Source organism: Acomys russatus, chromosome 32 (assembly GCF_903995435.1).
Source record: "Acomys russatus chromosome 32, mAcoRus1.1, whole genome shotgun sequence".
NCBI lineage: Eukaryota > Metazoa > Chordata > Mammalia > Rodentia > Muridae > Acomys > Acomys russatus.
The window spans coordinates 48,308,530-48,362,975 of NC_067168.1; the positions used below are offsets into that span (position 1 = coordinate 48,308,530).

The window sequence follows — 54,446 nt, forward strand, 5'->3', positions numbered from 1 at the left end:
ACAAACGCAAGCTGAGATGGGCTGGGACTCCGGGCCCTGTTCAGCCTCTTGAGGAGGATGGTGGACAAGTGCCACCACAACCAAGGAACGTGCTTTTTTAAAAAAGTCCAGACTAGCTTGGGCTGATCATGGTGGAACATCCGAGACCCTGGCACTGAGTATGCCAAGAGCTGGACAAACAAACATTTCTCCCTTCTCGTTTATCCTTCCACCAAACCCCTATACTCCCACTCCTCCTGCTCTCGTCAAAATCATGGCCTTTTTTTTATTTTTTTTTTTTTTTTTTTTGGATTTTTTTTAAAAGACCTTAGTAAATAATATAAGTTAAGTGCAATGACTTGATGTCTTATAGCGGAGAAACTTTGAAGTAATAATTGAATGCTATAAGGATTTTAACTTGTAAACTTGCTTAAAAAAATTAAGTTACACAAAGTAGAATTCAGTGAAAGAGTTCTGCCTTGGAAATAAGGCTGGGCAGGGTCGTTGTGCTGGGCAGGAGCGGTTGTGGGTTTGTGATCTGTTGCTGGGCAGGAGCGTGTGCTTGTGGATGAGCGGTGTGCTGGGCATGAGCGGTGGTGCGGGCATGGCGGTGTGCTGGGTGTGGAGCGGTGGTGCCTGGGTGTGGAGCGGTGTGCTGGGCAGTGATCGTTGTGCTGGGCAGGAGCGTGTGGCTGGGTGTGGAAGCGGTGTGCTTGGGTGGAGCGGTTGCTGGGCAGGGAACGGTGTGGCTGGTGTGGAGGCGGATGATGCGGGTTTGGAGCGGTTTGGCCCCCTTGGGCAGGAGCGGTGTGCTGGGTGTGGAGCGGTGTGCTTGGTGGGGAGCGGTGTCTGGGTGTGGAGCGTTGATGCTTTGTGTGGAGCGTGTGCTGGGTGTGGAGCGGTGTGCTGGAGTGTGGAGCGGTTGTGCTGGGTGGTGGAGCGGTTGTCTGGGTTTGGAGCGGTTTGGCTGGGTGTTGATCGGGTGTGCTGGGCAGGGAGCGGTGTGCTGGGTGGTGGAGCGGTGTGGCTGGGTGTGGACGGTTGGGGGGGTGCTTGGTGGGAAGCGGTGTGCTGGGTGTGGAGCGGTGGTGGCTGGTGTGGAGCGGGTGTGCGGGGTGTGGAGCGGTGTGCTGGGGCAGGAGCGGTGGATACTGGGTGTGGAGCGGTGTGCTGGGTGTGGGAGCGGTGTGCCTGGTGTGGACGGTGTGCTGGGTGTGGAGCAGGTGGTGCTGGTGTGGAGCGTGTGCTGGCAGGAGCGGTGGTGCTGGGCAAGAGCGGGGTCGGGGCAGGAGCGTGTGCTGGCGAGGGGAAGCGGTGTGCTGGGCAGGAGCGGTGGTGCTGGGTGTGGAGGCGGTGTGCTGGTGTGGAGCGTTGTGCTGGGTGTGGGAGCGAGGGTGTGATCGGGGCAGGAGCGGTGTGCTGGGCAGGGAGCGGTGTGCTGGGCAGGAGCGGTGTGCTGGAAGAGCGGTGTCTGGTCGGGAGCGGTGGTGCTGGGTTGGAGCGGTTGCTGGGTGTGGAGCGTGGTGCTGGGGTGTGGAGCGGTGTGATGGGGGCGGAGTCGGTGTGGCTGGGTGGTGGAGTCGGTGTGCTGGGTGTGGAGGCGGTGTGCTGGGCAGGGAGCGGTGTGGCTGGGCAGGGAGTCGGCGTGCTGGGCAGGAGCGGTGTGCTGGGTGGGAGCGGTGTGCTGGGGTGACGTGTGCTGGGTTTGGAGCGTTGGGTGCGTGTTGTGGAGCGGTGATGGGCTTGGGCAGGACGAGTGTGTGCGTGGGTGTGGAAGCGGTGTGCTGGGTGTGGGAGCGGTGTCTGGGTGTGAGCGGTGTTTCTGTGTCAGGGAAGCGGTGGTGCTTGGCCCCAGGGAGCGGTGTGCCTGGGCAGGAGCGGTGTGCGGGTGTTGGGGAGTGCGTGGTGCTGGGTGTGGAGCGTGGTGCTGGGTGGTGGAGCGGTGTGCTGGCAGAGCGGTGTGGCCTGGGTGTGGAGCGTGTGGTCGGTGGGTTGAAAGTATGGAGAGAGGAGAGCGGTGTGCTGAGGCAGGAGCGGTGTGGCTGGGTGTGTGACGGTGTGCTGGGTGTGGGAGCGGTGGGTGCCTGGGCCGGAGCCTTTGTGCTTGGCAGGAGCAGGTGGCTGGGCAGGGAGCCGGTGGTGCTGGGTGTGGAGCGGTGTGCTGGGTTGTGGAGCGGTGTGCTGGATGTGGAGCGGTTGCTGGGCAGGGAGCTGTGTCTGGGTGTGGATACGGTGGGTGCTGGCAGGGAGCGTGTGCTGGGTGTGGACGGTGTGCTGGACAGGGATCGGTGTGCTGGGTGTGGAGCGGGTTGCTGGGTGGGACGGTGGGGCTGGGCAGGAGCGGTGTGCTGGGTGTGGAGCGGTGTGGCTGGGTGTGGAGCGGGGTGCTGGGTGTGGAGGCCGGGTGCTGGGCATGGAGCGGTTGTGCTGGGTGTGAGCGGTTGCTGGGCGGAGCGGTTGTTGCTGGGTGGTGGAGCGGGTGGGCTGGGCAGGGAGCGGTGTGCGGGTGTGGAGCGTGTGCTGGGTGTGGGAGGCGGTGTGCTGGGGGAGTGGAGCGGTGGTGCTGGGCAGGGCGGTGGTCTGGGTGTGGGAGCGGTGTGCTGGGCAGGAGCCGGTGTGCTTGGGTGTGGAGCGGTGTTCTGGGCAGGAGGCGTGTGCGGTGCAGGGAGCGGTGTGCTGGGCAGGGAGCGGTGTGCTTGGTGTGAGCGGTGTGCTGGGTGTGGAACCGGTGGTGCTGGGCAGGAAGCGGTGTCGGGCGGGAGCGGTGTGCGGGGTGTGGAGCGGTGGTCTGGCGTGGAGGCGGTGTGCTGGGCAGGGAGCGGTGTGCTGGGCAGGGAGCGTTTGTTGCTGGGGCGTGGGAGCGGTGTGGCTGGGCATGGAGCGATGTGCTGGCATGGGAGCGGTGTGCGTGGTGTGGAGCCGGTGTGCTGGGCGTGGAAGCGGTGTGCTGGGGCAGGGAGACGGTGTGCTGGGGTTGGAGCGGTGTGCTGGGTGTGGAGCGGTGTGCTGGGTGTTGGAGGGTGTTGCTGGGTGGGGAGCGGTGTGGCTGGTTGGAGCGGGTGGTGCTGGGTGTGGAGCGGGTGCTGGGGTGTTATGAGGGTGGCTGGGCAGGAGGGAGCGGTGTTGCTGGGCAGGGAGCGGTGTGCTTGGCAGGGGCGGTGTGGCTGGGTGTGGAGCGGTGTGCTGGCAGGGGAGCTGTGTGCTGGTGTGGAGCGGGGATGTGCTGGGGCAGAGAGCGGTGTGCTGGTGTGGAGCGGTGTGCTGGGCAGGGAGCGGTGTGGCCTGGCAGGGAGCGTTGGTGCTGGCAGGGAGCGTGTGCCTGGGTGTGGAGGCGGTGTGGCTTGGGTGTGGGAGCGTGTGCTGGGAGTGTGAAGCGGGTGCTGGGGCAGGGACGGTGTGCTGGGTGTGAGCGGTGTGCTGGGTGTGAGCGGTGTGCTGGGTGTGGACGGTGTCTGGGGCAGGGAGCGGTGTGCTGGGTGTGGGAGCGGTGGTGCTGGGGTGTTGGAGCGGTGTGCTGGGCAGGACTAGCGTGTGGACTGGGTGTTGAGCGTTGGCTGGGCAGAGGGCTGTTGTGGCTGGGTGTGGAGCGGTGTGCTGGGTGTGGAAGCGTGTGCGTGGCGTGGAGCGGTGTGCTGGGCGTGGAGCGGTGTGCTGGGCAGGGAGCGGTGTTCTGGTCAGGAGTCGTGTGCTGGGTGTGGAACGGTGTGCTGGGGGCAGGGAGCGGTGGTGCTGGCAGGGAGCGGTGTGCTGGGGTGTGGAGGGTGGGGCTGGGAGGGATCGGTGTGGCTGGTGTGGAGCGGTGTCGCGGGGCAGGAGCGGTGTGCTGGGTGTGGACGGTGTGCTGGTGTGGAGCGGTGTGCTGGGGGTGAGTGGTGGCTGGGTGGGGAGCGGTGGTGTGGGGGGTGGAGCGGTGTGCTGGGTGTGGAGCGGTGGTGCTGGCGTGGGCGCGGTGTGCTGGCAGGGAGCGGTGTGCTGGGCCAGGGAGCGGTAGTCTGGGTATGGAGCGGTGTGCTGGGTGTGGAAGCGTGTGCTGGGTGTGGAGCGGTGTGCTGGGCGTGAGGTAGCGTGTGCTGGTGCAGGGAGCGTTGTGCATGGTGGTGGAGCGGTGATGCGGGGCAGGGAAGCGGTTTTCTGGGCCAGTGGGGGATCGGGGGGGGTGGGTGCTTGGGGTGTGGGAGGCGTTTGCTGGGCGTGGAGCTTGTGGTTGCTTGGGCGTGGGCGGTGGTCTGTGAGCGTGGAGCGTTGTGGCTGGGAGTTGAGCGTTGTGCCTGGGCGTGGAGCTGTTTGCTGGCATGGGAGCGGTGGGTGCTGGGCAGAGCGGTGTGCTGGTGTGGACGGGTTGCTGGCGGTGAGCGGTGGTGCTTGGCGTGGACGGTGTGCTGGGCAGGGAGCGAGGTGGCTGGAGGAGCGGTGTGCTGGGCGTGGAGCGTGTGCTGGGTGTTGAGCGGTGTGCTGGGTGTGGAATCGTGTGCCTGGGTGTGGAGCCGGTGTGAATGGGTGTGACGTGTGCTGGGCGTGGAGCGGTGTGCTGGGCAGGAGCGTGTGCTGGCGGGGAGCGGTGGTGGACTGTCGTGGAGCGGTGTGCTGGCAGGAGCGGTGTGCCTGGCAGGGGCGGTGTGGCGGGGCGTGAGCGGTGTGCGGGCGTGGAGCGGTGTGCTGGGCGTGGAGCGGTGGTGCTGGGCAGGGGCGGTGTGCTGGGTGTGGAGCGGTTATGCTGGGCAGGAAGCGGTGTGCTGGGTGTTGAGCGGTGTGCTGGCAGGTACGGTGTGCTGGGTGTGGGAGCGGTGTGCGGGCGTGGAGCGGTGTGCTGGGTGTGTTGGATCGGTGTGGCTGGCAGGGAGCGGTGTGGCGGGGCGTGGAGCGGTGGTGCTGGGTGGAGCGGGTGGTGCTGGGCAGGACGGTTGCTGGGCGGTGAAGCGGTGATTTCTGGTGGTGGAGCGGTGTGCTGGGCAGGGAGCGGTGTGCTGGTGTGGATCGGATTTGCTGGTCGTGGAGCGGTGTGCTGGGTGTGGGGCGGGTGGTGCTGGGTTGGCGCGGGTGTGCTGGGTGTGGAGCGGTGTGTGGGCAGGAGCGGTGTGCTGGGCGTGGAGCGTGTGCTGGGTGGTGGATCGGTTGTGCCTGGCAGGGAGCGGTGTGCTGGGCGTGGAGCGGTGGCTGGGGTGGTGGAGCCGGTGGGCTGGCAGGGAAGCGGGTGTGCTGGGCGTGGAGCGGTGTGCGGGGTGTGGAGCGGTGTGCTGGGCAGGACGGTGTTCTGGGTGGTGGGCGGTGTGCTGGGTGTGGAGCGGTGTGCTGGGTGGATGGAGCGGTGTGCTGGGCAGGGAGCGTGGTGCTGGGTGTGGAGCGGTGTGCTGGGTGTGGAGCGGTGTGCTGGGCGTGGAGGCGGTGGTGCTGGGCAGGGAGCGGTGTGCTGGGCGTGGGAGCGGTGTCCTGGGCAGGAGCGGTGTGCTGGTCAGGGACGGTGTGCGGGGGGTGGAGCGGTGTTTCTGGGGGTGGAGGCGGTGTGCATGGGGCCTTGGAGCGTATGTGGCTGGGCAGGAGCGGTGTGCTGGGTGTGGAGCGGTGTGCTTGGTCAGGAGCGGTGTGCTGGGTGTGGAGCGGTGTGCTGGTGTGGAGCGGTGTGCTGGGCAGGGGCGGTGTGCCTGGGCAGAGCGTGTGCTGGTGTGGAGACGGTGTGCTGGGGTGTGGAGCGGTGTGCTGGGCATGAGCGTGTGCGTGTGGAGCGTTGTGCTTGTGCCCGGGCGTGGAGCGGGTGCTGGGTTGGAGGGGGAGCGGTGTGCTGGGTGTGAGCGGTGTGCGGGGCAGGAGCGGTGGTGCTGGGCGAGCTGGTGTGCGGGGCGGGGAGCGGTGTGCTGGGTGTGGGAGCGTGGTGCTGGGTGTGGAAGCGGTGGGCTGGGCGTGGAGCGGTGGCTGGGTGTGGAGCGTGGTTCTGGGCAGGAGCGGTGTGCTGGGTGTGGAGCGGTGTGCTGGGTGTGGACGGTGTGCTGGGCGGAGCGGTGGGGTGCTTGGGCGAAGAGCGGTGTCTGGGCGTGAGCGTGTGCTGGGTGTGGAGCGGTGTGCCTGGGTGTGGGAGCGGTGTGCTGGGTGTGGAGCGGTGGTGCTTGTGCAGAGCGGTGTGCTGGGGTGTGGGACGGTGGTGCTGGGTTGGAGCGTGTGCTGGGCGTGGAGCGGTGTGCTGGGTGTGAGCGGTGTGCTGGGTGTGGAGGCGGTGTGCTGGTCGTGGAGCGGTGTGCTGGGTGATGTGGAGCGTGTGCTGGGGGGGGCAGAGCGGTGTGACTGGCGGAGCGTTGTGCTGGGTGTGGAAGTCGGGGGTGCTGGGGCAGGGAGCGTGTGCTGGGGTGTGAGCGGTGTGCCTGGGCAGGAGCGGTGTGCTGGGCAAGAGCGTTGTATGCTGGGCGTGGAGCGGTGTGCTGGCGCAGAGAGCGGTGGTGCTGGGTTGGAGAGCGGTGTGCTGGGGGTGTAGCGGTGTGTCTGGGCCGTGGAGCGTTTGTGCGGTCTTGGAGCGGTAGGGTGCTGGGTGTGGAGCGGTTGTGCTGGGTGTGGAGCGGTGTGCTGGTGTGAGCGGTGTGACTGGGTGTGGAAGCGGTGTGCCTGGCGTGGAGCGGTGTGCTGGGTGTGGAGCGGTGTGCCTGGGCATGGAGCGGTGTGCTGGGCAAGGAGCGGTGTGCGGGGTGGAGCGGTGTGATGGGCAGGGAGCGTGTGCGGGGGCAGTGAGCGGTGTGCTGGGCGTGGAGCGGTGTCTTGGCAGGGAGCGGTGTGCGTGGGTGTGGAGCGTGTGCTGGGGTGGGCGGTGTGCTGGGTGTGGACGGTGTGCTGGGCAGGAGCGGTGTGCGGGGTGTGGGCGTGTGCTGGCAGGATCGTGTGCTGGGGCAGGGAGCTGTGTGCTGGGTGTGGAGCGGTGTGCTCTGGGCGTGGAGCGGTTGTGCTGGCGTGGAGCGGTGTGCTGGGTTTGGAGCGGTGGCTGGTCAGGAGCGGTCTGCTGGTGTGGAGCTGTGTGCTGGCGTTGAAGCGGTGTGCATGGGGGCGTGGAAGCGGTGTGCGGGCAGGGAGAGTTGGTGCTGGGCAGGGACGGTGGGTGCTGGGCGTGGAAGCGTGTTGCTGGGTTTGGGACGGTGGGTGCTGGGTGTGGAGCGGTTGCTGGGTGTGGGAGCGGTGTGCTGGGTGTGGAGCGGTGTGCTGGGCGTGGGAGCGGTGTGCTGGACAGGAGCGGTGGCTGGGCGGGGAGCGTGTGCTGGGCGTGGGACGGTGTGCTGGCAGGGAGCGGGTGGGTGCTGGGCAGGGGAGCGGTGTGCTGGGGCGTGGAGCGGTATTGCTGTGCGGGGACGTGTGCTGGGGCGTGGAGCGGTTGTGCATGGGCAGGGAGCGGTGTGAGGGATGTGGACGGTTGTGCTGGGCAGAATCGGTAGTCTGGTGTGGAGCGGTGGTGCTGGGCAGGGAGCGGTGGTGCTGGGTAGGGAGCGGTGTAGCTGGCGTGGAAAGCGGTGTGCTGGGTGGTGGAGCGGTGGTGCTGGGGCAGGAGCGGTGTGCTGGCGTGGAGCGGTGGTGGCTGGGTGTGGAGCGGTGTGCTGGGCGGGAGGGCGTGTGCTGGGCGTGGAGGCGGTGTGCTGGGGTGTGGAGGCGGTGTGCTGGGGGCAAGGGAGCGGTGTGCTGTTGTGGAGCGGTGGTGCTGGGCGGTGAGCGATGTGCTTGGGTTGAGCGGTGTGGCTGGGTGTGAGCGGTGTGCTGGGTGTGGAGCGGTGTGCGGGCAGGACGGTGTGCTGGCGTGGGCGGTGTGGCTGGGTGTGGAGCGGTTGTGCTGGGCAGGGACGGTGTGCTGGGTGCTGGGCGTGGAGCGGTGTGCTTGGGTGTGAGCGGTGTGCTGGGCAGGGAGCGGTGTGCTGGGGCGTGGGCGGGGTGCGGGGTGGTGGAGCGGTGTGCTGCTGGGCAGACGGTGTGCTGGGTGTGGAGCGGTGGCGGGTGTGGAGCGGGGCTGGGTGTGGAGCGGTGTGCTGGTCAGGGAGCGGTGTGCGGGATGTGGAGCGGTGTGCTGGGGTGGAGCGGTGGTGGCTTGGTCGTTGAGCGGTGTGCTGGGGCAGGGAGCGGTGTGGCTGGCGTTGAGCGGTGTGCTGGCGGGGAGGAGCGTGTGCTGGGCAGGAGCCGGTGTGCTGGGTGGTGGAGCGGTGTGCTGGGACCCCCCCACCCGTGAGCGGTGTGCTGGGCGTGGAGGCGGTGTCTGGCAGGAGCGGGGTGTGCTGGGTGGTGTAGCGGTGGTGCTGGGCAGGAGCGGTGGGTGCGGGGTGTGAGCGGTGTGCTGGATGTGGAGCGGTTTAGCTGAGGGCCAGGGAGCGGTGTGCGGGGCAGAGCGTGTGCGGGTGTGGAGCGGTGGTGCTGGGTGTGGAAGGCGGTGTGCTGGGCAAGGAGCGGTGTGCTGGGTGGGGAGCGTGGGTGCCTGGCGTGGAGCGGTGTGCTGGGTTGTGGAGCGGTGTGCGGGTGTGGAGCGGTGTGCTGGCAGGAAGCGGTTGCTGGGAAGGAGCGGTGTGCTGGGCGTGGAGCGTTGCGCGGGGGTGTGGAGCGGTGTGCTGGGTGTGGAGCGGGTGCTGGGCGTGGAGCGGTGTGCTGGGTGTGGACGGTGGGCTGGCAGGGAGCGGTGTGCTGGGTGGTGGAGCGGTGTGCTGGGTGGGGGGGGGGTGGGAGCGTGTCTGGCAGGATCGGTGTGCTTGGGCAGGAGCGGTGTGCTGGGCGTGGAGCGTGTGCTGGGTGTGGAGCGGTGTGGCTGGGTGTGGAGGCGGTGTGCTGGGGGGTTGGAGAGCGGTGTGCTTGGGCAGGGAGCGGTGTGCTTGGTGTGAGCGGATGTGCCTGGGTGTGGAGGCGGTGTGCTGGGCGTGGAGCGGTGTCTGGGTGGTGGGAGCGGTGTGCTGGGTGTGGAGCGGTGTGCTGGGCGTGGAGCGTGGTGCTGGGTGTGGGAGCGGTTGCTGGGCAGGAGCGGGGTGCTGGGCAGAGGAGCGTGTGCTGGGTGAAGCGGTGTGCTGGGCAAGGGAGCGGGGTGCTGGGTGTGGAGCGGTGTGCTGGGCGGAGGCGGTGTGCTGGCAGGAGCGGTGGGGCTTGGGCGTGGAGCGGTGGCTGGCAAGACGGTGTGCTGGGTGTGGAAGGTGTGTTGGGTGTGGAGCCGTGTGTGGCGTGTAGCGGTGTGGGGCTTGGGCGTGGACGGTGGTGCTGGGGTGTGAGCGGTGGTGCTGGGGGTGGGAGCGGTTGTGCTGGGTGGTGGACGGTGTGGCTGGTGTGGAAGCGGTGTGCTGGGGTGGAGCGGTGTGCTGGGGTGGAGCGGGTGCTGGGGCAGGGAAGCGGTGTGCTGGCAGGAGCGGTGTGGGCTGGGGTGTTGGAGCGTGTGCTGGGGCAGGGAAGCGTTGGTGCTGGGCATAGCGGGTGAGTGCTGGGCGTGGAGCGGTGTGCTGGGAAGGGGACGTGTGGCTGGGGTGTGGAGCGGTGTGCTGGCGTGGAGCGGTGTGCCCTGGTGTGGAGGGCGGTGTGCGGGGCGAGACGGTGTGCTGTGTGTGGATCGGTGTGCTGGGGCAGGAGCGTTGTTCTTGGCAGGGACGGTGGTGCTGGGTGTGGAGCTGTTCTGGGCGGGAGCGTGTGCTGGGGCTGTAGCGGTGGTGCTGGGTAGTGAGCGTTGTTCTTCAAGGAGCGGTGTGCTGGGTTGGAGCTGTGGTGGCTTGGTGTGGAGGCGTGTGCTTGGCAGGGAGCGTGGTGCTTGGCGGACGGTGTGCTGGGGGGTGGATCGGTGGGGGTGCTGGTGTGAGCGGTGTGCTGGGCGTGGAGCGGTGTGCTGGTGTGGAGGCGTGTGCTGGCAGGGCGGTGTGCTGGGGCCAGGAGCGGTTGCTGGGTGTGGACGGTGTGCTGGGCAGGGATCGGGTGGCTGGGGTGTGGAGCGGTGATGCTGGGCAGGGAGCGGTGTGCTGGGCCAGGAGCGGTGTGCTGGGTGTGGAGCGGTGTGCTGGGTGTGGGCGGTGTGCGGGTGGGGAGACGGTGGGTGCTGGCAGGAGCAGTGTGCTGGGTGTGGAGCGGGGTGCTGGGCAGGAAGGTGTGCTGGGCAAGAGCGGTGTGCTGGGGCTTGGAGCGGTGTGTGCGTGGGCAGGACGGTGTGCTGGGCGTGGAGCGGTTGTTCTTGGTCAGGAGTCGGTGTGCCTGGGGGCGGTGGAGCGGTGTGCTGGGCAGGGAGCGGTGGTGCTGGGGCGTGGAGCGGTTGTGCTGGGCAGGGAGCGGTGTGCTGGGTGTGGAGCGGATGTGCTGGCAGGAGCGGGAGTGCTGGGTGTTGGAGCGGTGTGCTGGGGAAGGAGCGGTGTGGCCTGGGTGGTGGAGCGGTGTGCTTGGGCAGGAGCCGGTGTGCTTGGTGTGGAGCGGTGTGCTGGCAGGGAGCGTGGTGGCTGGGGTGTGGAGCGGATGGTGCTGGGCAGGAGCCGTGTGCTGGGTGGTGAGCGGTGTCTGGGGAGGGAGCGGTGTGGCTGGCAGAGCCGGGTGTGCTTGGGAGTGGAGCGTGTGCTGGCAGGAGCGGTGGGCTGGGTGTGGAGCGGTGTGGCGGTGGGTGGGAGCGTGTGCTGGGGCAGGGAGCGGTTGCTGGGCATGGAGCGGTGCTGGGCGTGGAGCGGGGGTGCGGGGCAGGACGGTGTGCTGGGTGTGGACGGTGTGCTGGGGTGGACGGTTTGCTTGGGTGTGGAGCGGTGTCTGGCGTGGAGCGGTGTGCTGGGCCAGGGAGCCAGGTGTGCTGGGGTTGGAGCGTGTGCTGTGTTAGGAGCGGTGATGCTGGGCAGGGAGCGGTGTGGCTGGGTGTGGGAGCGTGTGCGGGGTGTGGAGCGGTGGTGCTGGGCCGGTGAGCGGGTGTGCTAGGCTGAGCGGTGGTGCTGGCAGGAGCGGTGTGCTGGGGGCAGGATCGGTGTGCTGGGCGGAGCGGTGTGCTGGGTGTGGAGGCGGTGTGCTGCGGGGTGGGAGCGGTGTGCTGGTGTGACGGTGTGCTGGGCGTGGAGAGGGTGTGCTTGGGCAGGGCGGTGTGCTGGGTGTGGAGCGGTGTGCTGGGCTGGAGTGTGTGGCGGGGGTTTGGAGCGGTGTCTGGGCGTGGAGCGGTGTGCTGGGCAGGGAGCGGTGTGCTGGTGTGGAAGGCGGTGTTGCTGGGCAGGAGCGGTGGGTTCTGGGTGTGGAGCTGTGCTGGGTTGGAGCGGTTTGGCTGGGGGTGTGGAGGCGTTTGCTGGGCGTGGAGCGGTGTGCTGGGCAAGGGAGCGGTGGTGCTGGGTGTGGAGCGTGGTGGCTGGGTGTGGAGCCGGTGTGCTGGGCAGGGAGGGTGTGCTGGGTGTGGGAACTGTGGGGCTGGGTGTGAGCGGTGTGCGGGGCGTGATCGGTTGCTGGGCTTGGAGCGGTGTGCTGGGCAGGGACGTTGCTGGGCAGGGGGCGGTGTGCTGGGCAGGGAGGGTGTGCTGGTTTTGGAGGTTGTGGGCTGTGGTGGTGGAGCGGGTTGGCTGGGCAGGGAGAGGTGTGCTGGGCAGGAGCGGTGTGCTGGCGTCGGATCGTGTGCTGGGTGTGGGAGCGGTGTGCTGGGCAGGAAGGGGTGTGCTGGGTGTGGAGCGGTGTGCTGGGGCAGGAGCGGTGGTGCTGGGCAGGGGAGCGGTGTGGCTGGCAGATAGCGGTGTGCTGGGCAGGAGCGGTGTGCGGGGGGGGCGTGAGCGGTTGCTGGCGTGGAGCGGTGTGCTGGGTGTGGAGCGGTGTGGTGGGCAGGAGCGTGTGGTGGGGGGGGGGGGGGGAGGGTGGGGGGGGGGGGGGGTGGGGGGGGGGGGGGGGGGGGGGGGGAAAGGGGGGGAGACGGGGGGGGGGGGGGGGGGGGGGGGGGGGGGGGGGGGGGGTTGGTTTTTGGTGTTTTTTGTTGTGTGTTTGTGGTTTTGTTTTGTGTGTTTTGTGTTTTTTTTTTGGGTTGGTTGGTTTGTTTTGTGTTGGTTGTGTTTTTGGTTTTTTGTTGTTGGTGTGTTTGTTGTTTTTTTTGTTTTTGGTTTTTGTTTTGTTTTTTTTTTTTGTTTTTTGTGGGTTTGGTTTGGTTTGTTGTGTTTTGGTTTTTATTTTTTTTTTTTATGTGTGTTTTGTTTTGTTGTTGGTTTTTTGTTTTTGTTTTGTGGTTTTGTTGTGTGTTTTTTGTGTTTTTTTTTTTTTGTGTTTGTTTTTGGTGGTGGTTTGTTGTTTGGTTGTGGTTGTTGTTTGTTTTTTTTGGGGGGGGGGGGGGGTGGGGGGAGGGGGGGGGGGGTGGGGGTGGGAAGTGGGGGGGGAGGGGGTGTGAGCGGTGTGCTGGCAGGAGCGGTGTGCTGGGCAGGGAGCGGTGGTGCTGGGACAGGGAGCGTGTGCTGGGCAGGGAGCGGTGTGCTTGGCAGCTGCCTCACACGGCAGGAAATCAAGAGCCTGACTAAAATTGAAGTCCCCTAGGGATACTGAGTAAGTTTCCGGCTACTGTTGTCCCACAAGACTGACCTCAAAGATTAGGTTCTTCTGATAGCAAAAAGAAACAACCCGAAACTTTAAAAAAAACTGGCTATGAGGCACCAGCTCTCTCTATCCCTCCTTCCCTCTCCCTTCTCTCTCGTCTCTTTCTTTCCCCCCCTTTGGTTTTTTGAGACTAAGTTTCTCTGTGCCCTGACTGTCCTGGAACGCATTCTGTAGATCAGGCCAACCTTGACCTCAGAGATCCATCTTCCTCCACCTCCTGGGTGTGTGAGCCATCAATGCTCAACTTTTTTGTTCGTTTTGGTTTGTTTTTTTGTCTTGCTTTCCATTTATTTATTTTTTTTAAAGATTTATTTATTTATTAAGTATACAGTGTTTTGCTTGCACTACACCTGCACACCAGGTGTGCACCAAATCTCAGATGGGTTGTGAACCACCATGTGGTTTGCTGGAGAATTGAACTCAGGACCTTTGGAAGAACAAGCCAGTGCTCTTAACCTCTGAGCCAGCTCTCCAGCCCCTTTTTGTCTTGCTTTTAACATTTCTCTTTTATTATTCAGTTAATGACAGTAAATAGAAGATTTGCAGTGTTTGGGTGTGGAGAAATGTAAGACTTTTATGCAAGTTAGGATTATTCTACTGTCAATTTCTCTTCTAAATATGTTCACAGTGGGTACTAGCACCAATTAAAAAAAATATTTACTTATTTTTATGTGTATTGGTGTTTTGCCTACATTTATGCCTGTGTGAGGGTGTCAGGTCCCTAGGACTGGAGTTATAGACAGCTGCTGAACTGCTATGTGGATGCTGGGAATTGAACCTGGGTCCTCGGACATTAGCCAGTATTTTTAACCAGAGAGGCATCGCTTCAGCACCATACACCACCAATTTCTACAAGTTCAGTTGTCCACGTGTTTCTGCCTCTGGCACCACACGTGTTGCGGTTGGGCCAGGGTTAGCGCCCCATGCTTGGGAATAGTACGCTGCCTGACTGCACTTCATACCTTGTGGTCTGCTGCTTGACACCTCTCAGTGCCCTTGTGGGTGTCAGATCCTGTGTCTCCTGCTGACGTCTTTGTGCTCACATTTCTAGGATGCCCCTGCCAGTTCAGTTCTTACTTATTCTGTTTGTTTGTTTGTTTGTTTGTTTTTCGAGACAGGGTTTCTCTGTGTAGCCTTGGCTGTCCTGGACTTGCTTTGTAGACCAGGTTGAGCTTGAACTCACAGCGATCCACCTGCCTCTGCCTCCCGATGCTGGGATTAAAGGCGTGCGCCGCCACCACCCCATTCTTATGCCTCAGATTGTACCTGGAATCTTCCAAGAAGTCCTGTTATTTTTGTCTTTCAAAGACTGAGGTAGTTTCCTTCTTTTTTAGGTCTGCAAGGATTTTCTCCCAAAGCTCTAAAAGAATCCAGTTTCTTCACAAACCCTGAGAAGTAAGAGCACAGCTCCTACAGGTTCAGACAGAGCTGAATAACTCAAAGCAAGAATACGAAGAGTTCAAAGAATTAACTCGGTAAAGTGCAGATACACATGCTTACCTGGTTCCTTAATACGTTAATGTTAATAATAGATAATTTGGCATATTTCTTAAATATGAACCTTTCTAGCAGGTAACTTGGTTTGTTCTATAGAAACACCAATTTCTCTTGTGTCCTTTATATGTTTGATAGTAGGGTCACATGAATGTTTTAAGCAGTGCTTACCTGTTGAGTATCAGTTCAATTTGCAGGATAAGTTCATCCCATTACTAAATTTAAATCACAGTTACAAACTAAATTAAGATCTTTTAGAAATTAAAGATTCAAAAAAAAAAAAAAAGATTCATTGATGCTTCATGCTCATTGTGTAAAAGGATAAACTGCCCTGATGATATAACAAAGGCTGGTCCGAACATAAAATAACCTAGAAGTGTTAGTTTTGAAAGAGAGGCCTGCCATTTACTAATTGAACACCTTCAATAATCACTAATCTCTGAGCTCATTTACCTGGGAGATGAAGATAACGATTTGTCAGGTATTTCTGATTCAAACGCCAATTTGCCTGAGAGTAGGAACTGTAGTGTGTTTGTACCTGTTTAACCTTACTTATTCCTGGAGGACTAAGTCTTCACTGTCTATTAGGAAAAAGCAACTAGAATTAGATCAGAGCTTCAGTCTTTGCAAAAAGCAAACCTCAATCTCGAAAACCTTTGGAAGCAACAAAAGCCTGCAAACGCCAGGAAGTTTCTCAGCTGAATAAAATACATGCTGAAACTCTTAAGGTAGGTATCTGGAGCTTCTTTTTAAATTGGAGCAGTCTCTTTTATTAATAAAGTTATTTCCAAACACAGGTGGTATGCATCATCACTGCCTGGCTTCAAGTTCCATTTTAAAACCATATTACAGCTTTGTATGCAGCTGTATTGAACAAATGGGTGCAAAGATACGGTGGGTAGAGGGCCTCTCTAGTCACCTACTCTTGCCCCCAAGTAACGACACAGAGACCTTAGCTCTGAGGTGCTAGAGCTGGGGAGATGTCCAGCCTGTGCTAGCCTGTCTCCTGCGGCCACACGCCTCGGGTCCCTTTCCATGCTGACCCTGCCTGGGCCATTTCTGCTCCATCACGTCAGTCCTTGTGGCCACGTGCTTTCTCCACCTGATTCTGGGCTCTACCCCCACCTCTTGGTCCCTACCCCTCGACTCCCTTTTGCCCAGCTGTGGGCTCTGCGCGCTTCTTTATTAACTGGTCAGAGATAATTAGGGAGCAGTGTCACACAACATTGATCAACGACTATGCCTGCTCATGTCCAGACGGTCACAGTAATGATGACACAGCGCACTGCAGTTCCTGCTCTAAAGACATTACTCAGGGGGACGGGGAGGGAAAGAGGGCCTGCAGAAGGAGGAGAGGGTGATTGAACGTGTGCACAGGTGGGCGGGCAGGTGGGCACGAGCCATGAGGGCAGAGTGAGAGAGGAGGGGGGTGTCCATGACAGACAGACAGACAGATGGAGAGGATCCGAGAGGAGGGGCTGGGCGGAGCCCTGTGTCAGGCACACACATGATGTGCACCTTGTGTTGGCAGATGGTAATGTAGGAGGTTGCTAGGTCCCTGGGGTGGTAGTGGAGCTGCCTGTGCGCTAACACCGACTGCAGCCAGACCTGGGGGCACAGAAATCATCTGAACACACAGCACGTACACAGCGCACCAGACCATCCCCCATAGAAGGCTTTATTTCCATTTGGTCCTGTGCTTCAAGAACACATCCTCTTTCGATAAACTGATGAATACAATTTTAATTTTTTCCTGTTCATAATCTCTCTCTATATGTTTCCTTTGTATTACTGTTTCTTTCCACATCACGTTCTGCAGATAATTACCACTCAACCAAGGCCTATCAACGCTGTTCTCGACTGGTGCCAAAACTGAGCCCTGAGGTGGGCAGCTTTGGCTTTCTGCACACGCACAGCTCTGGCAGCTTAGATAACGACATATTAAACGAGCCGGTGCCACCTGAGATGAGTGAACAGGCTTTGGAGGCCATTTCTGAAGAGCTCCGAACTGTGCAGGTAATACTTGAATCTTAGGAAAAGGAAATAATTGAATGTTCATTTAAGTAAAATTTGTGTACTAGTTTAACTCCCTATGATTTCTTTTCGTATATAAAATGATAGGTATCTCTGCTGATGAAATAAGCCAATTCAAGTTAGATTTAAAATATTTTAAAAGGGGCTGGAGAGATGGCTCAGAGGTTAAGAGCACTGACTTGTTCTTTCAAAGGTCCTGGGTTCAATTCCCAGCAACCACATGGTGGCTTACAACCATCTATAATTACATCTGGTGCCCTCTTCTGGGCTGCAGGCATACATGCAAGGAAAATACTGTATACATAATAAATAAATAAATCTTTAATAAAAAATATTTTAAAAGGACATGTTTTTTTGGGAACCAGAGCTCCTAGGTGAGTTCACCATCCTTATGGGATGACCCCAAACTATGGCGGGCAGGGTTTTAAAGGATTGCAGGGAAGGAAAATGACACCTCTGCCCAGGGCTGGACTTGTGTCCTGACAGGGCCATGTGTGGTGGAGGGCTTGAGAATCTGCTGACTTGGAGTTAGAGGGTAGGGACAGCTGCCAGGAGTGCAGAACTAGGCCCCACAGGCTTTCCTTGGGGTGACAGGGTTGGAGAGAGAAGGGGGTCATGTTGGGGAGGGACTGTGGCACCCAGAGATTCCAGACAGATATAAATGTTTCTGTCTCGAGACAGGATTTCTCTGTGCAGCCTTGGCTATCCTGGAAGTTGATCTGTAGACCAGGCTGGTGTTGAACTCACAGAGATCCACCTGCCTCTGCCTCCCGAGTGCTGGGATTAAAGGCGTGTGGAACACTACCCGGTTATTTTAGTTTATTCTTTATTGTAAAAATCATTCTCCACTCTGTGGCATTAGACTTTGTGTGTGAAATGATCAGTTTGCACTAGTTTCACCTTTCAGAGCTGTTTAAATTGCAGATTATTGTATTGGCTTGAGAAGATATGGCACCCAACAGGGTTTTGTTATATAGATTAACTTTTGGGGAGGGTTAATGTGAATAATTAAATATCTGAATGAGCCGGTTCTGTTGGTGCATGCCTTTAATCCCAGCATTTGGGAGGTAGAGGCAGGTGGATCTCTGTGAGTTCGAGGCCAATCTGGTCTACAAAATGAGTCCAGGACAGCCAAGGGTACACAGAGAAACCCTGTCTCGAAAAACAAAAAACAAACGAACAAAAAAAATCAGAATGAGCTAATGGTGATGAAGCTTTAATATGTAGGTGCAGGTTCATTGGCAGCAGCTCAGAAAGGAAGGGAGAGTGTGCCCTGAGTGTGGGAGAAGGGAGGGAGAGTGTGCCCTGAGTGTGGGAGAAGGAGAGAGAGTGTGCCCTGAGTGGGGGGAGGGAGGGAGAGTGTGCCCTGAGTGTGGGAGAAGGGAGAGTGTGCCCTGAGTGTGGGGAAGGGAGGGAAAGTGTGCCTAAGTGTAGGGGAAGGGAGGGAGAGTGTGCCCTGAGTGTGGGGGAGGGGAAAGAGTGTGCCCTGAGTGTGGGGGAAGGGAGGGAGTGTGCCCTGAGTGTGGGGAGAAGGGAGGGAGAGTGTGCCCTGAGTGTGGGAGAAGGGAGGGAGAGTGTGCCCTGAGTGTGGGAGAAGGGAGGGAGAGTGTGCCCTGAGAATGGGGGGGGAGGGGAGAGTGTGCCCTGAGTGTGGGAGAAGGGAGGGAGAGTGTGCCCTGAGTGTGGGGGAAGGGAGGGAGAGTGTGCCCTGAGTGTGGGGGAAGGGAGGGAGAGTGTGCCCTGAGTGTGGGAAGGCAGGAGAGTGTGCCCTGAGTGTGGGGGAAGGGAGGGAGAGTGTGCCCTGAGTGTGGGGGAAGGGAGGAGAGTGTGCCTGAGTGTGGGGAAGGGAGGGAGAGTGTGCCCTGAGTGTGGGGGAAGGGGAGAGGTGCCCTGAGTGTGGGGGAAGGGAGGGAGAGTGTGCCCTGAGTGTGGGGAAGGGAGGGAGATGTGCCCTGAGTTCGGGGAAGGGAGGGAGAGTGTGCCTGAGTGTGGGAGAAGGGAGGGAGAGTGTGCCTGAGTGTGGGAGAAGGGAGGGAGAGTGTGCCCTGAGTGGGGGAAGGGAGGAGAGTGTGCCTGAGTGTGGGGAAGGGAGGGAGTATGCCCTGAGTGTGGGGGAAGGGAGGGAGAGTGTGCCCTGAGTGTGGGAGAAGGGAGGGAGAGTGTGCCCTGAGTGTGGGAGAAGGGAGGGAGAGTGTGCCTGAGTGTGGGGGAAGGGAGGGAGAGTGCCCTGAGTGTGGGAGAAGGGAGAGAAGTGCCTGAGTGTGGGGGAAGGGAGGGAGGAGTGCCCTGAGTGTGGGAGAAGGGAGGGAGAGTGTGCCCTGAGTGTGGGAGAAGGGAGGGAGAGTGTGCCCTGAGTGTGGGAGAAGGGAGGGAGAGAGTGCCCGAGTGTGGGAGAAGGGAGGGAGAGTGTGTTCTGAGTGTGGGAGAAGGGAGGGAGAGAGTGCCCTGAGTGGGGGAAGGGAGGGAGGAAGCAGAGAGGTGGGAAAGGGGCCAGAGAGATGTGGCAGAACCAGAATGTCTGGATTATACAGTGAAGGGTCTCTGGGAGAAGGGTCGCCCGCCCCAGGGAGAGGTCAGGGCCTGCCAGCCACCCCCTGCAGCAGACCTAACAGAATGTATTTGAAATAACTTGAAATTTGGTTATGTTGGGATCCTACTTGTTTATTAATTAAAATTGATCCCTTTTTCCAGTAAAACTTAGAATCTCAATTCCAAGTTTTGTAATGAATAACTCCATTGGAAATGGATACCCAAATCTCAATTATTTTCCTGTTCCAGGCAAGAGAGACCTTGGTGATAAAATAAAGTCTCTAGAGGGCTTTGTAATTTATTTCATAATATATACATGTACTTACATATGAATATATATATTGTGTAGTGTTGCAGGGTACTTGATCTAAATGTGACCCATGAGATTGTGAACTGTAAAAATATACCTTTGATCCCATTGTGATCCCTGAGATTAAATATAAATCCCTGTTTCTTGTGGTTGAGCCCCCACACACCTTTAATCCAAACTTTCTGTTTATTGTAAACAGGTGATAAGGTGTGGTTCAGCCACCCTTATACACAAGCGCTGTCTGTACACAGGATCTAATAAATTAACCCTAGGTCAAGAGGCGGAGCAAGAAGCCAGCTGACGGGGACCCACTCGGCCACCTTCCAGCTCTTATGTCCGTCTTTTATTTATTTTTATATGTTTGTTATTCAAGACAAGGTTTCTTTGTATAGACCAAGCTGGCCTAGAACTCAGAGATCTGCCTGCCTCTGTTTCCCTAGTGCTAAGGCTCTGTAATTTAATTCAAGGGTGAATTTTTGTTTGTTTTTCTTTTTTGAGACAGGGCTTCTCTCTGTAGCCTTGGCTGTCCTGGACTCGCTTTGTAGATCAGGCTGGCCTCGAACTCACAGCAATCCGCCTGCCTCTGCCTCCCGAGTGCTGGGATTAAAGGCGTGCTTCAAGGTTGAATTTTAATTACTTATTTTCTTGTGTTTGAATTATCCGTTTTGATGAGACACACTGTTGGGTTGGAACCTCTGGTTGCCCCATCCCCACATGATCCCAGGAAACCCTGCCCCCTCCAAGAAAAGCCTCTGAGGCCTAGTTCTGCATTCCTGCAGGCTGTCCCAACCCTCTCACCTGAAGACGCCAGCCACTTAAGCCCCAATCCAGATATCTGGGCATAAGTGCAGCCTGTGGAAAACGTGTCGTTTTGCTTACAGTCCTCAAGAACCCTGTCCAGCATAGTCAGGGTGGCATGTCCTCTGGTCTTGACCCCTGCGCCTGAGGAACTGGCCCAGGAGCCCAGCTCCCAAGTCCCTTCGCTTTTATGCTTTTCCTCTGGCTGCACGGGCTTATTTCATCTAGTGTAGCTGAAACGTAGGAGTGATCAGATAACTTTTGAAGCTTTTGCTGTTTGCTTCTGTAAAGGTTTGAGTTCATTTGCTTTGGTTTCTTGTCTCTTTGTGGAAGAGTTCTCTCAGCAATTAGGCTGCTTTTCTAAGGGCTCACCTGGTGGCTTGCAGCTCTGTGCAATTCCTGTTGCAGGTGGTCCCAACCCTCCCTGGCACCTGTGGGCACCAGGCATGCAGCTGGTAATAGGCATACGTTCAAAGCCAAACCACCCCGCACACAGTAAAAAGTAACAGGGTTTTTTGTTTTTTTTAATAGGGGCATTTTTGATAACTGCAGTGTGTTTAATGCAGGAACAACTGAGTGGTCTTCAAGTCAAGCTGGATGAAGAAGAACATAAAAACCTGAAACTTCAGCAGAACGTTGACAAACTAGAGCACCATTCTACACAAATGCAGGAGGTGAGGGTCAGAGCAGAGCCTCAGGCAGCGTTGAACCACTCCGAGTAAAGGCCCTGTGAGATAGAGGGCGTCTGTCCCCAGGCCCTGTGAGAGAGGGCGTCCGTCCCCAGGCCCTGTGAGAGAGGCGTCCGTCCCCAGGCCCTGTGAGAGAGGGCGTCCGTCCCCAGGCCCTGTGAGAGAGGGCGTCCGTCCCCCTGGAGCTCTTCATGCTCTTGAAGTTCTCTTCATTTTCCTTAGTAAGTCTAGTTATGCTAAGTTAGGCAACTGGTCTCAAAGTTTCATGGTAAATGTATAATAAGTAAATAGATTATAAAAACATGATTTTCTTCTCTGACCCCTTTTGAGCCTCCAAAACATTCCCAGATGAAAATTCCCTTACCAAGCCTGAGGCAACTATTTGTACTCCTCTGATAGGGATGCATTCACTGTCTGAGGCCTGGACTGCCCAGCAGTGTGTACAGGTGGACCTCTTAGCAGTGTGTACAGGTGGACCTCTTAGCAGTGTGTACAGGTGGACCTCTTAGCAGTGTGTACAGGTGGACCGCCCAGTGTGTACAGGTGGACCTCTTAGCAGTGTACAGGTGGACCTCTTAGCAGTGTGTACAGGTGGACCTCTTAGCAGTGTGTACAGGTGGACCTCTTAGCAGTGTGTACAGGTGGACCTCTTAGCAGTGTGTACAGGTGGACCGCCCAGCAGTGTGTACAGGTGGACCTCTTAGCAGTGTGTACAGGCGGACCTCTTAGCAGTGTGTACAGGTGGACCGCCCAGCAGTGTGTACAGGTGGACCTCTTAGCAGTGTGTACAGGTGGACCTCTTAGCAGTGTGTACAGGCGGACCTCTTAGCAGTGTGTACAGGTGGACCTCTTAGCAGTGTGTACAGGTGGACCTCTTAGCAGTGTGTACAGGCGGACCTCTTAGCAGTGTGTACAGGTGGACCTCTTAGCAGTGTGTACAGGTGGACCTCTTAGCAGTGTGTACAGGTGGACCTCTTAGCAGTGTGTACAGGCGGACCTCTTAGCAGTGTGTACAGGTGGACCTCTTAGCAGTGTGTACAGGTGGACCTCTTAGCAGTGTGACAGGTGGACCTCTTAGCAGTGTGTACAGGTGGACCTCTTAGCAGTGTGTACAGGCGGACCTCTTAGCAGTGTGTACAGGTGGACCTCTTAGCAGTGTGTACAGGTGGACCTCTTAGCAGTGTGTACAGGTGGACCTCTTAGCAGTGTGTACAGGTGACCTCTTAGCAGTGTGTACAGGTGGACCTCTTAGCGTGTGTACAGGCGGACCTCTTAGCAGTGTGTACAGGTGGACCTCTTAGCAGTGTGTACAGGTGGACCTCTTAGCAGTGTGTACAGGTGGACCGCCCAGCAGTGTGTACAGGTGGACCTCTTAGCAGTGTGTACAGGCGGACCTCTTAGCAGTGTGTACAGGTGGACCGCCCAGCAGTGTGTACAGGCGGACCACCCAGCAGTGTGTACAGGTGGACCTCTTAGCAGTGTGTACAGGTGGACCTCTTAGCAGTGTGTACAGGTGGACCTCTTAGCAGTGTGTACAGGTGGACCTCTTAGCAGTGTGTACAGGTGGACCTCTTAGCAGTGTGTACAGGTGGACCTCTTAAGCAGTGTGTACAGGTGGACTCTTAGCAGTGTGTACAGGTGGACCGCTTAGCAGTGTGTACAGGTGTGACCTCTTAGCAGTGTGTTACAGGTGGACCTCTTAGCAGTTGTTGTACAGGCGGACCTCTTAGCAGTGTGTACAGGTGGACCGCTTTAGCAGTGTGTACAGGTGGACGCTCTTAGCAGTGTGTACAGGTGAACTGCGCCTGTCATCTTCATTATAGTTCATTAAACAACCGTGTTCTGTCATATTGAACCTTAAAACTAGACATTAAACACAGAACCAGCTGTACGGCCCATTATGTCTTAGCCTGCTTCTCACTACATTCACTCTTCCCAAAGCTTTTCTCAAAAGAAAGAAGTGACTGGGCCAGACAGCAGCAAGAGTGTCTCACACAGCTGAGTGATCTGGAAAAGCAGCTTCAGGACACGCAGACCAAGAATGACTGTGAGTCTGGGCAGTGGGACACTAGCTCAGGGTCTTTTCTGATCACTTAAGTCAATGTCTTCTGTTTCTTTGTCTTTATATTTTAAAGGTTTGCTTGCTTTGTTTGTTGTTAGATAGTCTTAAATTTTCATGGTAAAATTATAATAAATAAATGGGTTATAAGACATAATTTTCTTCAAGATTGCTCACAAACAAATGTTATAAGTGTTTACGTAAGTTTATGTTAGAGCTGGCCTCTGTTGCCTTACAAATTTGAAGATCTGAATTCAGAACCTAGAACCCACATAACAAGCAGGGCATGGTCACACACACTCACACCGGTTGTTCCCGGTGAGGTCAAGCTGGCATTGGTCACACACACTCACACACGGTTGTCCCGGTAACGGTCCAGGCTGGGCATGGTCACACACACTCACACACGGTTGTCCCAGTGAGGTCAGGCTGGGCATGGTCACACACACTCACACACGGTTGTCCCGGTGAGGTCAGGCGGGCATGGTCCACACACACTCACACACGGTTTGTCCCGGTGAGGTCAGGCTGGAAGGCAAAAGGAGAGCAGATCCCAGCTCAGTGTAATCTAATCTAGCCTACTTAGTAAAGCTCTAGGCCAGGGAAAGAGTGAGAAAGTACCTGAGCAGCTAACCGCACGTGTGAACAAGCACACCTGAAAACATGCACACAAGTTTATGTGCTGACCTGCACACATGTGTGTATGAACAAGCACACCTGAAACATAAACACATAAAGTTTAAAGTGCTTTAAAAATGAAATGTCTTTCATTGAAAGCTGAGTTGCAGTAATATTAAAAAAGTAAAGTATAAATATTTATATACATTTCTATGTGTGGGGTATCTTTCCCACTTTTTTCCATCAAAGCATTTTCAGATAAGCCAGGTAATCCAGCAATTAGTAGGTGAGGACAGGAGGTTCAGAAGTTCATGGTCCTTGGCTACACAGCAACTTGGAGGTCAGCCTGGGTTGCATGAGATCCTGTCTCTAAAACATTTTCAGTAGTTTGTAGTACATCTAGAAAGTCATTAATCTAGTTTTCAGTTGGAGTTTTGTTTTGAGATTGGAAGTATTTAACCCATCGTGAAAAGCTCTGGCCCATGACTAAAGCATTTCAACAGCGAAGAGCACACCACTTCAGATACATTGAGCCTCACAGCTTTTCCTTATGGTAATAGTTTTGTTGCATGTTCTACAGGGGAAAAAGATCTTAAAACATCAAGTTTTAAAAGGAACAGATCTTTTTAAAGTTACAAGTATTATCTGTAGGCCCAGCTAGCAATCAATCAAGACACAGACACTTGTTATATTTAAGATAGTCTTAGTTAACCTGGGGCAGGGCAGATATCAGTCCTCTAAATTGCCTCCCATAGTGGGGCCTCAGGCATGGGATCCCTGTCTCCATCCCATGCCTCCTACTTCTAATAACTTCTATCAAGCTACCTCCCATCCATAATCCCAAATACTTGCTCATGTTCTTCGTCTGGGCTGGATTCTCCATCCACGCTGCCAGCCATGTGTTTCTCCTCCAGCTAACCCATGGCGGCCTTCCTCTCTTCCCTTCAGGTCTCCTTCTCCCGGTAACAGTCCTTCTTCCCAGAATTCCTCTTTCTCCTAGCCCCACCTATCTCCTTTGCCCTGCCCAGGTGAGATGGCCTTTTTATTAAGCAAAAGGTTGGTTGCAGAGATAGTAAGCACTAATTAGCATCAAAATACATCGGACCATCTTCCAAGAAACAGATGTTAACTCTTGCTGTTTGAGCAGAAATGTTGAACAGCTGGTGTGGTGGCATCCTTCTGTAATCCCAGCACTCAGGAAGTGAGAGCAGGAAGGGGAGGTGCTCAGGGCCATCCTTGGTAAGAGTAAGACCAGGCCAGAGCAAAAGAAATGTGTGTGCCACCCAGACCTCCGGAGAGGACGCAGGTGGAGAGCGTGTGCTTAGTGCTTAGTTGCTGCTGCGTGGCCTTGCGGTGGTGGGTTGCATTCACCTGCCTCCTTAGGCAAAGGACCTGCAGAGGGACCTATTGAGACCTTGGTTTCTTTGTTTTCCAGTTTTGAAATGTGAAGTGCATGACCTGCGAATTGTTCTTAACTCTGCTGACAAAGAACTTTCTTTGGTGAAACTCGAGTACAGCACCTTCAAAGAGAGCCAAGAGGAAGAGCTGAGCCAGCTTTCGGAAAAGCACGTGCAGGCTCAGCTGCAGCTGGACAATGCCAGGTAGCGTGGTTCCCTGTTGTTCAAGGTGCCTGCTTGGTTGCTCTTAAAACTGCGTGAACTTTACAGTCCCAGTTCACAGTTCATACCGCGTAAGCCAGTAAGTGCACTGCGTTTTCTTACACCAATTGGCTTCAGTACAAACTGGTTTTGTGTGATTTTTTTTTTTTTTTTTTCTTTTTTCTTTATGTTTTTTAGTCTCTCTGTGTAGCCTTGGCTATCCTGGACTTGTTTTGTAGACCAGGCTGGCTTTGAACTCACAGCAATGTGCTTTCCTCCACCTACCTGAGTGCTAGGATTAAAGGCGTGTGCCACTGTACCCAGCTATTTCTGGTTTTGTTTTTTTGTTTTTTCTTTTTTAAGCCTATTGATTTGTTTTTGTATGTTTTGGGTTTTGTTTTTCTGAGAGAAGGTCTTATTATGTAGCCAAAGGCCTGGCCTGACTTCACTCTGCTGCCCTGAGTGCTTGTGTTAAAGGCGGAGGGCACAATACCATACCTAATCTCATTGACTCTTAACTTCCGTTAGTTGTGAGCTAGCATTAGAGCAGTGCAGTGTATCTACTGAGATATGTGTTTAAGTGCTGTCTTGAAGGCAGTGCTTATCCCAGCCTTTATCTTGGTCAAAGTGTAATTATTGTTAGTGTCTCTGGATCTATAGGAAGTCACCTCGACACCCAGTGGTTGTCATGCTGTGAGTGGTGGAGTGCACCACTGCCGTGTGCTCCTTATTACTTTCTGCTGCCTGTCAGCATTCCTCACACCCTGACACACACATGTCCCCAGCTGTTCACTGTCAGCATTCCTCACACCCTGACACACACATGTCCCCAGCTGTTCACTGTCCCTTGTGATTTGCTGCTGCTTCCCTCCTTTAGTTTGCGCAGCGTGTGGTTAGCTGTTTGTCACCCCGGACATCTGTTCTGCATAGTTTAGAGGTGAGATTGTTGGCTGTATGTTGGATGACTGCTGGGAACTGCACACAGCGCAGTGTGTTAGGAAAGGAGCAAGAAGGTGTAACTGACAACCAGAAGTCGTTCTTGGCCAAGGCGCTATTCTCTTTGGCTCAGGAATAAGCTGTATTTTCTACCCTAAAACATCTTCCTGAGCTAGGTGGTGTCATAAATGGCCGCTCAATTAACCACACGAGCAAGCATGTGGAAGAGATGTTTCAGGCTCACACCCCTGAGTCTTCTGGTTTAGTGGTTCTCACGTGGCACCAAGTGTGTCCATGCAAGGCCATGACAGCTCTCTGACAAACGTAAATGCTTTGTGATAGAAAAACTTGAATTTCAAAGTCTGACTCATAGGAAAAAATGTTTGTACTTTGCATTTCAAAATGTTTTCCTGGTAAAGACTAGAAAATGAAAAGCTTCTTGAGAGCCAAGCGTGCCTGCAGGACGCCTACGAGAGCCTGCAAGAAGTCATGAGGTTCGAGATTGACCAGCTTTCCAAAGACCTCCAGAACTGCAAACAGGAGAATGAAACGTTAAAGTCTGACCTGCATGTAAGTGATGGGTAGCGTGTGGCTGGCGGCTGTGTTGTGGACCTGTGGCTCCTGTAAGTGATGGGTAGCGTGTGGCTGGCGGCTGTGTTGTGGACCTGTGGCTCCTGTAAGTGATGGGTAGCGTGTGGCTGGCGGCTGTGTTGTGGACCTGTGGCTCCTGTAAGTGATGGGTAGCGTGTGGCTGGCGGCTGTGTTGTGGACCTGTGGCTCCTGTCCTGTGCTCTCTCACTTCTATACCAACCTCAGTGCTTGATCTTTTTTAACTGCCTGATACTGGAACTGTGACTGCAAACCTAATATATGGTTGTCTTTTAGAATTTGGTGGAGCTTTTTGAGGCAGAAAAAGAACGAAACAACAAGTTATCATTACAATTTGAAGAAGATAAAGAAAACAGCTCTAAGTGAGTGTTGCTAACTCTTCTTGCTTAGATCATTGTTCAATGCTATACTCTTTATTGTGCTTGGGGACTTTGGGGTCACTGTGTAGTATAGGCTGGCCTTAATGCTGCAGTCATCCTGCCTGAGTATCCATTGCCGGCAATATAGGCATCCATATGCTGCACGCTTTTAACTCGTGCATGACACTGTGAAGAGCTACTCCACTGGGGGTGAGCTCAGTGATAGCGCACTTGCCTGTTATGCTTGAGGACCTGGCTGGAATCCCAGCAACACAAAATTTTCTTTGAGAGAGAGAGAGAGAGAGAGAGAGGAGAGAGAGATTATTTTCCTTTAAAGCATTCCAAAGTGAACAGCAAAGTTTATATAGTGTCCGTGAAGAAAGAAACTTTAGCCGGGCGGTGGTGGCACACTCCTGTAATCCCAGCACTTGGGAGGCAGAGGCAGGCGGATCGCTGGGAGTTCGAGGCCAGCCTGGTCTACAAAGTGAGTCCAGGACAGCCAAGGCTGCACAGAGAAACCCTGTCTCGAAAAACCAAAAAAAGAAAAAAGAAAGAAAGAAACTTTAGTTAGCAATGCACTTAAGTAACTAACTAACTGTGACACTTATACATAGACAGCTGACAATGTGAGGGCCATCTGTTAGCAAGTCACAACATGAATAATACGACTAGTTAACTTTGTTCTGCTGTTGTTGTTTGGGTTTTGTTTTGTTTGTTTTGTTTTTGGTTCGGGTTAGTTGGTTGGGGTTTTGCTGTTGTTTTGTCTGTTTGTCTTCTGTCGCCCTCTATCAGTCTTTTTTTTTTTTTTTTAAGAGATTCATTTATTTTATGTTTATGACCGCTCTGTTTTCATGCATGCCAGAAGAGGGCATCAGATCTCATTACAGGTGGTTGTGAGCCACCATGTGGTTGCTGGGAGTTGACACAGGACCTGTGGGAGAGCAGTCGGTGCTCTGAGCCTCTCGGGCATTGCTGCAGACTCCCATCAGTCTTTTTCTATTCTTTTTTCCCCCCAGAATCTAATTCTTTCTTCCTTTTCTCCAAGTTCTTTTTCTTTCTATCCCAGGGAGTCTCTGCCAGTAATCTCATGATCACACTAGAGAGAATACTTGTTTTTTGGTCACTACTTACAGGATTCTTTTGTGACTATCCCTGGCCCTGGTACACTGGGTTGAAGGGCAGCACGTCCCTACTTGAGACGTAGAGAGCTAGCACTTAGTCATATCTGGTGAGCCAGGGCAGTGCTGTGGGCTCGAGAACACATAGAGTGAAACAGTGGATGAGACACCCTGGTGGTGGTCATGAATTTCACATTCTGTCTCAGACAGGTAGGTAATTAAATACAAAACACTGGAGAAAAATAAAGAGTTGTGATACAAAATCAATTCCTCACTAAATACTTAAATACATCCGACTTCCTGACCTCCTTGAGAATATGCTTCCTAACCCAGGGTTTGCCTCGTAGACTTCACTTGAGGGGAACTTAATTTCTTCTGGGTGTGACATTCAGCTCATGTTTTTCATTAATTCTTCTTTTTCCAGAGAAATCTTAAAGGTTCTTGAGGCTGTGCGTCAGGAGAAACAGAAAGAGATGGCCAAATGTGAACAGCAGGTCAGCTTCTTACTCTGAATATAGAATTTTAAATTTGTAGCTTTTATTCCTGAAGTACAAAAAAGAAGGTGTTAAACTTTTTTTTTTTTTCAGCATTAGAAATCGCTAATATGGGCTGGGCATGGTGGCACACACCTTTAATCCCAGCCCTCGGGAGACAGAGGCAGGTGGATCGATGTGAGTTCAAGGCCAGCATGGTCTACAAAGTGTGTCCAGGACAGCCAAGGCTACACAGAGAAACCCTATCTCGAAACACGCCCCCCCCCAAAAAAAAAGAAATTGCTGATAAAGAAACTGAAATTTTGACTGGGTTTATTGCTCTTGTTGCCAGGTTCAAGCTCAGGGCTTCTGCCACTGAAGTACATCCTAGCATAGACCTTGTTTGTTTTGTTTTTTGTTTCTGAGACAGGGTCTGTCTGTGTAATTCTGGCTGGCCCGGAGCTTGCTATGTAGACCAACCTGGCCTCCAGCACACAGAGTGCTGGGATTAAAGGCATGTGCCATCACACCTGGCCACGCTTGATTTGTATGAGGCAGAGTCACACTGTAGCTGAAATTGACTCTATACCGAAGCTTACCCTGAAATTGAGAGCTTCCTGGCCCTGCCTTTGAAGTGATAAGGTTGTGATGACACCTGACTAGCTCTGTTGTATTTTGAGTTTTCTTTGTTTTTTTGGTTTGTTTCTTTGTTTGTTTGTTTGTTTGGTTGGTTGGTTGGTTGGTTGGCTGGCTGGTTTTATGAGACAGGGTTTCTCTGTGTGGCCCTGGCTGTCCTAGAACTCACTCTGTAGACCAGGCTGGCCCTGAACTCAGAGATCTGCCTGCCTCTGCCTCCCAAGTGCTGGGATTAAAAATGTGTACCACCACTGCTTGGCTTGAATATTCATTTTTATTGTTGCACCTTTCTCTCCATCTGTCTCTGTCCCCCACCCCCATGTGTATATGTAAGTAGATCAGAGAACAACTCTGTGGGCTCAGTTTTCTTCCTCTATCTTGTATGGGTTTAGAGTGGAACTTAAGCACTAGGCTGTACAAGGCTCTACTTGGCCTCATGAGCTGTCTCACCAGTCAGGGTTCTATTATTTTTAACCCCTTCTAATTCCCAGGTGGCTATAATGATGGCTACTGGTACTAGGTGAATGCCACAAAACCCACTGTCATCCTGGCCTTGTTAATATAGTTGCAAATGTACAAAGCAGTTATCACTTGTTTTATATTGTTTCTAAACATGTGTGATGTAATTATTTTCTAAAACTGTGTTTCACCATAGATGGCGAAAGTGCAGAAACTAGAAGAAAGCTTGCTTGTTACTGAAAATGTCATCAGTTCTCTGGAAAAGTCTAGAGATTCTGATAAGGTTGGAGTTTTATGCCTCTGTATTTTGTTTCTTAATTTATGTTGGTGTGGTGTCTATTTAACATTAGAGACATGGTTTTTCTATGTAGCCAGAGCTAGCTTTGAAATCACATTCTTATACCTAAACTCCTGGGATATGTGTCACTGTACCTACTTTACTCCTTAAGAAAAGCCACTGACAAACTCCTGTCTGCTGCAGCATCTCCACCCTTCTGTCTCCCGCAGCATCTCCACCTTCCTGTCTCCTGCAGCATCTCCACCTTCCTGTCTCCCGCAGCATCTCCACCTTCCTGTCTCCTGCACCATCTCCACCCTCCTGTCTCCTGCAGCATCTCCACCTTCCTGTCTCCTGCAGCATCTCCACCTTCCTGTCTCCTGCACCATCTCCACCTTCCTGTCTCCTGCAGCATCTCCACCTTCCTGCCTCCCGCAGCTTCTTCACCTTCCTGCCTCCCGCAGCATCTCCACCTTCCTGTCTCCTGCAGCATCTCCACCTTCCTGTCTCCTGCAGCATCTCCACCTTCCTGTCTCCTGCAGCATCTCCACCTTCCTGTCTCCTGCACCATCTCCACCCTCCTGCCTCCTGCAGCATCTCCACCTTCCTGTCTCCTGCAGCATCTCCACCTTCCTGTCTCCTGCAGCATCTCCACCCTCCTGCCTCCCGCAGCATCTCCACCTTCCTGTCTCCTGCAGCATCTCCACCCTCCTGTCTCCTGCAGCATCTCCACCCTCCTGTGTCCTGGAGCATCTCCACCTTCCTGTCTCCTGCACCATCTCCACCTTCCTGTCTCCTGCACCATCTCCACCTTCCTGCCTCCCGCAGCTTCTTCACCTTCCTGCCTCCCGCAGCATCTCCACCTTCCTGTCTCCTGCAGCATCTCCACCTTCCTGTCTCCTGCAGCATCTCCACCTTCCTGTCTCCTGCAGCATCTCCACCTTCCTGTCTCCTGCAGCATCTCCACCTTCCTGTCTCCTGCAGCATCTCCACCCTCCTGCCTCCTGCACCATCTCCACCTTCCTGTCTCCTGCAGCATCTCCACCCTCCTGCCTCCTGCAGCATCTCCACCTTCCTGTCTCCTGCAGCATCTCCACCTTCCTGTCTCCTGCACCATCTCCACCTTCCTGTCTCCTGCAGCATCTCCACCCTCCTGTCTCCTGCAGCATCTCCACCCTCCTGTCTCCTGCACCATCTCCACCCTCCTGTCTCCCGCAGCATCTTCACTTTCCTGTCTCCTGCAGCATCTCCACCTTCCTGTCTCCTGCACCATCTCCACCTTCCTGTCTCCTGCACCATCTCCACCCTCCTGTCTCCTGCAGCATCTCCACCTTCCTGTCTCCTGCACCATCTCCACCTTCCTGTCTCCTGCAGCATCTCCACCTTCCTGTCTCCTGCAGCATCTCCACCTTCCTGTCTCCTGCAGCATCTCCACCCTCCTGTCTCCCGCAGCATCTTCATTTTCCTGCCTCCTGCAGCATCTCCACCTTTCTGTCTCCTGCACCACCTCCACCTTCCTGTCTCCTGCAGCATCTCCACCTTCCTGTCTCCTGCACCATCTCCACCTTCCTGTCTCCTGCACCATCTCCACCCTCCTGTCTCCTGCAGCATCTCCACCCTCCTGTCTCCTGCAGCATCTCCACCTTCCTGTCTCCTGCACCATCTCCACCTTCCTGTCTCCTGCAGCATCTCCACCTTCCTGTCTCCTGCAGCATCTCCACCTTCCTGTCTCCTGCAGCATCACCCCCTCCTGGATGACTCATAGAACTCTGCCGGTCCATGTGCATTTAGGCCCTTTAAGTGTGCTGGAGAATGGAAACCTCAATTAGGTGACTTGTTACATAACTTCCACTTCAAATTACTCTAGTCCTTTGTGAAGTAGTCCTGAATGGCTTCGAGCTTACTGTGTAGACCAGATTGGCCTCAAATTCATAGAGACCCGCCTGTGTTTGCCTTCCAGCACGGAGCTGAAAAGTGTGTGCCACCACGTCCAGCTGGAATGCTGATGTTACTCTGACCTGTTTTTACAGACTATAAGTTCTTGATACAGAGTCTCAGATCCTTAGGGTTGATGTGGCCAGTACAGTAGAAATGACCTGTCTGTCCAAATATAAAAAGTGAGCATAGTGAGCTGTGCCTATCATACCTGCACTTTGGAGATCGAGGCAAGAATCTCAGTAGTAAAGATGCCAGCCCGAGCCACATAGTGAAACTCTATTTCCAAGAGAAAAAAAAGAATGCTGTAAAAGGTAGAATGTCATATATTTTGCTAAAGTAAATTGACTTTCTTTGTTGCAATTAGGAATCAGAAGTTCCGTATTTTTCAACAAGTAAAATGACTGGGCATTTAAGATGAACCCCAGCTTTTCCAGTTATAGCTTGAAATATACTCGCTGTATAAGAGTTCCCCTCTTCCAACGCAAACCCTGTGCAACAGACTGGAGCATGTGTCTATTTGTAGGCAGGGCACAGAGAGTCAGGCAGACAGCCGGGGCCTATGCTGCCCCTTTAAGGTGGCTCCATACTCCACACAAAGACCCACAGCCCTCCGAGTCGAGTGGACAGCCAATCCACTCTCACGTTCTCCTCCTCCTCCTCGAGGTGCAGGAAGATGATTGCAGCTTGCCCCTCCCTGCTTCATACTCCCACACAGAGCCATGGCACACCCCCATTATATGTGTCAGACATATGAAGCCAGGGGAAGCAAGCGGCAGGTAAGTACTCAGCATCTAAGATGACCCCTGAGTTTGGCATGGATTTGGGGGATTGAAAAGTTGTCTTATGCGCTGGAAAACACGGTACTTGGTGTTAGCTGCTTTACTTACTGATGGCAAATGTCCTGAAAATGTCTGTCGTAGGAAAGATTGAAGCAGCCGGGTGTGGCTCCATGTTCATAAGAAGCCGGGTGTGGCTCCATGTTCATAAGAAGCCGGGTGTGGCTCCATGTTCATAAGAAGCCGGGTGTGGCTCCATGTTCATAAGAAGCTCCTGTAGCTGCTATTGAGCCTCCCCTAATAGGAAGCACAGAGGGCTTGTGTGGGACCTGGGCTGCCTTAACCCTGGTACCCACTTCTCCGGCTAGGCCTCACCTCCCAAGTCACCCCAAGCTCCCAATACGGCACCCTCACCTGGGAGTCAAGTGTTCAAACAGAAACTGAGGAAAATCTTATTCCAACTGCAGCAGCTCATCCTTTAAAGTGATCTCCATAATGGCACTGGTTTTGAAGATAATGTTTTTTATCCTTTTCAGGAACTTGTCGCCAACCTCATGAACCAAATCCAGGAGTTAAGAACATCAGCTGGTGAAAAAGCAGAAACCATAGACACCCTGAAACAAGAGTTGCAGGATATGAGTGTAAGTTCCGTCACAGGCGCCGAGCTTGAGCTCTGCACAGTTCGCAGGCTCCTCAGGGTTTAGCTGCTGTTTCAGCTGGTAAAAAGACGGCATGGTGGGTGGAGTAAGTTTAGTTTAGAAGTTCACACCCCGAGGATTGCTGCGATGTGCGCTCTTCTGGAGAGCAGCGTCCTGTGCCAAGTCTTTGCCTGTAATAGTGTTCTCTGCACCGTTCTGAAACCACCAATAATAAACACACTGGGTGTTGACAGTAACAGTGAAGACTAAAGTGGGCTGCTCCCTATTTTCCTCAGGGAAAATAAATTTACATGTTTTAGTTAATTAAATTCGTAGCTATTTTGAAGTAGTGTCCCTGATCTGAGACCTAATACCATGTCCTGAAGTATCTGTTTCTTTTTTTTTGTTTTTTTGGGTTTTTTTTTTTTGTTTGTTTGTTTGTTTGTTTGGCTTTTTGAGACAGGGTTTCTCTGTGTAGCCTTGACTGTCCTGGACTCGCTTTGTAGACCATGCTGGCCTTGAACTCACAGAGATCCATCAGCCTCTGCCTCCCGAGTACACTTGCAAACACAGAGACACATGCACACACACATATGCACACACACACACACTCACACACACAATCAAATTTAGCCCATGGTAGCACACATCTTTAATCCCAGCACACAAGCAGGCAGATTGTTGTGAATTCAAGGCCAGCCTGGTTACAAATGAGTCCAGGGCAGCCAAGGCTACCCAGAGAAACCCTGTCCTGAAAAACAAAAATATAATAATAAATAATAATAATAATAATAATAATAAAATCATCATCATCACAACAACTACATGGTGTTGCTGAATTAGCTGTGGATTAGATAAAGCAGAACTCCAGCAGGAAGCTCTTGCTCTGTGACTGTTTTCTGCAGTGCAAATACAGTGTTGCTATGGCTGAGAAGGAGGAGAACAAAGAGCTGATAAGGAGACAGGAAGAGGACATTCTGGAGCTGAAAGAAAGTCTCAGACTGAGAATCCTCTCAGAGGATATCGAGGTGGGTGCTGCTAACAAGGGCTTAGTTTTCCTTTGTTCCCTCCCTCCTCCCTCCTTCCCCCCTCCTCCCTCCCTCCCTCCCTCCCTCCTTCCCCCCTCCCTCCTTCCCTCCTTCCCCCCTCCCTCCTTCCCTCCTTCCTTTCTCTCTTTGAGCCAGGATCTCACCATGTCGAACCAGGCTCACCGTGAACTCACAGAATTCCACTCGCTTCCCAAGTGCTGGGCTAGGAACTTCCATTTTCTTTTGTGCCTTATTACTTGGCAGTATGTTTATTCCTGCAGGAGTGTTTTTAATGAATAAATAAAAGACTCTTTTTTTAAAAAGGAATAATTGATGATTAGGAGCTGGCAAGATGACTCAGAGGGTGAAGGTACTTCCCATGAGTCTGACCCACTGGGCCTGATTTAATTCCCAGACCCCCACAGTCGAAGGAAGGAGAGGGCTATTTTACTGTTGAAAACTCAGCAGGAAAAACTGAGTTGTCTTCACAGAAACAAAGTATGATCTTAAGGAGAAAGTTTAGCAAGTGTTAGGATATCAGAGAGATTCCTAGTGAGGTAAAGGAGACTTGAAAAGGGAAGTACAGAATTATTGTAGACACAGACATTTGTGCAATTCCTATTTGAATTCCAATTTTTAAAACTCGATGAGAGCTGTGTGTGGAGGCACTTGGGAACCCAAAGCAGCTCTACACAGGAGCCTCCCAGTGAGACCTTGTCTTGAAAGGAAGGAAGCAAGGGAGTGGGGACAGGGACACGACACGGGACAGGACAAAGACAGACCCTAACAAGGTTTTATTTTTTAGGCACCACCAATCCTGGCTTTGTTTGTTTTTGTTTTGTTTTGTTTGAGATAAATGTTTTAAAAATAATTTATGTAATTTTAACTTATGTGGATTGGTGTGAGGTGTTAGATCCCTTGGAACTGGAATTAGAGGCAGTTGTGAGCTGCCATGTGGGTGCTTGGAATTGAGACAGGTCCTTTGGAAGAGCAGACAGTGCTCTTAACCACTGCGCCATCTCTCCAGCCCCCGCTGAGATAAATTCTTACTATGACTTGGGACTCATTGATTGGCGAGGCTCTCCAGCCTGTGAGCCCCAGGCATCCTCTGGTGTCTGCCTCACCAGTGATAACATTATAGGCCTGCCTTGTGCCCAGCCTTTTATGTGAATGTTAAGAACTGAACTCCAGTCTTCATGATTGCACTAGTTTCCTTTCTGTTGTGATAAAACACTGGTTGAAAACAGCTTGGAGAGGAAAGCATACAGTTGTCTTACACTTCCAGATCACAATTCATGATCGAGGTTAGTCAGGGAGATCTTACAGCAGAAAGGTAGAGGAACACTACAAGACAGCTCACTCCCTGGCTGACTCACAGGCTCATGATTGCTATGCCTAGGGATGGTGCTGCCCACAGCAGTTCTCTTAGAGGCCAGAAGAGGGCTTTGTGTCTCCTCAAGCTGGTTCAAGGTAGTTATGGGATTCCCAGAGAGGATGCTGGGAACCGAACTTCAGGCCTATGCAACAACAGCACTTTATTAACAGTTAATCGTATCTCCAGCCCTCAGATCAATCTTTCTTTCTTTCTTTCTCTTTCTTTCTTTCTTTCTTTCTTTCTTTCTTTCTTTCTTTCTTTTTTTCATGACAGGGTCCCTCCGTGTAGCCCTGGCTGTCCTGGAGTCACTTTGTAGACCAGGCTGGCCTCAAACTTACAGAGATCTGCCTGCCTCTGCCTCCCGAGTGCTAGGATTGCAGGTGTGCACCAGCGCACCTGGCTTCTCGGATCACGTTTTTAAAACCTGTATGCACATATGTGTCCATATGGGAAGGAAGGGCGAGCAGATGCTGCTCTAACCATGTAAGCAGGAATTTCATATGTAGCCATTAGGGACTCGTGGCCAGTGCCATTGTGAGCTGTTGCAGCCCCTCCACAGTCAGACTAAGGACATAGCTATGTAGATAAAGTGCTTGCTACATACGCATAAAGACCCATAGTTGGCCGCACTGTGGGGCACACGCCTTTCATCCCAGCACTCAGACAGAGGCAGGTGGATCTCTGTGAGTTTGAGGACAGCCTGGTCTTCAGAGCGAGTTCCAGGGTAGCCAGGATTATACAAAGAAACCCTGTCTCCAAAGCAAAAGAAGGCCATGTTTGCATCCTCAGCCCGAATCTGTACCTGTGTAGTTAGCACCAGAGGGCAGAGACAGCCTGACCCAGGCTGTGTAGCCAAAATGGTTTACTCCAGGTTCAGTGAAAGATCTTGTCTCACACAAAATAAAGTGGAGACTCATAAAGATGCCTGGCATGACTTCTGACAATTGTACATGCCATGTAAGGCATATGTGCAAAATACACACTTATAAGCCCATACATCTCAGCTCTGTCTAGCCTTAATTAGGAGACTGAAGTTATACCTGGGCCTGTTCACCTACATGTCAGCTGGTTGGAGTGTCTTGGAATGGTTTGTCATATAAAGCCAAAGGGAAAAATTAAGATTTTATATCCAAACTTTAAAAGTTTGTAGTCATAGTTGGGTGCAGTGGTGCATGCCTGTAGTCCTAGCACTCAGGAGGCAGAGGCAGGTGGATCTCTGAGTTCAAGGCCAGCCTGGTCTACAAAGCAAGTCCAGGACAGCCAAGGCTACACAGAGAAACCTTGTCTTTTTTAAAAATTAATTTATTTTTATTTAATTAATTTATTCAGATTACATCTCAATTGCCATCTCATCACTTGTATCCTCCCATTCCTCCCTCCCTCCTGCTTTCACCCTATTCCCCTCCCCTAGGTCTATGACAGAGGGGGACCTCCTCCCCCACTATATGGTCATAGGCTATCAAATCTCATCTCGGTAGCCTGCTTATTCTTTCTTTGAGTGCCACCAGGCCTCCCCACCAAGGGGAGATGGTCAAATGTGGGCCACCAGAGTTTGAGAAACCCTGTCTTTTAAAAAAAAAAAAAAAAAAAAAGTAATGATATGGTCATGATTTGTGAGCTGAATGGCATGGCTAAGAAATTTCTTTGGGGCTTGGTTCCCTGACAGAGAGATATGCTTTGTGAAGATCTGGCCCATGCCACTGAGCAGCTGAACATGCTCACAGAGGCCTCAAAAAACCACGCTGGACTACTGCAGTCTGCCCAGGAAGAGCTGACTAAGAAGGCGGCCCTGATCCAGGAACTTGAGCTCCAGGTGAGCGGCACCGGCAAGGAGCCGTGGGGCAGGCTGTCCTGAGCGTCCTGCGTTGGCTGAGTTCTCTGCACAGAGATGGAGCAGGTGGATCCACCGGGGGCTCTGGCACTCAGCCATGCACTGTGAGCTGGCCATGTGAGTCTCACTCAGCCACTTGGTCTTTGACACAAGACAGCAGTGTCTGTGTTAAGATTATTGCTGAAAACAGTAAAATGTTAAAACTAAACATTCTTCAAAGTAATACATTGTGTACACAAGCATAACGACATTTAAGAAACGTCTCGTTTTGCTGTTGTTTGAAATAGGGACTCGATATCTATCCCAGGCTGGCTTTGAGCTCGTGACTCCATTGCCTCCACCTCTCAGAGTGCTGACAATGCAAGCTCATGCTTGCACACCCGGAATAAAACAGCCTTTTTACCCTGACAAGTCACTGAGCACCTTGATGAGGTTCATGCTGAGAGGTTCTGCTGGCATGGTTTGAACACCTTGCTGTGTGACCCTGGCTTACTTGGTGCTCAGTTGGTAGCCCAGGCGGGCCTGATGCTCTACCTCAGGCTGTCTGCACGCTCAGGGTAATGCTCCTACCCCAGCCCCCTGGTTACAGGCCTGGGGCTCCTCACCTGCCACAATGCGCCAACACCGTGTGTGCACATTATCTACTGATGGAATCAAGTTGGTTAATATGTCCATGCTCTAGCATAAGCTTTTGTTTATGATAGTTTTAAAGCTACTGTCTTTCCCATTTTGGACTATACTTTATATGTTATTTTTGTCTGTTCTCAAAATATATTGCACTCGATCTCAGAAGTTTGCTTCCGTCCGAACATTGTTCTGTCAGAACACTTCTACCCTGACACCTCCCACCCAGGACTCTTCACCTCCCCGGTCTCTGGTAACCGCTGTCCTCCTTAGCACCTCTGAGTCAGGCCAGTTTGGATTTCACATAGAAGCTACATCGTTGCCTTTGGCACTTGGCTTCTGTCAGTTGCAAGGCATCTTGTAGGTTCATTCACTGGTTGCAGGGACAGATTTTGCCCTGTTTGGTTTATTTGTTTGTTTGTTTGGTTTTTCAGGACAGGGTTTCTCTGTGTAGCCTTGGCCGCCCTGGACTCACTCTGTAAACCAGGCTGTCCTCGAACTCACAGCGATCCACCTGCCTCTGCCTCCTGAGTGCTGGGATTAAAGGCGTGCACCACCACACCTGGCTATATCTCTTTTACCTTAAGGATATAACTAATTTTGATTTGCTTTTCTCTCATGGTTGGCAGTGGGGAAGCTTATCTTTTCTAATTGGACTGTGTGTTCTGAATTATTTTCTAAACTATAACCTGTTATCTGTGCAATTTGCCCAGTTAAGCCAAAGAAAGAGGAAGTGGAGCAGAAGAAGAGCGAATATAACCTCAAAATGAGGCAGCTGGGGCATGTGATGGACTCTGCTGCCGAGCGTCCGCAGGTACTGTCCCGAAGCACACCTCAGAGTGGTCAGCTTTTCAAACCAGGAAAGATGTCAGAGTCAGTGTTCTTCCTTTGTAATTTTAAAGGAAAAATTCTTCATTAGCAGCACCCCATCTGCTTTCTACATGGTGACTAGGATTTAAAATAATAAGCTAAAAGGCCTTTGTCACCACGCGCTGTGCGGGGCCTCGGCTTAGGCACGAACATGCACGTTTGCTCTGCTAGGTGTGGTGTCGTGTAGTCAAGCGTTTGGATGAAGTGTGGTTTTCTTTCAGAGTCCCAAAACACCACCCCATTTTCAAAGTCATTTGGCAAAGCTCTTGGAAACACAAGAACAGGAGATAGAAGATGGAAGAGCCTCTCAGATGTCTCTGCAGCGCCTCGTCACAAAGCTAAATGAAGACAGAGAAGTCAGAAATGCTGAGATCCTCAGGATGAAGGTGCGTGCCTCTGTGTGTGTGTGTGTGTGTGTGTGTGTGTGTGTGAATTCTATTTTAAACGGCAGCAGCTTCCTCCTGACTCAGAAGGCCAGAGCTGTATTGTCGCTATAGAGGAGTCTTCCTCCTACCCTGGCCCCCTGGGTCTGTTGTCCCTGGAGCTCTCAGTTTCCTTCTTTCCTTTGTAAAGCTTTTCAGGACATACTTATTTTACCCAATTTTTAGCATTCTTTTTCTGCCTTGTGGGGTTTATGCAATGCTTATCGTACAGTTTCCTCAAGCCACATTGCCAGGAGCAGCGAAGAGGCCTGGCTCCTTGAACTTCATCTCGTAGCGCTGTCCACCTTCTGAGTCGTTGTCAGCTGGATAGCTACAGTGTGGCATCGCAACACATTTTACATGTGTGCATGTATGTGCTAGGTGCATGTGCACATGCATGTAGACGCCAGAGGTCAACATCACGTGCATTTCTTATCACTCTCCACCTTAATTTTTAGTGAGCATTTTTAGGGAAGGTCTCAGAGGGGGCACTGTACGTCAGCCATCTTCCCAGCCCCTCAGTGTGGTTTAGGCTTGACTTTTGTTCTTCTCTCTTCCCCGATTTTGTCCTTTCCCTTGCTTTTTGTGAGGTAGAGTATCTGTATACGATGCAGTGTGTGCTCACTGCATGAGTGGGGACACGCGTGTGTCAGAGATCGGCTGACGCAAAAACTCACAGGGATGCTCCTCCCCCATCACCGTGAAGAGGACACAGACTCGTGCTCCTGCACCAGGTTCAAATGCGTTCTGGGCTTTCAAGCTTAGGTCCTCACACGCACGTGGGCAAGTGTTTTACCCACTGAGCCTTCTCCACAGCTGCCTTTCACCTTCTGAGCTAGGGCCTCTCTCCACAGCTGTACAGACAGCTTGGCTTTGGCCTGGTCCTCCTTTCCTCAGCCACCACCCCTGGCTATAACGTGTGCTTCGGTTGCCTGGCATCTGTCATTGTGTCTCATGGAGGGGCTCTGCTGAGTTATGTTATATTAGCAAACTGTCGAAGACGCAGAGCGTGTTCGCGAGTCACAAGTGTTGTGTAATCTGGTAACACTCAGTGCTGTAAGAGGAATGTAAAAGCAATGCCTTTTCTTTAGGGGAGGCTGACGTAGGCTCTCACTCCATCGCCCTGGCTGTCCTGGAACTCCCTATGTCGTTCAGGCTGGCCTCAGCCTCACAGCTTGGCCTGCCTCTGCCTCCTGAGTGGTGGAGTCAAAGGTGTGCGCCACCACAACCACGTTCAGTCACAACCTTAGAAGCCAGATTACACCCAATCTAATGCATCTTCTGGAAGAAAAAAGTTAAGACAAGTTATTTGTTGTATTCTCAGGATCAGCTGTGTGAAATGGAGAATCTGCGCCTGGAGTCTCAGCAATTAAGAGAGAAAAACTGGCTCCTGCAGAGCCAGCTGGATGATGTGCAAAGGCAGGACAGTGGGTGAGTCGGGCCAGCCGTCCTCCGCCTGGGCTTGTCCGCCTACGTGTCCCTGAGGGAACGAGGGTGAACAGGGCTCTGCAGACTTAGGATAGTCCCCTAACCTGGGAAGTGCTTGATTGGGTTTGAGTTGAGTGTCGTGAGGGTGTGAGCTTTCCATGCATTAGCGGATAAGACATCCACCACCTCCCAGCTCTGTGAGCCGAGCATTTGGATATGTTTAGATGCGAATACGGGAATCAAACCACTTCCGTTTTAAACGGTTTTTTTGTTTGTTTGTTTTGCTTTGTTTTTGTTGGTTGCTTGGTTTCCTTTCCTTTCTTTTTTGTATTTTGTTCTGTTTTATTTTTTTGAGACAATGTCTTACTACGTAGCTCTGTCTGTCCTAGAATTTACTTTCTAGACCATGCTAGCCTTGAACTCACAGATCGCCAAGTGCCGGGACTAAATGCATGCCCAACTACACCTGGGTTGTTGTTTTTATGAGTCAGGGTTTCTCTTTGTAGCCTTGGCTGTCCTGGAACTCACTCTGTAGTCCAGGCTGGCCTCGAACTCATAGAGATCTGCCTGCCTCTGCCTCCCAAGTGCTGGGATTAAAGGCGTGTGCCACCACTGCCTGACCATTTTTGGTTTTTTGAGTAGGTAAATAAGACTCAAGAAGTCCTGCAGAAAAAAAGGGCATTTTCTACCAATTGGCTCCACTACTCAGTACAGTTCAGGGAAAGCAACCTAGGCCAAAGCATCTTCAGCATTTGCTAAGTAAATCTAAGACCCTGGTCCCAATATCCAGGTGCTGGTGAGTGTATCTTTCACTAGCTAGTTAAATATACAGTGTAGAATTTTGATTCCACAAGAGGATTAACAACAGGAGAGACTGTTTATAAACCTGGTGTAATGATATGCCAAGTGTAGCCCTTCTCCAGGTGGATGGGCAGGAGATCAGTAGTTCAAGGTCATCTTCAGCCACATATCAAATTGAAGGCTAGCCTGGTCTACGTAAGACTGTCTCCAACAACAAAAACAAAAAACAAACAAAAAGAAGCAGAAAGAATTCTCTGGAATGGGGCCCTTACTGAATTTCACTCCCCAAATTGGGTCCACACTTTTTCAAGAGAATTCTAAAAACTTGGCAGCTGTCAAGACGTCTTGAGAAGCTGTCTTGAGACTGTATAAAATATCTGAAATACCAGGGTTTGAGAGTGCTGCTGGCCACATTACTGTTTCTCTTCACGTCTTAGTGAGCACCATGGAGCTGACTAGGCTGGAGTCCATCAGCAGTTTTTGGCCTGTGGGGCCGAACCCCTCAGGGGCTGCAGATGTTTACATTATGGCTCACAAGAGTAGCACAGTTACGGTTATGAAGTAGCGATGAAACAATTTCATGGTTGCGGTCACCACAGCGTGAGGAGCTGTGTTAGGGGGGTGCAGCATTAGGAAGGTGGAGAACTGCTGCTCTAGGCGATTCTGGCGTCTGCAGTCCACAGTCTGTCCACTTGCTTTCCATGGGACCTGCGCCTTGCCAGTCTTAGGAAGAGCTACATAACTTTGCCAAGTCATTTACCACACCACAGTTATTTCAGTTCTTTATAGGTGTGTGCAGACTGTAACGCAGCCTAGCTCACAGGCTGGTAATTAGTAACATCTTTTTTTTTTTTTTTTTTTTTTTTTGGTTTTTTTTAAGACAGGGTTTCTCTGTGTAGCCTTGGCTATTCTGGACTCACTTTGTAGACCAGGCTGGCCTCGAACTCACAGCGATCCACCTGCTTCTGCCTCCTGAGTGCTGGGATTAAAGGCGTGCACCACCATGCCCAGCCATAAGTAACATTATCAATGCCTAGTTGCTTTGATTTTTTTGGTTTGGTGGTAGTGGTTGTTCTTTGTTTTCAGACGGTCTTACTGTATAGCCTTGGCTGGCCTAAAACTAGTTATGTAGACCAGGCTGCTCAAGCTCAGAGAGCTGCATGCCTCTCCCTCCTGAGTGCTGGATTCAAAGATGTAAGCCACCAAGCTGGCTTGCCTCCTTTTAATCACCATACTGAACATGGCCACCAGGCTCTGAAATACTCAATGTCTGGGTCTTATTCTGTGTGTACAGACGTTTTGTCCATATGTGTGTCTGTGACAGTCGTGCGCCTGATGTCTGGGCTTGGGTTCCCTGAGCTCCAAGTGAGCTGCCATGTAGATACTGGGAATCAAGCCCCGTCCTCTGGGGACCGGCACGTGTTTGGAGCTGCTGTGCCGGCTCTCCAGTGCCACTGTCTGCATCTTTTTGTTTGTTTTTGTTTTTTTGAGATAGGTTTTCTCTGTGTTGCTCTGGAAGTCTTGGAACTGGCTCTGTAGACCAGGCTGGCCTCAAACTCACAGAGATCCACCTGCCTCTGCCTCCTGAGTGCTGGGATTAAAAGCATGCACCACCACCTCCCGGCACTGTCTGGATTTTTTAAAAAAGATTTTCTTTATTCATTTATTATTTATACAATATTCTGCCCCCCCCATGTGTGCCTACATGCCAGAAGAAGACACCATAGCTGGTTGTGAGCCACCATGTGGTTGCTGGGAATTGAACTCAGGACCTTTGGAAACACAGGCAGTGCTCTTAACCTCTGAGCCATCACAAAAAAAAACAACATTTTTTTTTTCCCTAACCTTGGCTCATCGCGCAGACAGCACACCTTTCCTTGGCCTTGGGTGACCTTGACTGTGAGGCTCATTACCAGTTTTGAGTAGGCCACAGGTGTGGAAGAAGGAAAGAAGCCATCCATGCTGTGTTTTACTTAACTGTCTGCTGCTCGCGTCAGAGATTCCCAGCAGAGCGCACATCACTCAGGCCGGCTCTCCAGCGAAGTCTTGCTGGCCCACTGAGGTTTACTTTCCTAACCCAGGCAAACTAACCGAGACGGTCATGCCATCCAGACACGGCCCCTTGATTTGTTGAAGGAGCATTTATTTTCTGTGAAGAGCTCCATAGTGTATGTTTGGGAAATCCCTGCTGTTTGTATCTGTGTGAAGCCAGAGTGGCCATCAGAGACAGTTAGTCAGCTGGAGAACACACAGGGACGAGTCAGGCTCCAGCAGGCCAGGCTCCCTCCTCCAGCTGCTGACAGGCCGCCTCCTGCCACCCACAGCTGATGTTCCTGTAGCCACGCTTAGCTCGGTTCTGCACTGACTTTCACCTTGCTCTGACAGTGGTAAGAGTCAGTCCTGAGCGCTGGGAGGACCCACTTCATCCCATGTGTGGGTCATCAGCAGAGCTCGCTCTACTGTAGCTGTATCTAACCAGTGTTAACTCTTGACCACCCGTGACAGTGTTTCCCTTCCCTAATCTGTTCAGCAGTCAGAGTCATCCGGACAGCCAACAGCTGAGGAGTGAGCTGGAAGAGGAGACTGCCAAAGAAAGACTTGCTAAAGTATGGCTGCTTTTACACAGATGTCTTCTCTGAGAATTGCTTTTATAATTAACATTTATAGCTATTTATTTTAGAAACCATTTTGCTATTGAAATTCTTGTCTTTTCAATATGACCGCTGGTTAGCATGGTATTTACCCTCAGTACTAATATATAAGTGAGAAGTAAAAGTGTGTGTCTGTCAGCCAGGCGTGCTGCTGCACACCTGTCACCGCAGTGGCAGGAGACTGGCGGGCACAGAACAGTTGCCATAGGTCTGTGGCCCTCGCCGTGGATGGAAACCATGAGGAAGAATGCGTCTCTTTGTGCTTCTGTAGGAAGTGCTAGGCTTCTACATGGAGTCAGCACCACGCAGCAGTGCCTGTGAGCCAGCGGCCTTTGTGTAAACAAGTGGGATTGTCCAGTGGACACTGAGTTGATATTATCAGCACAGGGAATAAGGACTTGTTCGTTTCACCTTTCCTCCTTTTTTATTATAGAATAAACTTATTGAAGAAATGCTGACACTGAAAACAGAGTAAGTATGCTATCTTGCAGTTAAAATCCTTTAAAATCCTTGTAAACTCTATTATGGGGGAGCCGCATGCATGCCACGCTCAGAGGGGGGCGGAGTACATGCATGCCACGCTCAGAGGGGAGAGGAGTGCGTGTATGCCACGCTCAGTGTTGGGGGAGAGTGCGTCTAAGGAACTCTATTATGGGGAGTACATGCCTGCTGTGCCCAGCGTGCGGGGTCTGGCGACAAGGCAGGGCTTGGCTCTCTTTGCAGACTTGGGTCCTCAGACTTGTGCACAAAGGTTTTACCTGCTGAGCCAGCTCGCCAGGACTGGTTCTTTCTTTTTTAATTTCATGTGTGCGTGTGTTTGCTTTGTCTGTGTGTATGTTTGTTCACCACATGTGTGCCTGGCACCTGCAGAGGCCAGAAGAGGGTGTCAGATGCCCTGGAACTACAGGTACGGAGTTATGCACTGTCCTGTGGGTTTAAGTCTCCTCCACAGGGAAAACTGCATCATAAGGTGATTTCTTTCTGGGATATATGTGAATATAATTACTGTTTATCAAAATCTTTTTTTTAATTTAAAATTTTTTATTTATGTGCTTGTGTCTGTATATGGGTATGTGTAGCGAGAAGGAATTCAGTTTTTTTAAAAACAGAAATATTATAAGAATATGTTTTCGTTTTAATCCCAGGTGTGGGATGGAGCTGCTTCGAAGCAGGTGACTGTGCTTTGCCTCGTGCTCTGGCAGGGGTGTGATTTTGCTAGTTATAGATAGTTTCTGTGATTCTGTGACATTTGGAATTCTGGGTACATAAATGTTATGGTATATAATATTTCAGGGAGGGGGTTATATAAATGTTATGGCCCTGAAAGGGGGTGGGTTGTTGGCTGGGTTGCTGGCTGGTTGCTGTTGGTTGTGGCTTGTTAAGTAGTCATGCACAAAGAAGAAATTAGATTTCCTGATGGTGAAGATCAACTTGACGTGCCCCAAGGAGCTCTGCACCCCTGACCAGTAATAAGCCGTCTAACGATGCCGTCACCCCCTCTCTGAGCCCTGACTTTACTCAGGAGTCTCGTTCCTTCCCTCTCTCCTTTTCTTCTCTCGATTCTGCTGTTGGGGGGAGAAGGGAAGAAGAAAAAGGGTGGAAGAAAGAAGAACCCATAAAGTAGCACATGCCAGTTACAGGTGTGCACATGCATGCTAGTCACAGGCAGGTATGCACAATCCAGTTACAGGTATGCATATGCCAGTTATAGGGTATGTACATGCCAGTTGCAGGTATGCACATGCCAGTTGCAGGTATGCACATGCCAGTTGCAGGTATGCATATGCATGCTAGTCACAGGCAGGTATGACCTGCCCTTTATGGGTGCCTCACACTGGACTGCTGAGCCATTTCTCCAGTACCAAAATTATTTTTCTTGATTCCACTTGCTCAATGGAGTTTTCATGTAAAGCCACTTTTAACAAAAGAGACACACAAAGTAACACATGGACAATCTTGAGTCCCTCATGTTGCTGTGAGCCTTTCTCCTCATGGCTGCTGGTTCTAGTGGTGACTGAAGCCCTTGTGACGTGTGGTCTCTGAAGCATGCAGAGCTCACATTGCACCTGGGCAAACACAACACACTTTTTTAAAAACTTTATTAAGCATACAGTGTTTTGCCTGCATGTACACCTGCACACCAGAAGAGGGCACCAGATCTCATTACAGATGGTTGTGAGCCACCATGTGGTTGCTGGGAATTGAACTCAGGACCTCTGGAAGAGCAGCCAGTGCTCTGAGCCATCTCTCCAGCCTACAACATACTTTGTTAAATGCCACAGGGAAGTAGATATGAAACTGCAGTAGCACAGGCAGGAACTATGTACCCATGTGATGGGGCTTGGCACTGTGACGTTCCCCACTGTTCTGCTTTTGCACTTCTGGCTCCATTGTGCCTGCTGCAGTTCTAACAGCGTCTTCGTAGGATGGTGGTGCCTGCTACTTTTAATTTTTTTCCAAGGCCTTATTTTGGAGCCCTGGAGCCCTGGCTGGTTAGAGTTCATTATGTAGAACAGACGTCCTCGGGGCTCAGAAAACTAGTGTCTGGCAAGGAGCACATTGAGCTCACCGTGCTCACGTGCTCACGCTCAGCTCAGGCATCAGATGCTGCTGGGAAGTAGATGAGCTAATGCTCTTTTTTCCCCCACATAAAGTTAAGTTTCATAAACAAAAAAACTAAGTGTCTTTATTTCTTTCTCATTGCTTTGATCTAATACTGACAAAAGAAAGAAGAAAGGTTTTATTTTGATTTACAGTCCCATCGTGGTGGGGAATGGCATGGTTCAAGAGTGGGAAGCTAGGTATCATACTGCGTTTGTAGTCAGGAACTGGGGAGAAGACAGGAAATATGGCTGGGCAATAAAAATCCATGGTGCACACCTTTAATCCCAGCACTCAGAAGGCAGAAAGAACTCTTTTGAGTTCAAGGCTGGCCCAGTCTACATAGCCAGAGCTACATCAAGATGCCCAGTGTTAAACAAAACAAGAAAACCTCAAGGCATAGACCCAGAGTGGCAAACCTCCTCCAGAAAGTCTCCATTTCTCTAACATTCCACAACCTTCCAGATGGCTGCCAGTTAGCTGGGAGCCAAGAGGTAGAGCACTTCCCTGCACCCTCTGGGTGGGAAGCACCTCACCTAGACTGAGCGGCCTGTGCGGTTAGATCTGACTGTGGCCTCCATTGGGCAGTCAGTGTTACTCCACAGGCCTGGTAACAGTGTTCCCAGTGAAACATCTACAGAGAGTGGGTGAAGTCCTCTGCCTTTAACTGAGTGATATAAAAGGACAAACAAACTCAAGTGCACACCTGAGAAGCAGACTGGTGTTTTTGTCAGGATGGAAATCGTGGCCTAACAAAGCAATCCCAGCTGATGCTCAGCTCGCTTGCTCTCTACCAGGATTCGCATGACGCTCAGCCTGGGCCATGTCAGGAGGATGTGCTACCACCAGGTCCACCCGGTTCTAGCTCATCTTCTGTTGCCGTCTCTGCAGGAGCCTGAAGATGAGTGATGCTTCCGAATCAAAACTCTGAACTTAGGAGAAAAAAGCCTAGTTTAAGTCCTGTTTTCTATTTCTTTGAAATACCATTAAGCAATCCTCTTCTTCCAGGCTAGAGGAAGTTCTGCGTGCACTTCACAGCAAGGAGAAGGTCTGCCTCAGGATGAGTGAGGAAGTTGAGCGGACCAGAGCTCTGGAGTCTAGAGCATTTCAGGAAAAGGAGCAGCTGCGGTCAAAACTGGAGGAGATGCATGAAGAAAGAGAGAAAAACGTCCAGGTGTGTGAGCTACCATGCCGTGTACAGCACTTGACATCCAGGTGTGTGAGCTACCATGCCGTGTACAGCACTTGACATCCAGGTGTGTGAGCTACCATGCTATGTACGACACTTGAGTAGACGGAGTTAGCAAAGACCACACCTCTGGCTCAGTCTCTCCAGTGTGCAGAGAGGATGCCCACAAAGGCTGCTCACCTCAGCCGGTGCTCCTGGAAGGGGATAAATAATGTGAGCTTCCTCCTTGGGTTGACAGGAGATGGAAATGTTGAGAAAGCAACTGGAGTACCTTGCTGAGGAAAATGGAAAACTGGTAGGTCATCAAAACCTGCACCAGAAGATTCAGTACGTGGTGCGCCTGAAGAAGGAAAACGTGAGGCTTGCCGAGGTAACGGAGACTGTTCTAAATAAATGGGGTTGTAAAGTGATTATTTTAGTAAAATAAATTGGTCATTGCTTCTTCAGTTTTTTGAGGCAGGGTCACTCTCTGAAATCCAGCCTGAAACAGAGCTCATTGGAGTCCTCCTGTCTCGGCCTTCCCAGGGCTGGGATCATATTCTCATAGTGTCAGATTTTTATCCAGTGTTTACAAATTAAACAGTGTAACTTTAATTTGAGTTTGTACTTAATGAATTAAGCCAAGAAAATAGCTTCCCCTATAGCAATTAGAAACTTAATTTCCTTTTTGTTACATTCCAGGAGACAGAAAAGTTGCGAGCTGAAAATGTATTTTTGAAAGAAAAGAAAAAGAACGAACCCTAAAGACCCCAGCCTGATTGGGTGATGTTTTTGTGCACTGTGTAAGGTTGTCTGTGTATTGTTCTAGTGCTGATTTCCAAACCAGCAGAGGGCTGAGTACAGGCTGGAACTTCGGATTGTTATCCTTTGGCTGCGTCATATTTTGTAAACACTCCCTCCAACACCTTCTGATTGGTTTACTAAAGAGCTAAATGGCCCATGAGGCAGGAGGCTTCAGGGCTGAGATAGGAACTATGGAGAAGAATCAGGGCTGATGAGGGGACTGAGAGAGGAGAGGTACCAAGCCCCAGGCAGAATGGAGATTAGGAGAAATGGTTAAATTAGCATTAAGAGCTTGCTGGGAACAAGCTAAAGCTAAGGCCAGGCTTATCTAAGTAATAAAAAGTCTCTGTCATATTTGGGAACTGCTGTGTACACACACACACACACACACACACACACACACACACACACACACACACACACACACCTCTGTCATATTTGGGAACTGCTGGGTACACACACACACATACACACCTCTGTCATATTTGGGAACTGCTGTGCGCGCGCACACACACACACACACACACCTATTTTACCAGCCAGCTCCTTACACATGATTTTGTTTAGGCTGATTCATTAACAGTGAGATTGTATTCGTCCATGAAGTGGTGCTAAACTAAAAGACCTTAGTTATGAATCATGGTGCGCAGTAATCCTAAGTATTTGGTGGACAGTCTGCAGGCAACCCCAGCAGACTGTTAAGTGGAAACTGCATTGCAGGGCACTTGTAAACTCTGGAAGACCCTTAAAATAAAAGCCTGTGGCTGAAGTCCTTTCCTCCTCAGATTCACCTTTGATAAACTAGATGTGAATTCAATGGCTGATTTTGTAGCAAACTTGTTATATAGGTTTGTCTGTCTGTTTGTTTATAACTATTGTCATGTCACAAGCAGTTTCTACGTGTCCAATTTTTCAAATAAAATCTTTTAAAAGCCAATTTAACAATGATGTGGGGGAAGTGTGAAGAGAAGGCAATCTTGCCTTAGCCTTGGGTGCCGCCACACGGAGACGTCGTCTCTACAAACTGATAAACATCTGAGATAGACTCGGAGGAGGAAGTGTCAGCCCAAGACGAAAGACAGGGGCCCACGACTCTGACTCTGGCTGGGGTGGCGTATTGCAAACCAACCATCGATGGGAGGAGGGAGCCAGAGAGAGGACGGTGTGGAGAGGTGGAGGATTCGTGACTGCGGCGGCTGCTTCTGTCGGATAGATGGTCTGCACCAGTCCTGAGAATTAGGCCAGGGGAACTGCCCCGCGGACCTGATACCCAGAAGGTGTCATTCGTGTTCTTCTTGATCTGCTTTCCCTCCTATTGAGGGTAGTCGGGTTGTAAGGGAGGTACATGCCTATAATACATTCCTCATGAAGTAGATCATTAAGGAGTCGGAGCCAACAGCGTGCACGTGCACCACATGTGTGGTAGTACCCTTGGGGGTCAGAAGAGGCATCAGATCTCCTACAGCTAGAGTTAATGATGGCTGTGAGCCTCCACGTGGCGCTGGGAACCAACCCAGACCCTCTGCAAGAACAAGCACTCTTATTTTTTACTAACTCCAGCCCCGGTTTTGAGGGGTTTTTTCAGCAGCATCATTGGGTGTCATGTAATTCAGGCTTGCCTTGAGCTCACTATGAAGGCAAAGATGCCCTCGAGTTCTCATCGTTCTGCCTCTAGCCTAGGACTGTACGTGGACACCCTCACACCCGGTGAGTCCTCCACAGTCCCAGGACTGCAGGTGGACACTCTCACACCCGGTGAGTCCTCCCAAGTCCCAGGACTGCAGGTGGACACCGTCACACCCAGTGAGTCCTCCACAGTCCCAGGGACATGCAGGTGGACACCCTCACACCCGGTGTCACAGTCCAGGACTGCAGTGGACACCCTCACACCCCGGTGAGTCCTCCACAGTCCCAGGACTGCAGGTGGACACCGTCACACCCGGTTAGTCAGGTTTTGACATGGGAACTCATAACCTGAGTCAGCCCTCTAGCTGGCCTTGGCTCGGTTTTGAGTCACTAGTTTTGGAAGCCACATAGCCAGACAACACACTGTGCAGTAGTTTCCCGCTACTCCTCTACAGCTCACACATAACAGGTATGAACATTTGTGTGCCTTACTCTGCCGAATCATGAAGACCATTTCTGCCAACAGCACTGTACTGCTCTGGGACAGAATCTCTGACAGAAGTAACTTAGGCTTGCTTTAGCTTTGCCTATCTGTTACAATCTCTCTTCACTACCAAAGTGAAAAGTACAATTAGTACTCTGCATCTCAGTCTCCTGACCTGCAAAATGGAATGGTTTATACCCCGTAGGCGATCTATGCTTTTTATTTAAAATTTACTTTTATGTATTGTGTGTATCGGTGTTCAGGTATAAGTACATTAGTGCAAGTGCATGTGGAGGCCAGAAAAGAATACTAGCTCTCGGGCTGGGCGTGGCGGCGCACGCCTTTAATCCCAGCACTCAGGAGGCAGAAGCAGGCGGATCGCTGTGAGTTTGAGGCCAGCCTGGTCTACAAAGTGAGTCCAGGACAGCCAGGGCTACACAGAGAAACCCTGTCTTAAAAACAACAACTACAGCAACAACTACTACTAATAATAATAATAACAGCAACAGAAGATCTGGAGCCATGAGGTTGGGGGGGAGCTGTGAGAAGGTTGTGAGCTGCCCAAATTGGCAGCTACGAACCAAACTCCGATCCTCTGAAAGAGCAGTTAGTGACCTTAACTGCTAAGCAATCAGTCCAGCCTCAGTCATCCATCCATTTATTTCAGCCACAAAACCACCCGCATGAGCAGCAAGGTGGCATGTAAGAATGTCCATGAAAAATTCTTGACTAGAGAAGTGTTTCATCAAAGTCCCATACATAAAAGTATTTGTATTTTATATATTTACAAAACAAGCCTCACTATGTAGCCCTGGCAGCTCTAGAACTCAGAGATCCCCTTGCCTCTGCCTCGCAGTGCACCCACCACTGCACCTGGCCCATTTTATACACCGGAAGCACTTTGCTTTTTAAGGAAATGTACCTCCACACACACTGCCACGGACTGAACTCAGGATTTCCCGTGTGTTATTAGGAAGCCCGACGCTGTGTCTCCGGTCCTCCTTTAAAAACGTCTTTTTAAGATGGTCTTAAAAGGCCCTTGGCTGCCTAGTACTCGCAGGGTTACTGGCCTCAGCCTCAGGAGTGCGGGGTCACAGGTGTGTGCCACCCGGCCTAGCTGCCCAGCGCTTTTCCGTGAGACACAGTCTCCATTAACTGGCGATCTTCCTGCCTCAGCGTCCTGAGGACCTGGAATTGCGCTGGATGACTCCTTTTAGGGTTTTTTTTTTTTTTTTAAATTCACGTGAACTTAGACATGATTGTGGTTCTGATGGTCCCAGCAGAATGATTAACAAACGAGCTGGTTTTGTGTTTTGTTTTCTTTTCTTAGCACTTTTCCCAAGCACTGTTCTGTCTCAAGCAGCCGGTCTCCGGATCCATCGTCTCTTTTATCCTCCAGGAGGGAGCAAGTTAGGCAGCTAGAGCCCCTGTCAAGGGCAGACCGGCTTCCAGATGTGCAGAGCGGAGCGACAGACCAACCTGCCTTCTCAGGGTCACTCCCGCCGCACTTCCGCTGTGAGGCGAACTCCCGCCTCCTTAGGTTACGTCAGCAGCAGATTCGCCACGCGCTGGGGGGGTCACTCGGCAGCAGATTCGCCACGCTCGCACGGCCTTCTCCCGGCTCCGCCCCGACCGACTCATGGCGCGGCGCGGCGCGCGTGGCGGGCGGGCGCGGCGGGCCTCATGGCGTCGGCGGCCGCCTATCCCGACTCTCCGCGGGAGCTCCCCGCTCGCCTGCAGGCCGGCGCCATGCGACGCCGCTTCTGGGGCGTGCTCGACTGTCTGTGCGCCGGCGTGTTCGGGGCGCTGGCCGCCGCCGCCGCCAAGCTGGCCTTCGGCAGCCAGGTGCGGAGGGCGGGGACGGGGAGGGCGGCACTGCCCCTGTGCCCCAGCCTAAGGTGAGGTGACGCAGCCGGCTGGCCTGGCAGGAGCTCTGATAGTGGCCACCCTGTCGTCTGACCATAGCTCAGAGTCCGACCCTGACCTGTAAGCGGGACGGCTCGATGGTATAGAGTCCCTTAGAGCCAAGCTCGAAGAAGCTCGCGTCCCTTCCGGTGTTCGTCTGTGCAGAGGTGGTCCAGAGTGAACTGAAGCAGTCTAGGCCAGGGAAAGTGGTTCTTAGTCTTTTCCGGGCCTGATAAAACTTCCATTACCCACTGTGTCAGCGGGCTGCCCTTGGCCCTTACGGTGTCTTTTTTTTTTAATAAAGTCATCCCTCAGCAAAACACTACTCAGCTACAAGAACTTTGAGGTCTACCTGGAAGAAAACCCTACCCCCGCCCGCTGGCAGGGTCGTGCCCGTGCTGGCTGTAGCAACAGTGGCAATTTCTCCTGCAGGTGAATATTGGCTTATGTGTCTTAGGCGTCATTGCCATGGCGAGCACCAATTCTCTGATGTGGACCTTCTTCAGCCGGGGGCTCAGTTTCTCTATGTCTTCAGCCATTGCGTCTGTTACGGTGACTTTTTCAAACATACTCAGCTCGGTGAGTAGTAGCCTGGTGACCTTGTTCTTAGGGTTCTGGGTGAGTGGCACTGGGGAACCTCCTGCTTTTCCCAGGCTCTAGAAAGGACAGGAAGCAGCGCCGGTTGGTTTGGCTGGCTGCAGTCAAGGGGCAGCTAAACATGGAAAACTCAGGAATGATGCCTGAGTATCACACTGGGCTAACACCAACGTTGCATCTGAAGTCCCTTGGCGTGGCTCATAGGCCTGGAACCCTAACATTAGCTATGGGACTTAGGGGTGAAGTGAACCCAGTCAGCCCTGAAAGAGGAGGGAGATGGCCTAGCTTGGGTTTACGGCGACTGGGTACTAGCTGTGTACTGGCCCTACCTGTTGGCCTCTGTTGGGCCTTGGTGCTGCTCACTTGGGGGGGGGGGGGCTGACTTCCACGCAGGGGGCAGAGGTACATGGATTGATCTGACAAAGCTGATAGCTGAACGTGAAGCACCAGGCTCTGGTTTCTGGCCCCCTCAGAAAGAAGTGAGCCTCCAAGGAATGGTGGAACCTACCAGGGTAGGCAAATCCCTTACAGCTATCTCTCCCACAGGCCATCTTAGGCTACGTGCTGTACGGAGAGTGCCAAGAGGTCTTGTGGTGGGGAGGAGTGTTCCTCATCCTTTGTGGGCTCACCCTGATCCACAGGACGTTTCCTCCCACCTGGAAGGCAAGCAAGCAGCAGTGACACCAGTTGGTTGGATAGACCGACTGTAAAGATGACTGTGATGCCCAGCTGTGGGTTGGCAAGTAGGATTGCTTCTGGGGCGGCCTGGGAGTGCAGCCTTTGACTGTCAGCTACAGGGAGATGCCCAGACCAGCCGCTGGCCTCTGACCACCTCACAGCCCGGAAGGTTTAAAGCATTAGCTCTTGTAAGAGGAAGATGACCATCACAGCATCCCAAGTCCTTCGGCGCTGGTATAGTGCTTTGATCCTTGTGTGCCAGAGCTACCTCAGTGAGCCCTGGAAGACTCCATGACCCGAGGGCTGCTCAGCAACACGGCAAGTACTGGAAAACACAAGTTGTAAGTGTAGTCCTGCTACCTGACCAGGCCTTTCATGTATCCCAGAATCATTAGCTGCCAGGGCTTCCTAAAAAAAAAAAACAAAACAACAACAACAACAAAACATGTAATGTGTCAGGTAGTCTGTCCTGCCTATGATCCACAGCAAAAGAAGAAACTTGGGCTAATAAATACTTACTACCATCTATGGAATCTTAATTCTTTCCACCATGGGGGTAAGAGTATACATCCGGTATCTGAGGTCTCACAGTGAGTGCTCACAGATTGTGTGCCCCTGCCCCTATCATCACCTCTGCCCTGTGGTTCCTTCCTAAGACAGGACCCAGCAAATAGAGATTTTTTCCTCCCTTACTCATCTGTGTAGGTGACCAGTGCTTCTGTTGTTGAGACCTG

The 54,446-nt window shown here is 52.4% G+C and overlaps 3 protein-coding genes across 3 annotated transcripts; 2 read left to right on the forward strand and 1 right to left on the reverse strand.

The window, feature by feature from the left end:
• Positions 1–4,688: 4,688 nt before the first annotated feature.
• LOC127184168 (uncharacterized) lies at positions 4,689–9,373 on the reverse strand. The gene is made up of 4 exons (XM_051140413.1): positions 8,812–9,373; positions 6,548–8,571; positions 6,109–6,489; positions 4,689–5,021 (listed from the first exon to the last, which is right to left on the reverse strand). Exons 1-4 carry the CDS (start codon positions 9,371–9,373, stop codon positions 4,689–4,691), a joined length of 3,300 nt encoding a protein of 1,099 aa, XP_050996370.1.
• Positions 9,374–10,752: 1,379 nt separating this feature from the next.
• Positions 10,753–37,077, forward strand: LOC127184169 (kinesin-like protein KIF15). The gene is made up of 11 exons (XM_051140414.1): positions 10,753–10,822; positions 15,785–15,981; positions 20,203–20,310; positions 22,267–22,372; positions 24,438–24,603; positions 25,956–26,106; positions 26,422–26,507; positions 28,047–28,116; positions 32,718–32,822; positions 33,725–33,847; positions 36,889–37,077. Exons 1-11 carry the CDS (start codon positions 10,753–10,755, stop codon positions 37,075–37,077), a joined length of 1,371 nt encoding a protein of 456 aa, XP_050996371.1.
• Positions 37,078–52,203: 15,126 nt separating this feature from the next.
• On the forward strand, positions 52,204–53,775 carry Tmem42 (transmembrane protein 42). Its single transcript, XM_051140114.1, has 3 exons — positions 52,204–52,377; positions 52,870–53,016; positions 53,581–53,775. Exons 1-3 carry the CDS (start codon positions 52,216–52,218, stop codon positions 53,713–53,715), a joined length of 444 nt encoding a protein of 147 aa, XP_050996071.1. The 5' UTR covers positions 52,204–52,215; the 3' UTR covers positions 53,716–53,775.
• The last annotated feature ends 671 nt before the right edge of the window (positions 53,776–54,446 follow it).

Bases quoted from the DNA above. Each gene is read 5' to 3' on its own strand.
- Tmem42 (XM_051140114.1), top strand. From the start codon at position 52,216: ATGGCGTCGGCGGCCGCCTATCCCGACTCTCCGCGGGAGCTCCCCGCT. The intron at 52,378-52,869 runs GTGCGGAGGGCG...TTTCTCCTGCAG, and splicing joins AGCTGGCCTTCGGCAGCCAG to GTGAATATTGGCTTATGTGT. The intron at 53,017-53,580 runs GTGAGTAGTAGC...TCTCTCCCACAG, and splicing joins TTTCAAACATACTCAGCTCG to GCCATCTTAGGCTACGTGCT.
- LOC127184168 (XM_051140413.1), bottom strand. From the start codon at position 9,373: ATGCCCAGCACCAACGCTTCCCTGCCCCAGCACACGCTCCAACACCCC. The intron at 8,572-8,811 runs GCACATCCGCTC...GTCCACACCCAG, and splicing joins CACACCGCCTCCACACCCAG to CACACCGCTCCACGCCCAGC. The intron at 6,490-6,547 runs GTCACACCGCTC...CTCCACACCCAG, and splicing joins GCACACCGCTTCCACACCCA to CACCCTACCGCTCCAAGACC.
- LOC127184169 (XM_051140414.1), top strand. From the start codon at position 10,753: ATGCTGGGCAGGGAGCGGTGTGGCTGGGTGTGGGAGCGTGTGCGGGGT. The intron at 22,373-24,437 runs GTGAGTCTGGGC...TTTGTTTTCCAG, and splicing joins CACGCAGACCAAGAATGACT to TTTTGAAATGTGAAGTGCAT. The intron at 26,107-26,421 runs GTAAGTGATGGG...GTTGTCTTTTAG, and splicing joins CGTTAAAGTCTGACCTGCAT to AATTTGGTGGAGCTTTTTGA.